Below are 72,089 nucleotides of genomic sequence, written 5' to 3'. Positions count from 1 at the left end.
GCAACAGCAGACATCCACGTAGGCAGGTGGAAGCAGCAACGGGATGACCGGGGATGGGGGGGGGTGGGGGGCGGGAACACAGGCCAGAACGCAGCTCCCGAGGCTCCAGCCTGCAAACATGCACAAAAGAGAGAGAAAAAAAGGGGGGGGCCGGCACAAGAAACTACAGGAACGATGGACAAAAATGATAGCTATGAGATATTTATAATAAATAAAAATGGTAATGGAGAAGAGAGGCAGGGAAAAGGAGGAGAAGAAGGGTGAGAGGCACCGCCCAGCGGATCATGTCGGTGCCCCCCTGCAGCATAAGCCTATAGCAGCATATCTACCGCGAAGCTATATTTGAGACTAACTATTATAGTTTTGTTCTATAGCTGCAACTATGACTACTGACTCTAACACACTACAGCAGTGTTTCTCAATCCTGGTCCTCGAGTACCACTGTCCTGCATGTTTTTGATGCTACCCTGCTTCAGCACACCCATGATACAAGTACCTGTGTCATCAACAGAACTGTGCAGACCTTGGTGACAAGCTAATGAGGACCTTTAATTAGAATCAGGTGTGTTGGTGCAGGGAAACATCTAAAACATGCACAGTGGTACTCGAGGACCAGGATTGAGAAGCACTGCACTAGAGTTTACACTACCTAGAGATTTACCAACACCAGCTAGAGGTTTACTAAACACTAACTATAGGCCTTACTAAACAGAAAGGTTTTAAGTTTAGTTAAGTTAGTTTAGTTGTTAAAAACATTTGTTATACTGGGTGAAATGGTCTTTCCATCCTGAGAGTACCCAGTGAATAATGTGTTCAGAAAAAGGAAAGAAAAAAATCCGACCTCTCTGACAACTTTAATCCTGTAAAAACTCTGACCATCTGTTTTTTGCGCACCGAATGGCACGGATTGGTCAGAGGACCAGAGGATCGACAGGGGGGAAAGAACCAATCAGATGTCTACATTTTAAGTCCCGCCCACGCCCCCCTCTGTCCCATGCGCGCACTCTGCTTCTACTTCCCACGGGTCCTCCTCTGCTCAGAGTGTCCCAGAGTGTAACGGCTAGCCCTGCTAAAAAGGCTAAAAAAAGAAAGCCAAAGTGCGATTCTGCGGCGCAGGTTGTCCACTATTGGGGGTCTGCCACGGACCGTGGGGTCCGTGGGGATGGAGGCGTCTCCATCACGGCGAGGGCGGAGAGCGCCGGTGCGGGTGGCGGTGCGCTGCGGTGCCGTACAGGCTCTGGAGCCACGGCTACGCCATAGGGTACGGAGTAGCCTACAGTGTAGGGTACGGAGTAGCCTACAGTGTAGGGTACGCGACGACGTGCACCATTCTGCGTTGGTGTAACGCGGAACCATAAATCAGCCTTCAGTGTGTGCTCTGTTGGCTGTTCTGAACTTCTCTGTTGTTTTCATTTTGTTGGGACGTCGGGTCCCAACAACGCTGACGGGAGGGGGGCGGAGCGCTGACGGGAGGGGGAGGAGGGGGTGGGGCTTAGAGGAGGTGCCACTTTCAAATCTTGCTAGCTCTCCAACATTACAGACTATACCTTTTAAGTTCAATGTTACCAGACAATAAGAGCAGAAGAACAATCAAACCTTTCTTCCTTACTGAATGAGTAGGTACTGGCTGAACAAAACCATGCCTAGAAGTTGTTCTAGGACTTAGAGGATAAGAGTAAAATGTAAACAACGAATCATATGCACTAAGTAATACTATATAATGGGGTAAAATAATGTCAGAACAATACATGGACCAGGTGGGACACATAAGAACATTAAACGTGAAACACGTGAACGTGAACATTATTACCTGGGATGAAATAAAAGGGCAGTTTCACCACAAAGTTTTCCTGCAGACTAACTGGTTCTACCAACATCAACAGAAAACCGTTTGAAGGTTTTGTCTGTAAAACTGCTGCACAAACTGGTAAAACAACAGCTCAACTATGACTCCTTTATCACCAATGGAACATGAAGATTTAGAGACTGAAAACCTTGACAGTGTTTCTAGTGTTTCCTCAGGGGGGTCGTCCACACTGGGAGGTGTGCCTGCTCCGCCTATGGGGGTGTCGTCATGGGGGTCCCTCAGGCCTGGGTAGCTGGGGGAGGGACTCCACCTTCTGTGTGGGGTCTGTCCTGGTCTGTCCAGGTTGGGGGGGTCTCTGTGGCGATGCTCCTTGTGGTCGTGGCCGGTGGAGCCTCTCGGTGTGGACGGCCACCCATAGGTAGTGTTTTCCTCACCTGGATCGTTAGTGCTAAGCCATGTCACCAGTCCACTTATTGTGTGTGTGTGTGTGTGGGCGTGTGAGTGTATGCACATGTGTATGAGTGTGAGTGAGGGTGTGTGTATGCGTGGGGGGTGGGGTCGTATGGGATGTTTTAAATTGTACTTTTGATTGTTATTTTATCTCTGTATGTAAAGCACCATGAGTTGCACTTACACTGCATGAGTTGGTGCTATATAAATAAATAAAGTTTAAGTTTAAGTGTCTGAGAGGATTCACAGTAGGACGTCTTCAGCAGAGCTGAGTGTGGTTGGGAACCAGTGGTGTGAAGTAACGAAGTACAAGTACTTCGTTATTGTACTTAAGTAAGATTTTTGAGAATTTGTACTTTTATTGATACTTTCATTTTTCTGTACTTTTACTTTTACTTCGTTACATTTTCAAGGGAAAAAATCGTACTTTTAATCCGCTATATTTAAAATTGGACACGTCGTTACTCGCTACAAATTAAAGAACAGCACAGCGGGGGCTGATTTATGGTTCCGCGTTACACCGGCGCAGAGCTACAGCGTAGGGTACGCGGCGACGCACACCCTACGCCGTAGCCTACGGCGTAAGGTGTGCGCGATTTAACGCGGAACCATAAGGCGGACGGGAAGCAAGGGGGGCCCGTGAATAAACCGAGAAGGAGCCGCAGCTCGCGGGAGAGTTGCGCCGCAGAGGCAGGGCGGAAGGCCGGAGGAACCGCCGTCGCGTCGAGTACCGATGAGGACTAAAGCCTGAATTATGGTTCCGCGTTAAATCGACGCAGAGCCTCGCCGTAGGGTACGGGCACTGCGTTGGTGTAACGCGGAACCATAAATCAGCCTTGAGCGGCAGCCGACGCGTGTCCATGCGCACCATTCTTTGATTCCACCCCTTCTAAGGTGGTTTTGGCATTTAAAAGTTCAAAAGTCTCATCCTTTATCAGCTGGGGTTGCTTAATGTTGTCACTGCATACTACAGGCTGGGGATAGACCTGTCAGCGGGGCCAATGGGGTACAGCAGCAGTGATGAGCAAAGGAGAAATTAAGATGGGGTAATGGAAACAAACGCTAAAGGGGTCAGAATAAAAATATCACCATTATTGTTGTAAGCAAATTCTTGGATTCTTCATTTCTTTGCAATCCTTTTGAAAATAATTTTGTACTTTGAATTTTGTACTTTGTACTTTGTACTTTTTACTTTTATACTTAAGTACATTTTACACCATGTACTTTTGGTACTTTATTATATTTAATTTGAGGTACTTTTATACTTTTACTTAAGTAATGTTCTTAATGGGTACTTTTTACTTTTACTTAAGTAATTTCAAGCAGAAAATGTGTACTTTTACTTAAGTACAATATTTGTATATATTTGTACTTTTTCCACCTCTGTTGGGAACAGAGACACTAATGAGCATGTGCAGGGAGATGGAAAACCAGGAAGCAGATCAGCAGGAGAGAAGAGATTTGTGGAAGATGTGCAGACTGAGCTGCTTTCACTGGAATAAATGAATGGATACCATGTTGGAGTATTTAACCCTCCGGGACACCTTTAATAATTGTTACACTCTGACCCCTTCGCGCAAAAAACGCGCTTTTCATAAGGTAGCTATAAAACATATTATACATTAATATTATGTATAATATCTGACCTAAGTATTGATATCAAATATTCATGATTTTTTAAAGATTTAACCCTTTAAATGCCAGGTTTTTGTCACGATGCCACCATGTTTTTAGATGAAAAAAAAATGAAAAATTGAATTATTTTCAATATATTACATGCAAAGTAGATTTTTTTGTTTTGGGTTATTACAGCCTGGGACATGTCAATGATGAGTAGCAACATTGATTTTCATGCATTATTATTTTTTGTGCAGTGTCAAATACTCACACTTTGACCCCTTCGCGCAAAAAACGCGCTTTTCATAAGGTAGCTATAAAACATATTATACATTAATATTATATTCCACTTTAATTGAGCTAATTTCTTTCACCAATATCTGACCTAAGTATTGATATCAAATATTCATGATTTTTTAAAGATTTAACCCTTTAAATGCCAGGTTTTTGTCACGATGCCACCATGTTTTTAGATGAAAAAAAATGAAAAATTTAATTATTTTCAATATACTACATGCAAAGTAGATTTTTTTGTTTTGGGTTATTACAGCCTGGGATATGTCAATGATGAGTAGCAACATTGATTTTCATGCATTATTATTTTTTGTGCTGTGTCAAATACTCACACTTTGACCCCTTTTGTGCAAAAAACGCGCTTTTCATAAGGTAGCTATAAAACATATTATACATTTATATTATATTCTACTTTAATTGAGCTAATTTCTTTCACCTACATCTGACCTAATAATTGATATCAAATATTCATGATTTTTTAGAGATTTAACCCTTTAAATGCCAGGTTTTTGCCATGATGCCATGTTTTTAGATGAACAACACAGGAAACACAGAGCAGCAACATTGATCTTCATGCACTATTATTTTTTATGCATTTCAAAAGGAAGCTATAACACATACTTTTTTACCCAGAAGTGAAACAATGAACAATGAACCAGGAACAGTGAGCAAGGAACATCAAAACTGACTAAATAACATTCAATAACAGCAACAAAATTGTGTCAGAGAGAAAGAAAGAGACTCTGTGTGTATGTGTGTGCGTGTGTGTGCGCGCGCGCGTGTGTGTGTATGTGTGTGCGTGTGTGTGTGTGTGTGTGTGCGTGTGTGTGTGTGTGTGTGTGTGTGTGTGTGCGTCTGTTTATGTGCGTCGGTGTGTGTGTGCGCGTGTGTGTGTGTGTGTGTGTGTGAGTCAGTTTAGGTGAGGCAGGAGCTGCAAACAATTTGGTAGTGCTCCATGCAGATGGGATGGCACACTTTCTGCAGGTGGAGCAGCAGCAGCTGGTGCTCAAAACATACTGCCTCCTCCTCTGGGTGGTGTGTGGGGATGGGCTTGCACCTGAGCTTGGACCTGGGTCTCCTTTTGAGTTCAGCACCAACACCAAGGCCGCAGCAGCTGGTGTGCGGGGAGGTGGCGTCTCCTTGCCATTTGTGGAGCCACAAGAGTCTTCCCCAGCTCCTCAATGAACAGCCTCCTCCGCTAACCTTTTCCCCGTTGCCATGAGGGATCCACGGTGGTCCAAAGGATGAAAGCAAATTTCACTGCCACTGAATTTCCCCACTTCTGGAAGTCTCATCTTCCTCACTGTCAGAGGACACATCCGAGCTCTCAGAAGACGATTCAGACACCGGTTCCTCGTCTGTAGTATCTGTGTTCTCTGTGTCAGATTCCTCTTGCTCGCGATCAGAATCAGACTCCATCACTATGTCCAAAGCGTTGTGCACTCAATAGGCTCTCTCCATCTTGCCAAATAAGAAATGACTAGTTCCACAGGTTGTATTTTTATAAACTTTGGCTGCAGTCGCAGCTGTGTAAACGACTCAACAAAAAGCATGATTCTCTCTATGGCTGCACCTTTCATGTGATTCAAAATGCCCCATGTTTGGATTTATTTGTGTTTATGGACCTCTTGTGTAGGTGTGTGTGGTGTGCATTTATACAAAATAATCTTAGAGGGGCTTTGAACTTCTGCACAAAAACCATGTGAATGAATGAAAACAGTGGCACTTGAAAGCCTTTGCTCATAATGTCATAAGGTCACACACACACTCACACACACACACACACACACACACACACACACACACACACACACCACACACACACAAACACACACACACACACACACACACACACACACACACACACACACACACACACACACACACACACACACACACACACACACACACACATATACTATATATAGACCAGATTGACACCTAGATATAATAAAATGCATTTATTATGCTTTAATGGAAGCGAGTTCAAAAACTGAAGTTTGAATGGGTTTCAATGGTGCGTTTTTTGCGCTAAGGGGTCAGAGTGTAACAATTGTATTTTACAGAGTGTATTTTAGACTTACTGTAGGAGCTGAGCTGAAAATATAAAGATCATATAAAAATACACAATCTCACCAAAATTCATGCCATATGGATGAACTCAGCCAAAATTATCCAAAAATGAAAAGTGAAAAGCGCGTAAAATGCGCCTAGGTGTCCCGGAGGGTTAATGAAGACCTCATCCAACATCTGGAATCAGACCAAAAGTTCCTTGTGATCTTTAAACAGTGAACATTTGTGTTAAAAAATTAAAGAAGGTGTCAGTTTGATCAGAAATTGAAAATAATCTTAATTTTCATCTCAGCTGAACATGTTGTTTTAATACTTCACAGGTTCTGGGCTGCAGGATCATCTCAACATCAGTATGACCTACTTGAATATGCTGCAGTGTGTTGCACTAATGAAGGGAAATGGAAATATTCATATCACACTTTCACTAATAACTGGATCTGTGAGAAGTAAAATTAAGCTTTCATTGTTGAATTCTGAATAACTTCAGATAACATTTGGTCACTTTCATTTATTGTGTTTCATGTGTCATTTATAAATGTGTTTATTCTGAACTTCATCATGTGTACAGGCTAGTGAAGCTGTCATCAGAACTACAGGAGAACTTGATAATGCTGAAGTAAAATATAATTATTTTAAATAAGTATAAATGCAGTTTTTCTTCACTTTGTTTATTAGTTCTTCTAAAAAGGGTTTTATTTTTAAAAACACTGGACTTAAAACATACTTAAAAACACAAGACGTTTCGGTGTTCATCCAAACACCTTCATCAGTTGTTTGGTCCACAGGAAGTAGCTCTGGCAGTTATAGACTCAAAGGAGTCACATGACTAAGGTCACATGACTGCTCAATGAGTGAGCCAGAGAAGATGGTGTCCCAGGAGCCTAAACAGATGCCCCTCCCCCCACCTGTGAGGTGGAGCAAGTTGGTTGGTCTGTTAAGCGCCGGGGTAATGTCTTCAAAACAGCATTGTAAGACGAGGACAAATGATGTCTCAGTCCCCCCCCTCTATTTAAAGAGGGCCGCTCCACTTTCACATAGATGGCCTCCCTTACGCCCCTCTCAAACCATCCATCCTCTCTGTCCAGGACGTGGACGTCCTGATCCCTAAAACTGTGTTTTTCTTTTTGTAGGTGGGTGTAGACTGCAGAGTCTTGTCCCGAAGAATTCCCCCTCCTGTGTTGCGACATGCGTTTGCTGAGCGGCTGTTTCGTCTCCCCAATGTAGAGCTCTTTGCACTCCTCTGTGCATTTCACTGCATACACCAGGTTGCTCTTTTGATGTTTGGGAATCTGATCCTTAGGGTGGACCAACCGCTGTCTCAAGGTGTTTTTAGGTTTAAAGTACACAGGGATGTTGTGCTTGGAGAAAACCCTTCGGAACTTCTCAGACAGTCCAGCCACATATGGAACGACAACATGACTTCTTCTGGGTTTTGGAGTTTTGGTGTTTCCTGGTTTTGGATCTTTCTGCTGGTTCTTTTGTGTTTTGGTGAAGGCCCTGTTTTAACGCTTGCTTTATATGTTTCTGTTCTTTGTCCCTTGCCTCTGGGTTGGTGGGCACGGTCTTTGCCCGATGTTGTAGGGTGCGGATCACTCCCAGTTTGTGCTCCAGAGGATGGTGAGAGTCAAACATCAGGTACTGGTCGGTGTGCGTGGGTTTTCGATAAACCTCCACTTGAAGCTCTCCTTCTCCTCCCAGGCTTATACCACAGTCTAAGAAGGGAAGTTGATTTTCCCTCATCTCCTCTTTTGTGAATTTGATGTAATTATCCACAGAGTTGATGTGGTCAGTGAAGGGGCCGATTTCATTGGTCTTCATCTTCACCCATGTGTCGTCCACGTACCTGAACCAGTGAGTGGGACGAGCTCCACTGTAAGTCTCCAGTGCCTTCCTCTCCACTTCCTCCATATATAGGTTGGCCACAATGGGAGACACAGGGGAGCCCATAGCACAGCCATGCTTCTGTCTATAGAAGACCTCTTTATATTTGAAATAGGTGGTACTCAAACATAGCTCCAACAGGGTGCTCACCTGGTCTGGGTTGAGTTGTGTTCTGTCCCTTAGTGTGTGGTCATGGCTCAGTCGTTCCCGCACTGTCTCGACTGCCAATGCTGTTGGTACGCAAGTGAACAGGGATGTCACATCGTATGACACCATGGTTTCATCTTTCTGCATAGAGAGTCCACTGATTTTGTCCACAAAATCCTTAGAATTCTGTATGTGGTGTGGCGTGTTACCAACTAATGGAGCTAATACAGTGGCCAGGTATTTTGCAATGTTGTATGTAACTGAGTTAATGCTGCTGACAATTGGTCTGAGGGGGTAGTTGTCCTTGTGTATTTTCGGTAAACCATAAAGACAAGGTGTGGTTTCTCCTGGGTACAAACGATAGTATAGCTTGCGGTCTACAACTCCTTGTTTTTCTAAAGACTGTAGGCAATTGATTACCTGTTTCTTGAATTTGCTGGTGGGGTCTCTCTTCAGAAGTTCATATGTGTTATGGTCTCTCATATGTTTTAAGTCCAGTGTTTTTAAAAATAAAACCCTTTTTAGAAGAACTTTCTACCTGGATAAATGAATCTCCACAGACATATTTGTTTATTAGTGTTGTTTTAATTTGATGTGTGAGGAATGAAGAGATATTGGTAAAAATAATTGTCTTTATTCTGCTACATTTACATAAACATTTGTCCTCTTGCTTCATTTTCCCAAAAAACATCAGAAATGATATAAACAAAATGCAAAGTGTATTTCAGGAACAGAGGGGAAAAAATCATTAAACAAGTGAACTTGACAACAGCTGTTGGATTAAATGTTTCGGACAGAAAGTCTAAAGTTACAATTTAGTTGTTTTTAACATGAAAGTGTTAGAACATGAGGATCTATCTTTCCCAGAAACAGACCTGGATCTTTTATTAACGTGTTTTTTTTGCCAGTTTGATATCAAGTTTATATTATTTCTACTCGTAATGTTCCTGGATTCGTAATAAAGATGCCGTCTTCAACTTAAGTGTGTTATCTGTTTTATTTTTTCCATTTCTTAGAAAGTTTCTGAGGTTGAAACTGGAACTGATCAGCCAGAACATCACAGCCACTCGTCCAGTTTCTCCGTTATGGATCAGGTCCTCGTGGTCCTAAAACACCTCCAACCAGTCAGGATCTGAACAGAGACCTGAGGGAGTCCTGCAGTGTCTGGTACCAGGATGTTGGAAACAGATCATTCACACTTTCCAGGTCCAGTTGGATCCAAACACCAACATTCCAACTTCTGGCTTGAAGCTAAAGAGGAAATAAGGAAGCTGCAGTTTCTGGAGTTCACTAAAATGTCCAACTTTGTAGCAAAACTAAACATATTTACAGCCTGGTTAAAAAAGAAACAAACAAACAAAAAAAGTTTTCAATTAACATTTTTATTTAACTTTCTTGTAATTTGCTGCCCCCATGTGGCCAGAACTGGTACGGTGGTTTAAATAGCAGTGGCCACCTGACATGAAGCAGCAGAATCTGAAATCTTACATAAATATACAAGGGCCTTTCTGGAAACAATGTCATCTTATAGGCAACATATGTTTCTCTCCAGTCCACATTATCACTGTGTGATGATAAACCCCAGATGCCTCCAAGCTTAGAGACACGTTCATCAGTGGAGACAGTGTTCATCGAGGAGTCTAAATGTCTTCATGGCACAGAAAACTTTAACTCATTTAAATTCCATTAAACTTTCTGTTAAGTTCATAATAATCTAAATCTTTCTAAGTTGAATTCATCTTTAATCTTCTACTAGAACCTACAACAGTGGTTTTCCATCAGCTGTAAAGACACTACAGTTCTCTAAACGTATTCTTGTCCAGGGATCTCCCAGGTCTCAACTCTTACTGTTATTTATACATTTAATCCTGAAGTGCCGTTTACAATCCTATCACCCTCATGTAGGCAGCGCAGGTTCGAGTCCCGTCCTGTCCCACCTTGCTGCGTGTCTTTCACCTTGTCTCTCCCCATTTCATGTCCACCTGCTTTCCCAACAAAGTCCACAAGTGCTATAAAAATGTTAAAATGAAACAAAAGAAACGCTTCCAAATAGAAAAAAACAGGAAAATATCTACAGTGTGTATATTGTAACATGTGGAGCGCAATTAATGTAAATTAATACGTTAAATTTGACAAATACTTTAGTAATCCCAGCTAGAATTCCTCAAGTTCAGACATGAACAATAGCCCACATGTGGTTTAATTGAGAGTAGAGTGGGTTTAATTCGTACAAATCTGGGTTCAGTGAGCGAAACAACCAAAGACACAACTGGTGAATTCAACGACCGAGTTAACGCCTATTTGTACCTGTGTACTTTACATGTTTTCTTCTTCTTCTCTTCTGTTTACACACAACTAGAATATGGTCAGTTACGGTGAAAAAGTAGGTCGAAGGTCTGATTGCGGTCAGTTGTGATCATTATGTTTCCTATGTATGTGCAACAACGTGCATCTCTTTTTTCTTCTTTTTTCTTCATGGAACGTTCTGGGAACATTCCATGTCAAACAAACACAAACCCTGAATAACCGTTTACCGTTAGGTAGCATCAGTGACCTTAAAACAGGAAGTAAACTTTATTGTAATAACACTTTTCACGGATAAAATCACAATGTACTTTACAAAGCGCAAAAACATAGATAAGTTAATAACTTAAATGGTGAACATATGATAACTACAAAAATATTAAATAAAATCAAATAAAAGTGGTTGGAATGTCCTAATGATATCTGTGGTGGACACCCGGTTGAAATGTGTGGATTAACACCCATTAACTCGTGTTTTACAGACAATGTCTTGTTATGGTGGTAATTGTACGGACAGTCCATGTAATACTTGTGTTTTTCTGTTTTTTATGTATGTGATTTTTCTCGTTTTATTATAGTAAATTAACTGCAAGGATGTTTTTTTTTCTACTGTAATTTAAGTTTATGTCCAGTAGGGGGTGCAGTGTCATTGAGATGGCTCAGTTGGGAGAGTGCAAGGTTGCAGGTTTAAAATCGATATGGATAGATTTCACTGTATTGAAGATAATTCATCTTAATGCTGAGAATGAATTTGGAAATATGAATTCAGGTTCAGAAATAAATGTCTGTTTATGCAGCATTTCACTTGAACAATGTCATCATGACTGACTATTCTCAGCAGAGTAACTGTGATTACAGTGGAGGTTGAATAAATATATTTGTGATGTTGTGATAATTGAAAAGTAAGTTGTACTTGAGCCCCAGTTTAAAATGACTACAATGTCTTCTAGTTGTGCCAAATGAAACATGAACACGTCACGGACACAAATTTAATGGATATAGACCATTATATGCCACATAAATGACTGTCAGGACGTGCGTAAAAGAGTCCTAAACTTGGAGCAGGTCTAGTTTGTGTAAAGTATCTAAAACAGTAGACTGAAGCTTGGACCTTCATGTCTTGTATTTGTGTTTTTATATAGAAACACGTTGAGCTGATGTTTGAGCATCTCTCTGTTAAAGCAGGTGTTGTAGCTGAATCTGCTTTCTCACAGACTTTTACTTGTTCCTGAGAAATTGATCTTAGAAAAGTACAATACAATCTTAAACTGGACCCTGACTAATATATTTGTCAGTTACCAAATACTTAACTCTAGAATTTAACTATAGTTCATATATTGTAAAAGTCACAAAAAATATAAACTTCATCAAACTTTTTTCCAGTCAGAAGTTTGCAGGTACCCTCCCACTGCTCACAAAAGGTGATGCAAGAAACATTTCAAAGGCAGTTTTTTATGCTGTTACTTCCTGACGGTTTTCTATTGAAAGTTAACTAACCAACAAAGACACAAAGTGTAGTCAATTCAGTTACAACTTGCCTCTCAAGATGTCAACAGAAATTCAAACTGCACCAGATTTGAGAGTAAAATTTAGCAGAGAAGTTCATAAATATGGAAGAGACCAAGATCAATGTGAAATAGAGACGTTGGACGAAGGAAACCAACTCTCTGATCCGGACATACAACAAACTGGTAAGCAGCAACTCATGAACTTTTACTTAGATAGAAGTTCGGACACTGTTTTTTTTCCCCCTGTTTGTATTACGTTTTTGTTGTTGTTGCTTTTTTTCCTGTATGTTTTGAATTTGTTTTAAAATTTTATATTTTTTTCATTATGTGTTCGAAATAAACAATTTAATCAATCAATCAATCAAACTTGTCTCAGTAACACTTGATGCTAAAAGGTAGTTTCTGGTGATTTGGTTTAAAACATAAACCATTATCAGTCATTACCAGTAACAGATGACATCATCATCCATTTCAGTTTCTGTAACTGCAACGTGAACAAGATTATTTAAAGACTTATTTAAAAAGTTTGTATTACTTTCAATTGTGATTTGAAATTTACAAATGTACAGATGTTCTGCATTAGTTTAATAACAAGACAAAGCTTCACAAGATTATTGGTGGATTCTCTGTTTTTTGCTTTTGTAGAAAAAAATAACCAGAAGAACCTCCCAGCTGTGGAAAGAAACAGTTTCAGAGTTTTCAAAGTGTTTCTGGGAGTGTTTTATCTTCTGGTTCTGGTTGGATTCATCATACGCTGTGAGTATTTGTATCTTAATATGTCTGATGTGTTTTATGCCAGAGTAGATACACTTAAAGTGGTTTGTTTGGTTCCTTATCCATTAAAAATTTCAGTTTGAATCTGAAGGAATTAGATGATGAAGTTTCCCATGCAGCCTTTAGGGCTGAGATTAAAAAGAAAATAGAGAAAGACTGTACAAGTAGCACTTGCCAGGCCATTGGGAGACACTCAAACCATCAGGTGGAAAAAACTGGAACAAAAGTGTTAAAAGGACAGATCAGTGGTCTCTGTTCTCTGTTCAGCTCTGCAGCTTTCAGAGTTTCTCTGACTGAATCAAAGTAATGATGGAAATAAGAGACTGAGGCGTACCGAGTTACAGTAGTTCATAGATTGATGATTTTCTATTGATTGAGACAGAAACAGTATCAAAACCTGGCAGTCCATCAGTGGGGCAAACTAAGTCCAGAGGGACAAGGCAGAAGGATTGTGGTGGACGGGCAGCAGGTCAAACTACATCCAGAGAGAGCAGACGACAGACTTGTTTTGGGCAGAGAGTCGGAGCAAGACAAGAAGACATGATCAGGAATGATCTGAAATCTAAACCAGGCCATCAATCTGAGTGCTGGAAAGTAGTGCATGCTGCAAAGACCTGACCACATGAGGCCTCAGTTCAGCTTAAATGCTGGCATGACATGAAGATATGAGGAGGTGTGACACGTTCGTACACCACAACAATTCAGAGCATGTGACACTTATAACTAAACCATGCATACTCCCTGGTTCCAGCAGCAGCCGTACCGCTTGTTGGGGGACGAACATCGATCAATTTGATCTTCAAATAACCATCAGAGTCAGAAAAACCACAATAAACTGATCCGTCCTCTAGAACCAGTTTGCCTTGAGAGACAGATCAAGTGGAAATTCCCCCAGACAACAATATATGTGTGTGTGTGTATATACATATATATATATATATATATATATATATATATATATATATATGTATATATATATATATATATATATATATATATATATATATATATATATATATATATATAAAGAAGCTCCAGGAATCATTAGGACATGTAAACCTCTTCATCACAATAAGGTGCAAGTTTGAGGAGAAGGTTAAACTGCTGCAGAAACTAAAATGATTTAAATATGAAATATATGGAAATATCTGAGGAGATGCTTGACTTTATATGTTATATATATATATATATATATATATATATATATATATATATATATATATACATATATAAACACACACCTTTACATCCAAGATGCAAATAATCAGTTAAAAATTTAAAAAAACAGCTCCTAATAATTTCCTCAGTATGTCAGATTCACTGACATTACGCCACACTGTTTGTTGAATAAAAACATATAACTACAGTTTGTAACGGTAGAGCATTATCCAATAACAACCTTAAATTAAATGATTTCTGTTGATTTAAAGCAAAGTGATTGTGTGTTACAGCTCTTTTAGTCACCTTGGAAGTCAACCAGCTGAAGACCAAACTCAACCAACTGAACAACAACTACAATCAGCTGCTCAACAATGTTTCTGGTAAGAAAACTGTTAAAATTAGCAAAAAAACTCAAGCTGCACAATCACCAACTGTCAGGGTTTGACATTCCCCCCAGTCTTTCAGTTTCTGTTTTGCCCCGCCTGTGTCCCATCTGCCCTGATTGTCTGCACCTGTGTCTCGTCATGTCTCGTTATCCCCTCAGTATATCTTGTCTTGTCATTCCTTGGTTCCCTGTCGGTCCGTACTGTTTCTTCCCTCTGTGTTCCTCTGCCCAGTTTTGATCCCTGTGATGTCTTTAGTTTCTTGTTCCGGCTCAGCAGCGCTTTTAGTTCTTTGTTTTCGGTAAATAAACCCTTTTGGTTGAGAACTCCTGCCTCCGGCCTCCTACTCTGCTCTCCTGCGCTTGGGTCCTCAACAACCACATCACAACACCAACTAACAACCTTTGATATTTTCTTTCATGACACAAAGCTCATGAGCAGTTTCTCAGACACACAGCAGAGAAAATAGCAGAAAAAATAAGAATCACAAAAATGGACTGAATGATACATTTTTTTTTCTCGAATTCTGTTTATTGATTTTCACTCTTATGATAAACATACAAAACATACATAACAAGCCCAAAAACACCCTCCCCTCCCCACCTCACTCCCAGGGTCCTCAGCAAAAGTACTCAACAGAAAATATGTGAATACATAAAACAACTAGTAATAATAATCAAAAGTAAAGAATAAAAAATAAATAAATAAAAAAATAAATAAATTAAAAAAAATCACCTAATCTTTGTCCATGAGAATCATTGGGCAGATTGTCCATAAAACGTAAAAAGGGTGACCGCATGTAATTCAATTCTCTTTACCTCTTTGAATGTATGTTAATTTTTCTAATACTAGGTGTGAAGACATCTCTTTTAACCACTGGGTGATCAGTCCCCAAAGAAGTATTTAGGTATATTCCAGAAAGTTAGTGGAGAGCTGTATTATCTGCGACTAGTCAGTGTCACGCCATAACCGGAACCTCGAATTATACATTTAAATGTATCTGTGATATTTTTAGTTTCCCACACAATGAAAATACTTCAGGAATATCCACGTAGACAATGTAAATCAGAGGATAATGTTTAAAACATGTAAATGTAGGTGACAGTAAAAAAGAAAGATTCAGATGTAGTCGAGCACATGTCCAGGAGGCTGAAACTGAGTGTATTCAGTTACAACGCTGCCATGTAGCGGTCAATATATGCAACAACATGACGCATATATTCCACTGCCAATCCAGGAAGCAGAAACACACGGGGGCACACGTCAAGCACTGGAAATCTGCAACAAAAACCACAAACGAAACACAAAACCGACACGGAGCCGACCACAACACAAGCAGCAATCGACCCAAACCTCGAGATCTGATCACAGTCTGAGCTAAGCTACCGCCACCGCTACCTAACCCCAAAACTACAGAGCAAGCATGCAGGTGAACAAGCCAGTGTGTATGTCTATGTGTGTGTGTGCGTGTCTGTATATGATCATGTGTGTGTGTGTGTGTGTGTGTGTGTGTGTGTGTGTGTGTGTGTGTGTGCGTGTATGTATATGATCATGTGTGTGTGTGTGTTTGTGTGTGTGTGTGTGCGTGTATGTATATGATCATGTGTGTGTGTATGTGTGTGTGTGTGTGCTTGTATGTATATGATCATGTGTGTGTGTGTGTGTGTGTGTGTGTGTGTGTGTGTGTGTGTGTGTGTGTATGTGTGTGTGTGTGTGTGTGTGTGTGTGTATGTATATGTTTTTGTGGCTGTGTATATGTATATGACTGAGTGGTTGTGTGTGTGTGTGTGTGTGTGTGTGTGTGTGTGTGTGTGTGTGTGTGTGTGTGTGTGTGTGTGTGTGTGTGTGTGTGTGTGTATATATGTATGTGTGGCTAAGTGTGTGTTTGTGTGTGTGCATGTATGAATATATATATGTGTATGTATGTGTGAGTGTGTGTGTGTATATGTCTATATGGCTATGTGAGTGTATGTGTGTGTATGTGTGGGTAATAAACCAAACAAAGTTCCACCTGAAGTGTATCTATAGTGGGGGAGGGGGGGAAGCAACCCCGAAACCCGCGAGACCAGAGGCCGACAAGGAGGAACCCGGAACCCAGGCCACCAGCAACCCCACAGAGGGGAGAAGTAGGAGGGAGGAAACCCACCGCCGGCGAGCAACTCCCCCCGGTGGCGGTCCAGGGGGCCAGCGGGCGGGGCCCCCACGACACGGGAAGAAGCAGCCAGGGATTCCGCGGCGAATCCCTGGCTGCCCAGACAATCCCCGGCCACCCGGTCTGGGCCGGACACGTGGCCAGGAGGCCCTCACCCCCCGGGCCAACGACCCCCACCCAGTGAGGGGCCAGCCTGCCCAGAGAGACAGAGCCGCCACGGCCGCCGACGCGGGCAGGAGCACCCGCTCCCAGAAAAGTGGCCCTCCAGGACGTGAAGGAGATTTCTGAATAATGAAAGAACACTCATGAATGTGATGCTCAGTAACATGAATTTTTTTCTAAAAACTTGTCTGTCTGATATCTGATATGAAGGAGAATGCCCTGATGGATGGAGAAGATTTGGATCCAGTTTTTACAAAAAATTAACTGGGAATAAAACCTGGTATGAGAGCAGGAGGGAGTGTGAGGAAAGAGTAGCTGATCTGGTGATCATTAACAGCAAAGAGGAGCAGGTGGGTGTTTGATATCAGTGTATCTGATGTTACTGCAGTTTTCTGTTACTTGTGTTCTCCACCTGCTGTCAGTCTGTGCTGCTTCTGTCTCCATCCTGATGGATTTCAGTTAGAAATGTCTTTTTAAATCATTTAGACAATCATCAGGATACTGAGACAGATATGCAGATTCATGACGGCAGAAACTACTTTTGTCTCGTCATTTAGGATTTTGTGAGACGACTGAACACGAATGGATACTCATGGATTGGTCTGAAATCTGAATGGTCAACAAGTAAACAAAAATTTGAATGGAAATGGGTGGACGGATCACTGCTGACAACAAGGTAAGACACTGCTTCTTTTACAATTTCATCAAAGTCATTGTTTCAAATTGTTAACAGGTAAAACAGCAGAACATGTTAAAAACTGTATTTATTTCTGTAACACATTTATTTGAATGAACAGCTGCGTGAACTCTTCATCTGCAGATCTGTGATGAATTTATTTCATAAAAACTCAACAATAAGTGTGATGAAAGAGACTTCAAACCTTCGTTTTCAACAGTTTTTAAATAGTGTATTTAGTTTGTGATCAGTAGGAGAGAAGAGATTTGTGGAAGATGTGCAGACTGAGCTGCTTTCACTGGAATAAATGAATGGATACCATGTTGGAATACTTAATGAAGACTCATCCCACATCTGGAATCAGACCAAAAGTTCCTTGTGACCTTAAAAAAGTGAACATTTGTGTAAAACAATTAAAGAAAGTGTCAGTTTGATCAGGAATTGAAAACAATCTTGATTTTCATCTCAGCTGAACATGTTTAAACATTTCACAGGTTCTGGGCTGCAGGATCGTCTCAACATCAGGATAACAAAGATGAATATGCTGCAGTGTGTTGCACTAATGAAGGGAAATGGACATATTTATATTACACTTACTATAAAAACTGGATCTGTGAGAAGAAAGATTTCATTGTTGAATCTTAATCAACTTCAGATAACATTTGGTCACTTTCATTTATTGTGTTTCGTGTGTCATTTATAAATGTCTTTATTCTTAACTTCATCAAGTGTACTGTGAAGCTGTTATAAGAACTACAGGAGAACTTGATAATAGTGAAGTAAAATATAATTATTGTGAATAAGTATAAATGCAGTTTTTCTTCACTTTGTTTATTTGTGTTGTTTTAATTTGATGTGTGAGGAATTAAGAGTTGTCAGTTAAAATAATTGTCTTTATTCTGCTACATTTACATAAACATTTGTCCTCTTGCTTCATTTTCCCAAAAACCATCAGAAATGATATAAACAAAATGCAAAGTGTATTTCAGGAACAGAGGAAGAAACATCAGTAAACAAGTGAACTTGACAACAGCTGTTGGATTAAATGTTAGTGTTCGAGGAAAATTGAAGTTACAATTTTGTTATTTTTGTTATATTTTTTCAGTTTGACATCAAGTTTATATTATTTTAACTCATAATGTTCCTGGATTTGTAATAAAGACGCCGTCTTCAACTTAAATGTGTTATCTGTTTTATTTTTTCAGTTTCTTAGAAAGTTTCTGAAACTGGAACTGATCAGCCAGAACATCACAGCCACTCGTCCAGTTTCTCCGTTATGGATCACGTCCTCGTGGTCCTAAATCACCTCCAACCAGTCAGGATCTGAACAGAGACCTGAGGGAGTCCTGCAGTGTCTGGTACCAGGATGTTGGAAACAGATCATTTAGACTTTCCAGGTTGGATCCAAACACCAACATTCCAACTTCTAGGTTTAGCTAAAGCTAAAGAGGAAATAAGAAAACTGGAATTCACTAAAATGTCCAACTTCAGACAGAGAGAATGAAGAACAGAGGGAGGAGACACAGACACAACGGTTGTACTACAGGGATGACTTTATGAACAGGTTTAGACAGCAGACACTGAGGTGGTCAGAGGGGGGACTGCAGGCTGGATGTCTGCAGATATCCAACAGACATTAATACAGAAAGGTGGAATCAAGCAGTGCCACATGTTATTAATCTGCACTGCTTATTCTAACTCAGTTGTAAAGGTTTAAAGGAGACCTATTATGGCATTTAATGTACATATGTATAAACAGGCCTTGAATGTCTTAAAAACAATCTAAAGCTTGTTTTTTCTACATAAATCAGAAATTCAGCCTCTGGGCCGTGTCTCTAGTTTTACCGCTTCTAACCTCCTTCTCTATGAGGGATTCTGAGGGGGCGGGGCTATGATAATGAGGATCTGCGCTGATTGGCTGCCTCAATTACGTGTAGCAGGTGAGGGAACAAAGCCTCGCTCTGGGCAGAAGAGCAGCGGCTCCGTAATCTATTAAAGCGTGTCCCATGCGATGCGAGCGTCAGTGACAAAATCAATTCCATTGCTTTATTTTCTATTGGACTGTCCTAACTGGCCGCGAGTTTAACGGTTTCAGTGTGGACAGAGAGTGTCCGATGTCACGCAGCTTGACGCGATAGTCGGACGCTCGCATGCAGTTATGACACGGTGTAAACGACTCCCTTCTTAAAGCCTGAATTACGGTTCTGCGTTAAATCGACGTGTACCCTACGCCGTAGGTTCTGCGTTGGTGTAACGCGGAACCATAAATCAGCCTTTAGTTTCGTGAAGAGGGAACGGGTCACCTCGTCTTCACACTAATTCACACAGGAAGCTTTATTGAATTCTAAACAGGTACACCACAGTTATTTACACCGATTCCTCATCATTTCATTTCTTATGTTACAAGACAAATGAATCATGTTAACTGTAAAGAAATCACAACACTGAAGGTTCACAAATGGCAACTTTATTGTTAAAAAAAAGAACATAAGTTCTATATAAATAACATACATGCACTATTGCTGGCTCAAGGAAGGACCGTGCGTCTTCTATAGGTGTCTGAACAGCTTCAGGTGCTTGGAAGATCTGAAACCATAAACAGATGAAAAATGCATTACGGTACTAATAGAGCTCCGTAACACGGAGTAACACTGGAGCTAAGCTAAATACTTAGCCCATGCAAAGATTATACTTGTAAACAAAAATAAATAACATAAAAATTAACGTCACTTACCGCTGACTCGTGTGCAGTTGCCGGGTCCGTGCTGTTGCTACTGATCCTTTTATGAGGGTAAGTGTCGATGCAAAACCTAATTTTTACTATCGCTCGATGATGAAACAGTCACCGCTTCTGAACAATAGCAGATGCTCTGACCGGCGGAGTTAGTTGTGGGCGTGGTTTCAGCAGCGGAGGCCGACCTATGGAAATCTGCTCCCGTCGTGACTCACGACGGTAGCAGATTCTGAACAGCTCGTAGAAGTCACATGACACTGGTTTGATGACTTTGGTTGCTTTCCTCCTTCTCTGTGTTGTCAGGGTGAGGGGAGACCACTTTATATATGTTAAAGCAAGAAAAAAAACGTGTTTTTCATAATAGGTCCCCTTTAAGGCAGTAATTTATTTGTCCACTAAAGGGCAAATAAGTAAAGTTTAATACAGTAATTTATACGTCAATGAGAGTGCAAGTAAATACATTTTTATACAGTAATTTATGTGTCCACTATAGGGGAAAATTAATAATATTCAGGGAGTAATTAATATGTCCACTAGAGGGCAAATGAGTAATTTTACTGCAGTAATTTATATGTCCACTAAAGGGCAAATAAGTCATTTTAATGCAGTAACTTATATGTCCCCTGGACGGCAAATAAATGCATTTAAATGCGGTAATTTATGTGTCCACAAGAGGGAAAATAAGTTATTTTAATGCGGTAAGTTGTATGTCCACTAGAGGGCAAATAATTAATTTTAATGCAGTAATTTATATGTCCACTAGAGGGCAAATAAGTAAAGTTCAATACAGTAATTTATACGTCAATGAGAGTGCAAGTAAATACATTTAAATGCGGTAATTTATGTGTCCACTAGAGGGAAAATAAGTAATTTTCAGGCAGTAATGTATCGGTCCACTACAGGGCAAATAAGTAATTTGAATGCAGCAATGAATATGTCCACTAGAGGGCAAATAAGTAATTTTAATGCAGTAATTTATATGTACACTAGAGGGCAAATACATAATTTTAATGCAGTAATTAATATGTCCACTAGAGGGCAAATAAGTCATTTTAATGCAGTAACTTATATGTCCACTAAAGGGCAAATAAATGCATTTAAATGCGGTAATTTATGTGTCCACTAGAGGGCAAACTAGTCATTTTAATGCAGTAACTTATACGTCCTCTAGAGGGCAAATAAATGCATTTAAATACAATAATTTATATGTCCACTAGAGGGCAAATAAGTAATTTTAAGGCAGTAATTAATATGTCTACGCGCCATTCAGGAAGCCAATCAGCACAGTGCCTCATTATCATAGCCCCGCCCACTCAGAATCCTGCATAGATAATGAGGTTAGAGAATGGGAAGATAAAGACATTCCTCAGAGGCTGAATTTCTAATTTATTTAGCAAAAACAAGCAAAAGCTTGTTTTTAAGACATTCAAGGCCTGTTTAAAATAGTTATTAGATGCCATAATAGGTCCTCTTTAAGTTTTTAATAATCTACATTTTTCTGTTATAAGTAAGTTAAATTCATCATTAATCTTCTTAAACATAGACAGTTCCTTTTCCTCTACTAGAACCTACAACAGTGGTTTCCCATCAGCTGTACAGACTACGGTTCTCTAAACGTATTCTTGTCCAGGGATCTTCCAGGTCTCAACTCCTCGTTGCAGGGACAGGTCAGGGGTTCTTGACCCCTCGTTACAATACAGTCCAAGTCCAGCACCCGATCTCCATGATCCCCGCAGGACCAGGACAACTGCTGCCTCCCTGCAACAGCACATGGTGAGTCTGGTGAACGCAGACACTCTTCAACAATTTCAGTCAGCATCTCCTCTCCCCCACCCTGGACCTGGAAGACCCTGCTGATTACAGACACATATCCAACCTAGAATGGCCTTGAAGACTAACCTCTTCAAGAAAGACTTTTAAAGAACTGCTGCATGTTTCATTTTTATGTTTTATTTGTATATTTGTGGAAATATCTGTATTTCTTATATGCATGTGTTGAATGAGGAGACTTTTCTTTCAGGCTACAACTGAATTTATTGGAGGTTGAACTGCAAATGATTACAAATAAAAGCCAAACATTGCAAAAGTCACAAAAATATAAACTTTATCAAACTTTTTTCCAGTCAAACGTTTGCAGGTACCCTCCCACTGCTCACAGAAGGTGATGCATGAAACAGTTTAGAGGTAGTTGTGGTTTTTATGCTGTTACTTCCTGAGGGTTTCTATTGAAAGTGAACTAAACAACAAAGAAACAAAGTGTAGTCAGGTCAGTTACAACTTGCCTTTCAAGATGTCAACAAAAATTCAAACTGCACCAGATTTGAGAGTAAAATTTAACAAAGGGGTTTATAAATATGGAAGAGACCAAGATCAATGTGAAATAGAGACGTTGGACGATGGAAACCAACATTCTGATCTGGACTTACAACAAACTGGTAAGCAGCAACTCATGAACTTGTCTCAGTAACACTGGATGCTAAAAGGTAGTTTCTGGTGATTTGGTTTAAAACATAAAACATTATCAGTCATTACCAGTAACAGATGACATTATCATCCATTTCAGTTTCTGTAACTACAACGTGAACACGATTATTTAAAGACTTATTTAAAAAAGTTTGTATTACTTTCAATTGTGAATTTTCAGATGTTCTACATTAGTTTTTAACAAGACAAAGCTTCACAAGAGCTTATTGGTGGATTCTCTGTTTTTGGCTTTTGTAGAAAAAAACAACCAGAAGAACCTCCGAGCTGTGAAAAGAAACAGTTTCAGAGTTTTCAAAGTGTTTCTGGGAGTGTTTTATCTTCTGGTTCTGGTTGGATTCATCATACACTGTGAGTATTTGTATCTTAATATGTCTGATTTGTTTTATGCCACATTAGATGCACTTAAAGTGAAATAATGTAATGCTTTTGTTTCCCATGGACCCTTTAGGGATGAGATTAAAAAGAAAATAGAGAAATACAAGTAGCACTTGCCAGGCCATTGGGAGACACTCAAACCATCAGGTGGAAGAAACTGGAGCAAAAGTCTTAAAAGGAGAGATCAGTGGTGTCTGTTCTCTATTAATGATGGAAACAAGTGACTGAGGTGTACCGAGGTGGTTCATAGATCATCATGTAGGAGCTAAACATTGAACCACATTGATCATCTTTTTTTTCATGCTGGTATTTTGAGCTCGTAAAAACGTGAGTGTTGTGCACGGTGGTTTTAGTCGTGGTTGTCGTCCTGTTCATCCTGCTCATATATGCTGCACCTCAAAAACTACATGATGCATTTTGGTCACAAAGTAGAGAAGCTGTTTATGTCTGAAGTGCTGATGACGTACTTTCATAAAACATTGCTGAGTTTTACCTAAAACCAAACAGAGAAGGTTGTTTGACAGTAATCCAACCCAAGAACTACTGGGGTTTTTCTACTTACAACACGTGGGACAGTTCTGTGGACAAAGGCTTTAAGAGTTACATGTTAGGGTCAGAGACCATTGTTTTCATTGCAGTACATGTTATCTGTCATTAGTCTTGGACCATTTGTAAGTATTGTTCCTGAACAGTAAAACAACAACAAACATCTGCAGAACAAGAACCAGTAGATTCTTATGAGCTGGATGAATTGTTTCTAAGTAGAGTCGTTGTACCGCTCTGAGACGGATCAGATGTCAACCATGTATTCTTGTTCAAACAGATCCCTCCTCACTTATGGGATTTTGCTGGCATGCTCTGTTTTTCTCTTTGATGTTGGAGGTTTTTTATGAAATGTTAACATGTTAGTTTAATTTGAAAGAATATTTGATTACTTTCACTAAATGTCATCTAGCTGCTGAAAGTTTTGATACAACTATTACTACTCCTGCTGGCTTTAATCCAACATGAGGGTAAACCCACACATTTGATTTGGGCTGAGCCTGACTGGACCACGTGGGTAAAGACCTGGCAACCAGGGGTCCGTTTCACAAAGCAGGTTTAGTGAAAACTCTGAGTCTGTTAACCCTGAAATGAGGGAAACTCTGAGTTTTCGGTTTCACAAAGGGAGGTAACTCAAACCAGAGAAAGAGAGGTAACTCTAGCCCATTTCACAAAGAGAGGTAACTTAAGCTCTCGGTCAGTTACCGTAGTAACAGACGCTCTGAACCTAACCTGGTCCGGGTTTATATCGTGAAACCTGGAGTTTCTCTGTGTCTCCGCCTCTTTCAGAGCCGCACGCACATTTGATTTCCTCATTCATTCAGTCAGCAGGCGAGTTTTGGCGAAGTTCTGCCGTCTGTCATTAAAAACAGAGTCAGAATATATATAATATATATATATATATACATGGCATGTCCTTTTGATGAAGACACAATTGATGAAGGTGCAGAATTAATGCGCAGAGAATTAATTAGGCTATTCGTCGGGAGATGGTTATCAGACCGCGTAATACATGTACATTACAGTACATAGTCTCATTACAGGCAAAGCAATATATGTTAATCCTTTATTAGGGCCCGAGCACCTTCAGTGCTAAGGCCCTATTGTATCTGTAGGAATTTTTAGGGCCCGAGCACCTTCAGTGCGAAGGCCCTATTGTATCTGTAGGAATTCTTCGCGTTATTATTTTTCTGACGAAAGGACGGCCTTTTTGCCCCCCTAAACGTGCCCAAAAAGTCACCAAATTTTGCATGCAAGTCAGGCCTGGCGAAAAATTTGATATTTAATGGTTTGCATTAATGGGCGTGGCAAAATGGCTCAACAGCGCCCCCTTGAAAACTTTGTGCCTCAAGCCCCACAATACGGTTTGACGTACATGCACGAAAATCGGTACACACCTGTATCATGGGACAACTTAAAGAAAAGTCTCTTGGGGTCATGCCCGAAACCGAACAGGATGTTGGACATTTTGAATTTGCCGTGTCATTTTGGCGAAATGTATGCCATTCCTTCGGCAGTTAATACGGCCCGAACCGTAACGTGCACCCAGGTGTGTTATACATCAAAATGTGCGTCTCCATCCTGCGACAACACGCATTACTTTTCTCTTTCAAAAGCGTTACCGTGGCGACACTAGACGCCAAAAAGCCAGCCCACCCTTCATCTGATTGGTTCCAACAGAAAAAACTTTGCGCCTCAAGCCCCATAATACGGTTTGACGTACATGAACGAAAATCGGTACACATCTTTATCATGTCGCTACTTAAAGAAAAGTCTCTTGGCGCCATGGCCGAAACCGAACAGGAAGTCGGCCATTTTGAACATTCTTAATTAATCACGTAATTTTGGAGCAATATATGCCATTCCTTCGAGAATTAATACGGCCCGAACCGTATCGTGAACCCAGATGTGTTATACATCAAAATGTGCGTCTCCATCCTGCGACTACGCGCATTACTTTTCTCTTTCAAAAATGTTACCCTGGCGACGCTAGACGCCAAAAAGCGCGGCACCCTTTATCTGATTGGTCCATATTTGATAGTTCCCCAAAAGGCACCAAATTTGGCATGCAAGCCAGGCCTCGCGATAAATTTGATATTTCATGGTTTACATTAATGGGCGTGGCAAAATGGCTCAACAGCGCCCCCCGGAAAACTTTGTGCCTCAAGCCCCACAATACGGTTTGACGTACATGCACGAAAATCGGTACACACCTGTATCATGGGACAACTTATAGAAAAGTCTCTTGGCGCCATGGCCGAAACCGAACAGGAAGTCGGCCATTTTGAATTAATTGTGTAAATTTGGCGAAATTTATGCCATTTCTTCGGCAGTTAATTCAGCCCGAACCGTAACGTGCCCCCAGATGTGTTATACATCAAAATGTGCGTCTCCATCCTGCGACTACGCGCATTACTTTTCTCTTTCAAAAGTGTTACCGTGGCGACGCTAGACGCCAAAAGGCGCGCCCCCCCTTCATCTGATTGGTCCATATTTGATAGTCACCAAATTTTGCATGCAAGCCAGACTTGGCGATACATTTGATATTTCATGGTTTGCATTAATGGGCGTGGCCTAACGGCTCAACAGCGCCCCCTAGAATACTTTTCTCTGCCATAACTTTTGAATGGTTTGACATAAAGAGTCGTGGGTGGTGTCATGGGACTCGGTATAGAGTCCTTGATCATAATTGGTGAAAATTAGCCCTGCCCCTTCTTCTGATTGGTTGTCCCTATTTCCTGCTATAACATTTGAATGTTTTGACATAGAGAGTCGTGGGTGGTGTCATGGGACTCTGTAATGAGACCTTGACCTTCATTGGCCTGAACTAGCCCCGCCCCTTCTTCTGATTGGTTGTCCCTTTTTTCTGCTATAACTTTTGAATGGTTTGACATAGGAAGTCGTGGGTGGTATCGTTTCTGATACGCTTATGGGGGGCGGTGGCCGTGAGTGCGAGGGCCCGTTCATCGCTGCTTGCAGCTTTAATTTGTTATAATTTTGATGATTGAATTGTTTAATGATTTCATAATATATTCTTTTTTTAGATGTTTTATTTGGGGTTTTCATAAACTGTGAGCCTTAGGCTAATCATGAAAATTATGAAAAATAAAGGCTTGAAATATCTCACTTTGCATGTAGTGGGAAATAATATTTGTTTCACCTTAAGTTGAATTTACTACGAATGAAGTTTTGCAATATATTCAAATTTTCCGACCTCCACCTGTATATTATTACATGAATAAATAAGAGCATAATACAGGGGTCTCCAACTCCGGTCCTGGATCCACCTATCCAGCATGTTTTAGGTGTCTCCCTGCATGAACACACCTGATTCTAATCAATGCTCGTCATTAACTTGTCATCAATGTCCGGACAGTTCTGTTGTGGACACAGCTCCTTGTATCATGGTGTGCTGAAGCAGGGAAAGATGTAAAACATGCTGGATAGGTGCTCTCCAGGACCAGGGTTGGAGACCCCTGGCATAATATGTGTCTGTATTGGTTCAATACGGAACGCAACTTTTAATTCCCAATTACGGAACAGTTCCGTATTTCAAGGGAGGGGTGGCAAGCCTACATAAACCTGTCCAAGCCATCAAGGAGTTCCACAGGATTGCAGGTGAATGATGTAGAGATCTGTTAAATTAATTTTATATTATATTCTGTGCTGCGGTGTTACTCTTTTTTCGAAAAACATGTTCAAATTCGCCGTATGCGCGCATTAAAATCTCTAATTCCATTCGGGTGAAAAAGGACACGGCGTGAAGTATGTGGATCTTCAGATGCAAACTAATGTTTCCTCAAAGGGATTTTGTAAATTGAAATGTTAAATAAAGTTTAAAATAAAAAAAGAAAAAGTATGTCGCTCTTTTGTTGTCGCCGGTTGCCATGGTGAATCCTTGTATCAGCGCTCTACTGATGATGGCTTTTTATTTCCCTCACGCACGAGCTTAACTCCAGGTGAAACTACTTAGAGTTGAGTAAATTACCTCAAATCCGCTGTTCTGGAACCGAAAACTCAGAGTTTCCGATCTCAGAGTAGATCAACTAAGAGTTCAGGATTAGACTCAGAGTTTGTTGAACCTGCTTTGTGAAACGGACCCCTGGTGCTCACTATGTCTATGAGATGATTTTTAGAACCCAAGTGCAGAACAACAACGACAGGTTAACAGGAGAAGTCTGACTGAATTATCCCCAGGAAGGATTTCCAGCTGGAAGTACCCAACCATCCTATGAAGACTTGAAGAACCAGCAGAAAAGAACACTGACTGGCAGGCTAGTGAGTGCCCTTGAACAGGCAAAACTATTCCTTTAGGTGTTCGATGATGGTGACAACACCAGGGAGGGACAAGCTGGAATCGTGATAGAGACCGAAGCAGAACCTGGCAGACCATCAGTGGGGCAAACAAGGTCCAGAGGTTCAAGGCCGAAGGATTGTGGTGGAAGGGCAGAAGGTTGATCAGCCGGTCAAACTACATCTAGAGAGAGAAGATGAAATACTTTTTGTAGGCGGACAGAAGGTCGGAGCAAAGACAAGAACACATGATCAAGGGCGATCCGTAATCCAAACCAAGTCATCGAACTGCAAATGAGTGCTGGAAAGTAGTGCATGCTGCAAAGACAAGCTGACCACATGAGACCTCAGTGCAGCTTAAATGCTTGCATGACATGAAGGTGGTGGTGTGACACGGGGGAGAGTGAACTCACTCACCACAACAAATAGAGTGTGACACACTATCTAAAACGCCCTTCCTGTCTGGTTCCAAGCAGCAGCCACAGTACCGCTTGCTGGGGGACGAACATCGAGCTGTTGATCTTCAAATAACCATCAGAGTCAGAAAAACCACGATAAACTGATCCGTCCTCTAGAACCAGTTTGCCTTGAGAGACAGATCAAGTGGAAATTCCCCCAGACAACGAAGCATCGTGTAAACCTCTTCATCACAATTAAACTTCTGCAGACACTAAAAGGATATGAACATGAATTAAAGCTGCAAGCAGCGATGAACGGGCCCTCGCACTCATTGCCACCGCCCCCATAAGCAAACCAGACATGACACCACCCACTACTTCCTATGTCAAACCATTCAAAAGTTTTAAAGGAGCTTGAGGCCGGATTATGGCAGGATTTATGAAAAAAATTTGTATACATTTTAAGTTTTCTAGTAATAATGTCAGATGAAGCGTTCCAAACCCAAAAGAATGTTCCCTCTAGCGTATCTCTCCGTTGCCTTGAACAGGCTGTGTGCTGCAAAATGTGCTGCAATTCGGTCCCGAATTTCCCGCGCTGTCCTGCGGATGTGACGTCACATGACGCTGCATGCACGTTCTCCCCGTTCTCCTGTGCCGGCTTCGCTGTTGGCTGCAGTACCCCCGACGGCCGTCGTGGTGAAGGGTGGCGCTAGAGAGTCTCATTTCTTAAAAGGAGCCTCAAGCTCCTTTAACAGAAAATAGGAACTATGAAATATCGACCAATCAGAATAAGGGGCGGGGCTAATTAGCACCAATGAAGGTCAAGGACTAAAAACCAAGTCTGATGACACCACCCACATGTCTTTATCACAACCCGTTCAAAGGTTATGACAGAGAAAAGTTTTCTAGGGGGCGCTGTTGAGCCATTAGGCCACGCCCATTAATGCAAACCATGAAATATCACATTTTTCACCAGGCCTGGCTTGGTGAAAAGTTTGGTGACTTTTGGGGCACGTTTAGGGGGAAAAAAGACCATCATTTCGTCAAAAGAAAAATAAGAAGAAGAAGAATTCCTACAGATACAATAGGGCCTTCATACTGTAAGTGCTCGGACCCTAATTAGAAGGTAACATCTGAGGAGATGTTTGACTTTCATATATACAACACACACCATTACATCCCAGTGATGAAAATAATCACTTATAAAATTTCCGTTCCTAATAATTTCCTCAGCATGTCAGGTTTACTGACATTACGCTGCACTGCTTGTTGATTAAAAACATATAACTACAGTTTTTAACAGTAGATCATTATCCAATAACAACCTTAAAGTAAATGATTTCTGTTGATTTAAAGCAAAGTGATTGTGTGTTACAGCTCTTTTAGTCACCTTGGAAGTCAACCAGCTGAAGACCAAACTCAATGGTAAGAAAACTTTTAAAATGAGCAACAAACTCAAGCTACACAATAACCACCTAAAATGTTTTCAACTTTCATTAATTTTTTAAACAAAGTGTCATGGCATGGTAATTATGAGCAGTTTCTCCAGCAGATGAGACACACAGCAGAAAAAAGAGTCAGAAAACGGACTGAATGATACATTTAAATGTGATATTTGTGTATCCCACACGATGAAAACACTTGAGAAATATAGACAATGTAAATCAGAGGATGATGTAAAAAAAAGATCTGAACGTGAGTGGTAGTAAGCAGAGCCGGCCCAAGGCATAAGTGAAATAAGCGGCTGCTTAGAGCCCCGTGACCACTAGGGGGCCCCCAAGAGTTAAAAAAATAAATAAATATTTTTTTATGTGTGAGTGATGATTCATACATTATCAAAGGTATGTTATTGTACGAAAACACAATAATTAATATTACATAAACAATATTATTTTAACAGACTAGAGTAGACTTCAAATTGTTGTTGCACATTTCTGTTGCAGTTTATTTAAAACCAAAAATAAAGTAGATAACGTTTACAGTAAATGGTTTATTAATGATCTATGTGATTATTTCGTTTCTTTTAGTAGGCCTACACTGTAGATGACACTCAGTATCAACTTAGTACTATATCACCTTAAATATTGAATCAATCCCAGGCTGCTCTTGTAGCTGAATTTGCTCCATTTCAGATAAAAACCATAGATGGTAAAAACCTGCCAGACTGACAATAGGATGATGGAAACAACTCTGCTGCAACTGTGCAGCTCTCTGACCTTTGACCTGTTGCTTCTCTGAGTGGCCAGTAGGGGCAGCTGCTGACTGATCAATATTAATTGAAAGATTTTTCTGCAAGTTTGTTAATCTGTTGTAGCTTCCATGATGTTAATCACTGTGGATTACAATCTAACTACAACAAAAAGTTCTTACCACTAGTTTACAAGTGTATTTGTAATGACAGGGAAGAACATGAAATAAGTTTATAGTGTTTGAGTGTTTGAATGATCAATAATCAGTATTATTGGCAGTAATAGAGGGCCCCAAAATCACATTTAGATTAGGGCCCCATGGAGGCTTGGACCGGCCCTTATGTGTGCGCGGTCACACCAGCCCCCCAGTCTCGCACTCAGCAGGCACGCCGATTTTTCCCAGTGTCCAGCCGCGGTACTGCAACAAAAAATGCCATGGGGCCCAGAAAGCTTTTTTCCCATAGACCGCAATAGTAAAAGAGAAGCCTCTAAAACTGTTCACAGGAACCTCCAGCTGTAATCACCGGCAATTACTAATCTTTGTATTCTATATTTTTAAGTCATGGACTTTATATCCGTCAAAAATGTTTTATAACGGCCAGAAAAGTCAAAGAAAAGTCTCTTTCTGGGCGTGACGTCACAGCTGACGTCACAGCCGTGTCCGTGCATTCCACAGATGTTTATATTAATATATATTATATAATTATATTATATTAATACATTAATAATATATGTAATACTATACATGTAATAATATACATTAATTAATATATTATATTAATACATATTATATTAATACTCGCGTCATTGCCCCGGGGTATGATGGGAGGCCCCAGAGCATCATGGGAGGTGACTCAACTGCGCATGCTCTATGGGCCAGTGTACGTGGAAGTAAACCCGGAAGTCAGACATTTTTTCGGCGTATGCGCTGGCTGAGCAGAATGCATTGAAATGAATGGGCGGCCATTTTTGACGTCCCATCCAGGTCTCTAATACATCCATGGGTCACACGCACATGTAGGCGAGCACATGTCCAGGAGGCTGAAACTGAGTGTATTCAGTTACAACGCTGCCATCTAGCGGTCAATATAAGCAACAACATGATGCATTTTCTTTTTATTTCATGTTTCTCCTTCATAGATCAGTTTTCTTGAATCCAGGTCCTCAGGACTTCACTTCCCTTCAGGTTTTAGATGTTTATCTGTCAAATCTCTGTACTTCAGTAATGAATAATAGTTTTTGTCCATTTTTGTTTTTATAATCTATTCATTTTTTTTCAACAGAATGTCTGTTTGACCAGTTCTTGTTAATTTATTTTATGTTTTACCAACCTTCCACCATCCAGTCTCTCTACCACCTGCTCCTCAACCACCACAAATGTTATCACATATTTAACCTACACAGGATGAAACACGTTTTGATATTTTGAGTTGTTTTTATGTTATTCTTCTAACCAGAAATGACTTTGGACAAAAACCAGCTGCAGAGGAAACACGACCAACTAAATACCACTTACAGTAAGCTAGAGGCCAACTATAACCAACTGAACAACACTTATAATCAGCTCAAAGATGATTACCTTGGTGGTAAGAAAGATTTATTACCAAATAAACTTGAACTTCAGCGTAAGCCCCCATAACTTATTTCTATTAGTGTCATTTAATTAAAAATAAATAAGATGGAAAGCTAGAGCTAAAATGTTTTTATAACCTGAAAGGTAAACAAGACACCTGAAGGAGATTTCTGAATATTGAAAGAACACTCATGAATGTGATGCTCAGAACATGAAATCTTTCTAAAAACTTGTCTGTCTGATATCTGATATTAAGGAGAATGTCCTGAAGGATGGAGAAGATTTGGATCCAGTTTTTACAAAAAATTCACCGTGAGTAAAACCTGGTCAGAGAGCAGGAGGGAGTGTGAGGAAAGAGGAGCTGATCTGGTGATCATTAACAGCAAAGAGGAGCAGGTAGGTGTTTGATATCAGTGTATCTGATGTTACTGCAGTTTTCTGTTACTTGTGTTCACCTGCTGTCAGTCTGTGCTGCTTCTGTCTCCATCCTGATGGATTTCAGTTAAAAATCTGTTTTTAAATCATATAGATTGTTTTCAAACACAATCATCAGGATACTGAGACAGATATCAGATTCATGATGGCAGAAACTACTTTTGTCTCGTCATTTAGGATTTTGTGGCACAACTGGACACAAATAAAAACTCCTGGATTGGTCTGAAATGGGAATGGTCATGGAAATGGGTGGACGGATCACAGATGACAACAACGTAAGACACTGTTTCTTTTACAATTTCATCAAAGTCATTGTTTCAAATTATTAACAGGTAAAACAGCAGAACATGTTAAAAACTGCGTCATCATTATTTCTCTAATACATTTATTTGAATGAACAGCTGTGTAAATAATTTATTATTTATTTCATAAAAACTCACGAGAAGTCTGAAAGAGACTTCAAACCTTTGTTCTCAACAGTTTTTAAATAGTGTATTTAGTTTGTGTTCTGTATTTTTGACCCGTCAGAACAACAGCAGAACGACAGAATTCAGGTCTTTTCCTCTTTGGTGACTTTAAGAACATTAATCATGAAACACGTGAACGTGAACATTATTATCTGGGATGAAATAAAAGAGCAGCTTCACCACAAAGTTTTCCTGCAGACTAACTGGTTCTACCAACATCAACATCAACCGTTTCAAGGTTCTGTCTGTAAAACTGCTGCACAAACTGGTAAAACAACAGCTCAACTATGACTCCTTTATCACCAATGAAACATGAAGATTTAGAGAGTGAAAACGTTGACAGTGTTTCTAGTGTCTGAGAGGATTCACAGTAGGACGTCTTCAGCAGAGCTGAGTGTGGTTGGAACAGAGACACTAATGAGCATGTGCAGGGAGATGGAAAACCAGGAAGCAGATCAGCAGGAGAGAAGAGATTTGTGGAAGATGTGCAGACTGAGCTGCTTTCACTGGAATAAATGAATGGATACCATGTTGGAGTATTTAATGAAGACCTCATCCAACATCTGGAATCAGACCAAAAGTTAATTGTGATCTTTAAACAGTGAACATTTGTGTAAAACAATTAAAGAAGGTGTCAGTTTTATCCGAAAATGAAAATAATCTTGATTTTCATCTCAGTTGAAGTTGTTTTAATACTTCACAGGTTCTCGGCTGCAGGATTGTCTCAACATCAGGATAACAAAGATCAATATGCTGCAGTGTGTTGTACTGATGAAGGGAAATGGACATATTTATATTACACTTACTATAAAAACTGGATCTGTGAGAAGAAAATATAAGATTTCATTGTTGAATCCTGATTAACTTCAGATAACATTTGGTCACTTTCATTTATTGTGTTTCATGTGTCATTTATTAATGTGGTTATTCTGAACTTCATCATGTGTACAGGGTAGTGAAGCTGTCATCAGAACTACAGGAGAACTTGATAATACTGAAGTAAAATATAATTATTGTAAAGAAGTATAAATGCAGTTTTTCTTCACTTTGTTTACTTGTGTTGTTTTAATTTAATGTTTGAGGAATTAAGAGTTGTCAGTTAAAATAATTGTCTGTTTTCTGCTACATTTACAATAACATTTGTCCTCTTGCCTCATTTTCCCAAAAACCATTAGAAATGATATAAACAAAATGCAAAGTGTATTTCAGGAACATAGGGAAAAAATACAAGTGAACTTGACAACATCTGTTGGATTAAATGTTTCTGCAGGACACAAAGTCTGAAGTTATAATTTAGTTGTTTTTAACATGAAAGTGTTTAGATTAAAGTTACTGAAGTACAAGAACACGAGGATGAGAAAACTCTCTTTTGCCAGTTTGATATCAAGTTTATATTATTTTAACTCGTAATGTTCCTGGATATGTAATAAAGACTCCGTCTTCAATTTATCTGTTTTTTTTTTTTTTTAAACTTAAACTGATCAGCCAGAACATCACAGCCACTTGTTCAGTTTCTTGGTTATAAAGACCATTTAGTGTTTAAAAGTAATCAATAAAAGCTTAAAATCAATCCTAAAAATATACCGATAGCCAGCGTAATGATGCTAAAATGGGTGTAACGTGATCAAATATTCTTGTGGTTAAAATCCTGGCAGCAGAGGTGTGAACTGTCTGTAGTCTGTCCAGGGAGTTTTGGTTAAGACAAGTAAAAAGGCTGTTCCAGTAATCCAGCATCCACTAAATAAAACATGTAAAATCACTTTGGTGTCTTTAAAAGTTCAGTCATCAATTAATTTCTATGACCCTGACTACCACCCGACATTCCCACCTTGTTTCGGATAGCGATTTAACGTTGAGAGATACATGGGCTTTAAATATTTCCCAACGTTTTACTGAAGCAGAACATATTGTATATGTTGTATAATCCCAAAGAATGCCATTGCTTTTGGGTAACATTTTGCCATGTCTCCCAGCATCAAATTCAGGCTGTGACAGCCGCATGGCATGAAATAGACAAGGGGATTGAATCGGAGTATGTTCGTCTGAACACCATTATTCTGACCTTTCAGCGGGAACGGTAATGTGATTTTTATTTGACTATATTTATATACAATGTTTATATCACTGTACAACGCTGTACATTACGAGACGTTTCTTTATTATATTTTACACCAGCCGATACAATGTACAGCGTTGCACAGCAAGTTCTCACCCCCACTTTGGTCTTGGCCATAGTGGAGTTTGGAGTGTGACTGTTTAAGGTTGTGGACAGGTGTCTTTTATACTGATAACCAGTTAAAACAGGTGCCATTAATACAGGTAACGAGTGGAGGACAGAAGAGTCTCTTAAAGAAGTTACAGGTCTGTGAAAGCCAGAAATCTTGCTTGTTTGTAGGTGACTAAATATTTGTTTTACCCAGGAATTTATCAATTCATTCAGTAAAAATTCTACAATGTGATTTTTTTGATTCTTTCTCCCCATTCTATGTCTCATAGTTGAAGGCCTCTCATTTTTAAGTGAGAGAACTTACACAATTGGTGGCTGACTAAATACTTTTTAGCCCCACGGTATGTCCCGCAACACGAGTCTGTCAAAGCAGGCAGTTGAAAACCTGCAGGATCCATCTTGCTGTCGGGAAAATGTGGCAACCAGAGATTATTTGCATGGAATTTAAAATTTTGCACACGGATTTCAAAGAATGTCAGTTTCCGTAGTTCAGAGAGAAGCAGGAGATAATCGGTTATCACGTTAGCCTAACAGGTGAAACGTCCCCTGTTTGAAACTTGGTGGAAACGTGAGACTTTACAGTGTTATTATTTGGACTTGGAAAAACAACTCCAGTCCTCTTCTTGGTGCTCAGGACAGGAAGGTCGACCATTTCTTTCTTGCATTGGGTCTCATGCAGAAATTAATTTTGTTTCAGTTCCACAACTGTCAAAAAATAAACTATATAAAAAAGGGAAAAATTGTTTTTTCTCCATGTTTTTTTTTCACACCCATGACATCTCTGTGGTGGATGATTTTTTATTCTACCACAACAGGACAACTTACAGTATTGTCTGTCTATGTATACTTACCGTATTGGCCTGAATATAAGACGGTGTTTTTTGCATTGAAATAAGACTGAAAAAGTGGGGGTCGTCTTACATTCGGGGTCTAGACGTTATACCCATTCACACCGCTAGATGGCGCCAGATATCTTTAAAGCGAATGCTGAACTTAACTCCCCAGGCCAAAGCCAACCCCTGTCACGAATAAGAAAAATAAAAAATAGCACTAAGAAAGAAAAGAGAAGAAAATAAGAGAAGAGATAACAGAAGATGGAGAAACGAGAAAAGTGGGTGGAAGATTGGCAGGTTAACCAGCAGCTGAGGAGAAGTTATGATGCAAACTTCAAGATGATGATTTGAATGAAGCAAAATAACAAGCTTTTTCTCTCGAATATATTGTTATAATCATTTGTTTCAGATGTACTGTAATTATTTTCTGTATGAAAATTGAATTTGGTATTCAAAAAGTATTTTTTCAAAACTTGAGTCTTGAAAAAGAGGGGGTCGTCTTATAATCAGGGTCGTCTTATATTCGGGCCAATACGGTATATCAAACCATATATTTATTTCTAATATCATTGATGTTGTGTTAGGTCTAAATCAACATTACATAAATTCATAACAAGGAAAGACACAGAGACTGACTTGGAATGGGTTCTTAACGCACTTCTGCAGAAGGGGGAGAGCACAGCGACAGGGGCAGAGCCCCTGACAGCAAAATGCTTCCCAAAGATCTTCCTCCTGCAGGATGGTTTAATTGAGAAACTTGACAGGAAATGACCATATAAGAACAATGAACAGTGAACAGTAGACAATGGGTAATGGGGGGAAGTGATACCGTGTGATTAAGTCAATCACACTACAGTAGACGGATGTCACCAGACAGTCCAAAACCCTGAGTAGATCAGGAAGTGGCTGCTGTGACTTCTGTTAGCCAAGCATGTGACAGTTTCGTAAGGACAAAACAAGTTCAAAGGTTGATTAACCTCACAATTGTGCCGCAGGGGAGGTGCTGGTTCAGTTATCAAAGAGTCATTAATGATTGTCAAAGGACAATCATAAATAAAGTCGATTTATCAAATTGAATTATCCAAATGACTGATTTAATCAGGAAAATGATAACTAAACAGCACAATCAGTCTCAAGGTAGACTATACTTCAGAATAATTGTGAAGGGAGGAGTTCGAACACAGGCATTTGCCACCAGCAGTTGTGACAAATATGCGTAAAATAAGCACAAACAACTTCTCTCATTCAAATTAATCAGAATTTATTTACACAAGTGTCAAGAAGATGGTAAAACAACACTTCGGATAAATCCTCATGGCTAATCTACCCAAAACAACAACTAACTAAACATGAACACAAAACTTCAGATTACCTGTGTGTGTGTGGGGGGGGGGGGCAGAATGCAGAAACAAACACACTCAACTAATGAGCACAGTCCGGCTCATAATGTGAAACTAGCTTTTAAAATGTGTTACTAAGTTTCTCTGCCCAGACACAGAACAGCCTCTTACGTGAATCTTTGTAAATGAAGAAAAAGTGGTTTGATCCGGCTGGTCAGTCTTTCTTGATGAAACAAGGGGATCCTGATAAAGAGCGGCTCTGTCTCTCTCTCCTGGTCCAGATGAGGACCAGTGTGGATGAGGGGAATACATGGGCACAGCAGCTGGGCCTCCTTCAGCTCCAGGTCGGTCCAAAGGCGTTCACGTCGAGGCATGCAGGGTCCCTGGTTCGGCTCCTCTTTGGGCTCAGAAAACTTGCGGGCCACTCACCGCAGCGCTGCAAAACGGACGCTTTTTCGCTCAACAACCCATGAAGGAAGAGACAGAGCAGAGGAGAAAAGAGAGCGAGGAGAAGAGAGCTTTACCTTTTATAGCTGGACCAGGAAGTCAAGCCCCCCCCCTGTGGCTTGGGGTCTGTGTCCAATCAGGGGCTGTTCCTTATCACTGCAGGGCCTTAGATGCAAATCCTGGTTGAGCTTTGCGTCCATGGGGTTTCCTTTGTTCCAAACCATGCGGTCCGGTATCATAAACTCGAGGCTGGTCTCAGCCTGAGGCCCCAGAACTGGGACTCAAAGCTGACCCAAGGCCTCAACTGTTCATATAATCACACAATCCATAGTTCATATCGGACTGTGGCCCAACAAATATTTCTCATATCTTTTCTCATCATTTGTATTGTGCTGGCCGATCGGGACGGCTGACTTCCTCAATCTGCGCTGGGTGAGGGGATGGTGGGGTGGACTGGACTTGTGGGTGTATATGTACGTGGAAATGCGTGCACATCAGTCTGATTTTTTTTATATATATATATATATATATACAGGGCTGCACATAATTATTTTGGTCTGGTGCTCAGAGGAGCCCCTGGATATGTGACTTGGGCCTCCAAAAACACGGTGACCCGTCTCGCCGGACCGATAAAAGAGGGATGCAGGAAAACGATATTTATTCACTTATAAAGATGAATGGCTCAATATGGTCCTTTACAAAGTTAATTTATTTCAATAATTCAACTAGAATATGGTGTAAAAGTTAAATTATTTCAATAATTCAACTAGAATTTGGTGTAAAAGTTAATTTATTTCAATAATTCAACTAGAATATGGTGTAAAAGTTAATTTATTTCAATAATTCAACTAGAATTTGGTGTAAAAGTTAACTTATTTCAATAATTCAACTAGAATATGGTGTAAAAGTTAATTTATTTCAATAATTCAACTAGAATATGGTGTAAAAGTTAATTTATTTCAATAATTCAACTAGAATATGGTGTAAAAGTTAATTTATTTCAATAATTCAACTAGAATATGGTGTAAAAGTTAATCTATTTCAATAGATATGTTGAACCTTTATTTGTTATAATTTGGATGATGGAATTGTTTATTGATTTCATAAAATATTCTCTAATTTATTTTTTATTTGGGGTTTTCATAAACTTTGAGCCATTAGAGAGCAGCGTCTTGCTGGCGCAGGTAACTGCTGCACGCAGTGACGGACACTGGCTGATTTATGGTTCCGCGTTGCACCAACGCAGAGCTTACGGGGTAGGATACGCGGGAGCGCGAACGCACGGTGCGCGTCGCCGCGTAACATCTTGCAGCCACTTCTCGGCGAACACACGTTTTCTGTTCGATTCGGGTAGTGGTTCAGTTTGGGGTCTCTTTGTAGTTGGTGGCGGTGGAACGCGAAAATAATTACTTAATGGCGCTTGCTTCTTGGACATTTTGACAAGACGTGTCAGGGTTTGTTCAGTAAAGCTGATCCTTACCTCTCTTCCTGCCCAACGAGCATGGAGGGGGAGTAAGGACGCGCTGTGATTGGCCAGTACCAACTTTAAGTGGCGGTTCTGGGGAAAAGCTCTCCCAATAGATTTTTTAATATTAGTATTCTGGTCTGGCCACAACCAATAAAATGAGCCCCAGCTGTTGGTATGCAAAAGCGCTTCGCAGCACAAGATTGACAGCGCACTGTGGATTTTGACGGCGCATGCGCTCTGGCGGCCCACTTATGTGCAGCCCTGTATATATATATATATATATATATATATATATATATATATATATATATATATATATATATATATATATATATATATATATGCTTTAATGCATCTAGAAATATTTGTGTTAGAATGCCCGTAATGAATAAGATTGTAAACGGTAAATAATGTATGCTTTTATGTATAGATGAATACAGGGACTGATGGTAAATAGTGTTTATATAGAGGGACATGTAACAGCAAATGGCAATAATCACCCAGATATCCGCAAATTTATACTCATGTATACCACAATATGTTTACACTGTGTAAAATTCTTAATATTAATTTGTGTAACTTCTCAATACATCAAGATTTTTGACATCTAATAACAAGGGTCTATGTGCAAAACATGGTATTGAGTTCCAGGGGTAGGAGATTTTTTTTTACTTCTTACTTGTTTTTTAACATGTCAAAACTGCTGCTGCTTAAAAAAAAACTAAATCTCTTGCATTCATTGTTAAAGTATGTTTGAGCATGTCTGTTACTTACACTACCATCATGTTCAAAATAAAGACTTTTGAATTGAATTCTTGTACTTAATTTTCTAAATCTGATTATTACTGAACAGCTCTTACAGCTGTAAGAATCTGCTGCTTTTTAAAAAAATATTCAAAATGTGTCCCACAATCTAACGACCAGAATTATTTCTTTCAAACTAAATTAACTAAACTAAATTGTTGCATTTTAACTGAACTGTCAAAATAAATGATATCAGCACTGATCACAAATGTACAATTTTTATCCAGTGTGAATACGTTGATGTCTCGTCAATTGATCTTGCCGGGCAAAAGCCGCTCCACACTGATCGCATCTGTAAGGCTTGAATCCAGTGTGAATACGTTGGTGACTCGTCAAATGACCTTGCCGGGCAAAAGCCACTCCGCACTGATCACATCTGTAAGGCTTGTCTCCAGTGTGAATACGTTGATGTCTTGTCAAATGACCTTGTTGGGCAAAAGCCGCTCCACACTGATCACATCTGTAAGGTTTGTCTCCAGTGTGAATACGTTGGTGACTCATCAAATGACATTGCCGGGCAAAAGCCACTCCGCACTGATCACATCTGTAAGGCTTTTCCCCAGTGTGAATACGTTGGTGACGAATTAGACCACTTTGCTGGGCAAAAGCTGCTCCACACTGATCGCATCTGTAAGGCTTGTCTCCAGAGTGAATACGTTGGTGTCGCTTTAGATCACCTGGTTGGGCAAAAGCCACTCCACACTGATCGCATCTGTAAGGCTCGTCTCCAGTGTGAAAACGTCGGTGAGTCGTCAAATAATCTTGCCCGCCAAAAGCCAGTCCACACTGATCACATCTGTAAGGCTTTTCCCCAGTGTGTATACGTTGGTGACGAATTAGGGCACTTTGCTGGGCAAAAGCTGCTCCACACTGATCGCATCTATAAGGCTTTTCTCCAGTGTGAATACGTTGGTGGGTTATTAAATGAAATTGTCGGGTAAAAGCCACCCCGCAGTGATCACATCTGTAAGGCTTGTCTCCAGTGTGAATACGTTGGTGAGTCGTCAAATCACCTTGCCGGGCAAAAGCCGCTCCACACTGATCACATCTGAAAGGCTTGTCTCCAGTGTGAATACGTTGATGTCTCGTAAGATTATTTTTCAGGGCAAAAGCCGCTCCACACTGATCACATCTGTAAGGCTTGTCTCCAGTGTGAATACGTTGATGTCTCGTAAGTTTATTTTTCACAGCAAAAGCCGCACCACACTGATCACATCTGTAAGGCTTATCTCCAGTGTGAGTTCTCTTATGGATCTTCAGGTTTGATGAAGTGGTGAAGACTTGCTCGCAATCATCACAGCAGTGTCTTTTGGGTCTTCCTTTATGATTCTGTAACAGAGAAGATGACTTACATTATCTTGGCTGCATTATCAAAAGCCTTTTCAGTTTCAAGTATGGAGCTAGAACAGTCTCATAATTAACATATGCACACGCCCATCCACAAATGCAAAGGACAAAATTCACAAACGCACAGACCAATTTCCAAATGCACACGCTGATCCACAAATGCACAGAACAATTCACATGTGCGTGGGACAAGATACACAAATGTAGTTTTGATAGACACACAAATATAAACTGATTTGTTTGTCTGTGGGCTGCTCTGGATTTCCGTGTGACTTTTGAGACTCACAAATGTGTTTTTTCTAACACGGAAGGATCTGCAACCAATCATATCTTCCTTTGTTTCAGCCAATCATAAGAGCGCACCCCACGTGGGGGACGATTTACTCGTAAACCAATCAGATTAAAGGGCGGATACACCTGCTGTTTGAGCTGCGTCGTGTCGTTCGCTTAGAAAAGTGATTCAATATTTCGAGTTGGTAGAGTAAAGATAAATAAACAAGACAGCAACACGGGATGGAGAGGAGATCACTGCTCTGCTTTTCTTGTGATCTCGGTAAAGAAAACAGCGCGATCGAAGATGGTTTGTCGGGCCGTTCAACCAGAGCCATCGAGAGACTGGAGAGCTCTTAGTCCTGCCGATGCAGGAAATAAGGCAGTGAGAACCAAGTGAGCCAGGTTAGATTCCATGTGGATGTCTCCCAGGTGACCTAGTATGCATAATGTGGGGCACACTGTAATTGAGCCATGTGGATAAATCCTCACATATCTCCATCCAGAACTTCTGTACCGGTGCACAAAACCATGAAGCATGTATATAATTATAAGGGGTGTTCTGTGTACACTGATCAGATATTACAGGTAGCAAAATCCATCTGGAACGTCCTTTGTCCTGTATAATGTATTCTGTAAAGAACTTTGTGCTGTATAAGTTGCAAGTTTGGATTCTTGGGCATAGTGAAATTATTTAAAAATAATTGTGACCAAGAGATTTGGTTATTGTTGAGAGGTCAGCCGCCCATTTGGAAATCGGAAGAGAGACTATCTATTTTGGACATTAACCTGTAAAGTTTCGATAGTAATTTTGGTGTGTTTAGATTAAGTAACTATTTTCTTAGCGGGAAGTTGCAGATCCAGTTGGTTGAGTTTTTTTTTTTTAATTATTATTATGGTTTTAATTTGTTGGTATTCTAAAAATGTATTACTGCTAATTCCATATTGAACCATATTGAACAGTGAGTGTGTGAAAAGGTACAAAATGTCCACTTATGATTATATGTTGTAGATACTTTATTCCTTGGTCTCTCCATTGAGTAAAGTTTACCATTTTTTTTAATAATTTTTCAGAATGTCTTGGTTGTTCCAGATGGGTGTGCAATCACATGGAAAAAATGAGACTTCGGCTATTTTAAGGAAGTCCCACAAGGCTGTCAGAGTTGAGCTAATATAAATGCTTTTAAAGCATTTATGACGTGTAATATGTTGACTGATAAATGGTAGATCTGAGATTTTTCCAAATCATTGCAATCACTTGTTCTGTTGATCCAGATGATAAAAGATTTGCCAAATCCAAATTTGTGTAAAGTTGCCAATAGAAATTTTCAGTTTACCCGATTGAATGCTCTTTCTGCGTCTAGAGATATAATTGTAGATTCCTGTTTATTGATATTTGAATGATCTATGATTTTAAGTAGTTTACGAGTATTAGTAGAAGAGTGTCTACATTTATAAAGAGATATTGGGCGGTAGCTCGATGGGAGCATAGGATCTTTATCTGGTTTCATCCATCCATCCATCCATCCATCCATCCATCCATCCATTTCCGTTGCTTATCCGGAACCGGGTCGCGGGGGCAACAGTCTCAACAGGGATGCCCAGACTTCCCTCACCCCAGACACTTCCTCCAGCTCTTCCGAGGGGAGTCCCAGGCGTTCCGAGGCCAGCCGTGAGACAGTCTCTCCAGTGTGTCCTGGGTCTTCCCCGGGGTCTCCTCCCGGTGGGACATGCCTGGAACACCTCCCTAGGGAGGCGTCCAGGAGGAATCCGATACAGATGCCCAAGCCACCTCAGCTGATCCTCTCAATGTGAAGGAGCAGCGGCTCGACTCCGAGCTCCTCCCAGGTGACCGAACTCCTCACCCTATCTCTAAGGGAGCGTCCAGCCGCCCTGCGGAGGAAACTCATCTCGGCCGATGTATCCACGATCTTGTCCTTTCAGTCACTATCCAAAGTTCATGACCATTAGGTGAAGGTAGGTGCGTAGATTGACCGGTAAATCGAGAGCTTCGCCTTTCAACTCAGCTCCTTCTTCACCACGACAGTCCGGTACACCGACCGCATAACTGCGGACGCTGCACCGATCCGTCTGTCAATCTCATGCTCCATCGTTTCCTCGCTCGTAAACAAGTCCCCGAGATACTTGAACTCCTCCACCTGAGGCAGGACTTCTCCAGGCCACCCTTTCCTGGTGGAGAACCATGGCCTCATTCTTGGAGGTGATGATTCTCATCCCTGCCTCAAACTTGGCCTCAAACCGCCCCAGCACATGCTGAAGGTCCCGGTCCGATGAAGCCAACAGGACAACATCATCCGCAAAAGGCAGAGATGAAATCCTGAGGTTTCCAAACCGGATTCCCTCCGGCGGCCTGGCTACGCCTAGAAATCCTGTCCATAAAAATTATGAACAGGACCGGTGAAAAAGGGCAGCCCTGCCGGAGTCCAACATGCACCGGGAACAAGTCTGACCTACTGCCGGCAATGCGAACCAGACTCCTGCTCTGATCATATAGAGACCGGACAGCCCTTAATAGAGGGCCCCGGACCCCATACTCACTGAGCGCCCCCCACAGAATGGCACGAGGGACACGGTCAAATGGCTTCTCCAGAGCCACAAGCACATGTAGACTGGTTGGGCAAATTCCCATGAACCCTCGAGCACCCTGAGGAGGGTGTAGAGCTGGCCCAGTGTTCCACGGCCGGGACGAAAACCGCATTGTTCCTCCTGAATCCGAGGTTCAACTAATCGGACGTATTCTCCTCTCCAGTACCCTGGCGTAGACTTTCCCGGGGAGGCTGAGAAGTGTGATCCCCCTATAGTTGGAGCACATTCTCCGGTCTCTCTTTTTAAAAAGAGGGACCACGACCCCGGCTTGCCACTCCAGTGGTACTGTTCCCTTCCTCCATGCAATGTTGCAGAGGTGTGTCCACCTGCAGAGGCCTGTCAAAAATCTGGTTTCTGATATCTGGTTTCAATAGAAGGTTAATATTAGCAGAGTTCCTATTGAAGGGTAAACTTTTACTCTCCTTAACATATAAGATCATTTTATCAAATGTTGCTGCAAATATGCTCCAGAATTCCTTATAGAATTCGACTGGATGAACTCATTATATAAAACATAATATGTGTGTGTGTGTATATATATATATATATATATATATATATATATATTCAATTCAATTTTATTTATATAGCGTCTAATACAACAGATGTTGTCTCTAGACGCTTTCCAGAGATCCAGAACATGAACATAAACATAAACCCCGAGCAATTATTATATAAACAATGGCAGGTAAAAACTCCCATAGTGGGAGAAAAGCCTTAAGCCAAACAGTGGCAAGGAGTCAGGAACGTCAGCAGCACACAGCAGGCAGGTGGAAGCAGCAGCGGGATGACCAAAGGTGGGGGGGGGGGGGGGGGGGGGGGGGGGGGGGGCGTCAACAGCACACAACAGTCATGTGTGTATTTATATATATATATATATATATATATATATATATATATATATATATATATATATATATATATATATATGTGCCAAACATTCATACACATTCGTACGATGTTATAATCTCCTACATCATCCAATATTGTCATGTAAACTTGTTCGCTGTTCTAATCTGCTACTGCTGCTACCGCTGCTACTACCTCTACTACTAAATATATATCACTTTTCCAACTGTTGCTCTGCTTACTGCCCCCTATCGGTCACCACCGGTATGACGGGCTCTCTTCGCGTACTACGCGAGGAACGTTGCCGTTGTTAAGGGACCCGAACGGACGCGACCGGACGCGAACACAGGCACCAACTGCAAGTATAAAAGGGCTCTTATTGACCGCAGAAGTGTGAATCTACGAATATCTGTCCAACTTTATGGGACCAAAAAGCTCCAGACTGCTGCGTCTGTGCGCGCCGCCACATTTACAAACATTAAAGCGCAGAAATGTTTATATGCACAGTAAAAAAAGGTCATGTGTTTGCAGGCCCGGAGTGGCTAATCGGGAGGACCCGGACAATTCCCGGTTGGCCGGTCTGATGTTTGGGCCGCGAGTGCCGGTGTTCAGTTTTTTTTGGGGGGGGCCGGTGTTCAGTCATTGCAGTGGGTTGATCACGTATGCTACCGCATGGATGTATAAGTGCTACCGCTGTCCCTGGGCCGCTTCCGCCTCCACTGGCAGCTTTTTTCTTTTTTTTTTGCAGACCCACCGTGACGTTACACGTCCGGACACTCGGACAGTGGTAATGGCGAGATGGAAAGTAGAAAGAGCAAGGGTGGCGCGGAGAAGCAAAGATTAAAAAAGATAAAAGCTCTGGAATCAGATGCAGCAAAGTGTGCCAAAATTGGCAACTTTTTCACAAAACCGAGCTCGCGGACAACTGAGGGCAATGAAAAAGGTAAGCCAAGATGTTAAACTTTGCCTCCAAACCACCATTGAAGTTAATCATCAAGTCAATAATGTGTGGCGTTGTGACAAATAACATATTATATAATTTAAATAGTATGATGCGACGCCACATAACTAGGAAACTTTGTCTTGTAGCCCCTCAGAGTCAGTTGCAAGATCCAGCACCAAGCAGCAGCCACGAGCCCACACCTCCAGAGTAGGGATGCAAATTATCGATTATTTCATTAATTGATAGTTGATAACCTTATCGATCGATCATCGATTAGTTGATAAGCGGCGTTTTTCCCCCATCTGAGATACAAACATCATTTTTTTTGCTTATATAAAATACAAAGGACATTTTAATGTATTCCTTAATCAAATATTTATTTGATACAAAAGTAACAAAAAGACATTTTTGTACCACAAGGAATATAATATAAAGTGCACTTCAAGGCTATTAGTAGTAGCAGCAGCCATAATAGTGTCATTTGTGTCAAGCAAATTTTAAGTTCTAGTTACGTTTTAAATTAGAGTTTTGGCAGTGTTCAAAATAAAATTATGAGACCTGCTGTATTGGAGCACATTTTCTTTTAGTTAAAACTGTAGCGGGGACAGATGTTTAGAGAAACCTATGTATGTACCGGGTGAAGGCTGATTTATGGTTCCGCGTTATAACAACGCAGAGCCTACGCCGTAGGCTACGGCGGCGGCTCTGCGTCGATTTAAGGCGGAACCTTCAGGCGGGACATATCAGAGAACAACCAGAAGAATATAGAGTGGATTAAAAATAAAAGTTAAGCACTGAGCTACATGTGTCTCCCGTCTGGGCCATTGCAGACTCATTGCCTGAGCATGATATTACTAAAACCAAATATATCCGCCGTCTCTTTGTTACTTTATGTGCGCGGCGCAGCGAGTTGTGTCGCATTAAATGTGGTCCGGGCGTAATACCAGCTGGTGAAATTAAACGAAAAAAATAAATAAATAAATAGATTAATTGTAATCGTTAATTTTAATCGGGTATTTTCATAACGGCAATTAATCGAAAATCGATTAATTTTTAACATCCCTACTCCAGAGTGGGCAGGTAGGATTGCTCACTGAGTGAATATTATTAGAATTCATATAATGAAGAGTATGGTGTAGACCTGCTCTATATGCAAAGTGCCTTGAGATGCTAGATTATTCAGCACTACATTAATGAAATTGACCTGAATTGATCAGAAGGCTTTGTAAAAAGGGGAGATTTTATGCTGAGAATTAAGACAATTTTTAAAATGTGATTTAGTGTCAGAAGCATAGTAGAGCTGGGTATCATCACTGACCTCCCGATACAATACGATTCCGATACACTAGGTCCCAAGACGATACGATTTCCGATACGATTCGATATCGATATTCTGGTTACAATAAGGGAATAACATGATCCTTCCACGCACGGCCAGAGAAACCCCACCCTGCCTGGTGAAAAGAAGCAGCCTGCTCACTCCTCAAGTAAGGAGGAGACTTGAGCTCAATGCAGGGCCTCCCGGGGTTGGTAGATGGAGCAATGCCCAGGACTGACTTAGGTAGGAGCACTGGGTGATAAAATGGGGGAAAAAAAATCGGGATAAAAAAAATATATATATATTTTTTTTTTAAATCGATACTTGGATTTATGTATCGATAATCGTTCCCACACATGCATATCTATAAAATATCGATATATCGATATTTTTAACCCACCCCTAAAGCATAGCCAGGAGCCAGGAGCAATGAGGGGATTGCTCCTGTCAGTATGGAAGGAACAGGTGAGCTGTTGTAACAGAGTGTATGAAGAAGCAAGCATTAGTTCCAATATAACCACTTTCTATGCCCAAACAATAGTAGTGACCCGTTGTATTTTTTATCATTAAAAGTAAGATAGTAAATACACAAAGCCCACAATTGAAAGGGAATAGGATGAAAGTAATATGAAATAAGGCTGCATATTTTGCTGTTGAAAATATCTTAATTGGTTAAGTCAAGCACTTTGACCCAGAAGGAACTTAAGGCATTCATGCTCATGTGCACTTTTTTTTTTATGTGACACAAAGGCAAGCTCGGAAACAAAATGTCAAAACGTCCTAAACTCTCTGGCGCCCAGGGGAGGAAAAGAGGAAAAGAAGAGGAGGAAAAAAGAGACAAAGACATAGGTAACCTTACAATAAGGATGATGTCATGAGTCATGACATTATTTGTCTGTTGCAGAACGACGATAACGTCGTTAACTATTAGCATAACATGGTTTGCTAATCAATAAATAGCTAGCGTTAATTGTTAGTTTTGACCTCAGTTAATGTTATGGAAGGGCCTAAGCTGTTATGGAAAACAGTAATGTAACTATTCTTACTTTCCTCAGGGAAATGTGTAAATAGTAGATCTATTCAGCAGGTGTTATAATCTAAAATGTGTTTATTTTTTACATTTTTATTGACATCTGGTTAGCTCACGTTTTCTTAGCTTGTAATAGTCAATCAAAATGTTATTCCTTTTCCATCCTTTTATTATAGTTGTGAGCCTAGTTGTATGTTGTGTTACAGTTCATATTGTCTAAAGTGTGTTTATAGTGTTAAACTTTAAATCAGTGTTAAAGTCCACATCATTGATGTTATAGCATAACTTAGCATTCCCACATTCTGTATTATACTGCAGTTTACTACTTCTTTGCATGCTGCTAATCAGCATTTCGTTGAAATGACAATAAAATTAAATCTTATATAATTTGCATATCAGAAAAAGTACATTGTATATTATACATGTACAGTATAGTGAACATCATGCATGTATCTCTTAGATTTTTCATTTATATTATTTCATTTCATTTTAATCTTGAAATCATATTATGTATCATACATTTATTATTAGACTGGTGTCATATATTCCTCTTCTCTCTTCAGATGCACTGTTGAGGTTTCTCAGTCCAACCCCTGCAAATCTTGGGCCAACTACATCAAGCTCTCCTCCTGTCGCGCCCACCTCAGCAGCACAACCCACCAGTTATTTATAAATGTATTTATTTATCATTTATTTGTTTATTGTATTTATAATTTATTTTATGTCACTTGTTTACACTTTATTTTGTGGGCATTTAAATCTTATACTTTATGTAAGCTATTTATATTGTATTTTTCATATATTCATTTCATATTTTTTTGTATTTCCTTCTAATTCCAAAAGTATTTTGATTGAGCAATTGCTTTCTTTAAATAAAAGAATGTCCAAGATAAAGCTATTCAGTTTCTTGTGAGTATATACACCAGCAGTGGAATTTACTGCGATGCAAGAGGGGTGCCGCCTAAAATCTTGCCTAGGGCGCCAAATTGGTTAGGGCCGGTGTTCTGCCAATTTCTGCTACCTGCCAGAAAATGCTACTTTGTGGTTCTGCGCATGCGCACAGTCGATTTTCAAAGTTTGCATCATTTCTTCACGATGTAAAATTGATAATATGGGATGTTGAGTATTTGATCCTTCAAAATACACGACCTATGACATGAATTGCATTACACTTTGTGAACATTATACGATAAGGAGAAAAAAACAACTATTCTATGTCTTTATTTGATATTCATTCAGTCATTGGCCTTTATTTAACCAGCAGGTCATTAAGAACTTTCTTATTTACAATCACGGCCTGGCAAGAGACAAGGAAGTGGTTTAGGGAGTAAAACACAGTAAAATTGTAGCTCTGCAAAGATAGAAAACCATTAGGGAGCATTTTTTGGCAAAGCAGCAGAAATTGACAGAACACCGGGTCTGAACAATGATACTGTAATAAACAAAGTGGCAGAGACCAGGGGCCTGTACTACGAAGCGGGATTTGGGTTTAGCGAGGTAACTTCAGGTTTAACCCTGGGTTTTCAGGACTACGACGGTGGTTCACTTCTTACCGGGGTACATCGCCATGGTAACTTATGCTGAACAGCTAACCTGCTCCGGAGCAGGTTATGTTCGAGATACAGATCGCCGGGTGTAAAAGCACCGCCCACTGACCAATCAGCTCTCTTGGAAAATGGCATGCCCTTTCGAAGAGAATCCAGTGGAGCTCGGTGCGCGGATCGTGAGAGGATCCCTCCGAAGAGAACGCGTATTCAGGGACCACCAAAACCCCTTTGCTTTCCCTGATGAGTACTGAACGATCCAAAAAAAAAGGGAAAAAAGAAAAAAGAGGTGGAGGAGAAAATAAAAAATAAATCAATCAATGAATAAATAAAACAAATCATCACCCAAAATCCGATGTACAGTCAATCCAAAACTCTCATCTCATCTCATCTTCTCCCGCTTATCCGTTACCGGGTCGCGGGGGCAGCAGCCTCAGCAGGGATGCCCAGACTTCCCTCACCCCAGACACCTCCTCCAGCTCTTCCGGGGGGAGTCCGAGGCCTTCCCAGGCCAGCCGAGAGACATAGTCTCTCCAGCGTGTCCTGGGTCTTCCCCGGGGTCTCCTCCCGGTGGGACATGCCTGGAACACCTCCCTAGGGAGGCGTCCAGGAGGCATCCGGTACAGATGCCCAAGCCACCTCAGCTGACTCCTCTCAATGTGGAGGAGTAGCGGCTCGACTCCGAGCTCCTCCCGGGTGACCGAACTCCTCACCCTATCTCTAAGGGAGCGTCCAGCCACCCTGCGGAGGAAACTCATCTCGGCCGCTTGTATCCGCGATCTTGTCCTTTCGGTCACTACCCAAAGTTCATGACCATAGGTGAGGGTAGGTGCGTAGATTGACCGGTAAATCGAGAGCTTCGCCTTTCGACTCAGCTCCCTCTTTACCACGACGGTCCAGTACATCGACCGCATTACTGCGGACGCTGCACCGATCCGCCTGTCAATCTCACGCTCCATTGTTCCCTCACTCGTGAACAAGATCCCGAGATACTTGAACTCCTCCACCTGAGGCAGGACTTCTCCACCCACCAGGAGAAGGCATGCCCCCCTTTCCCGGTGGAGAACCATGGCCTCGGTTTTGGAGGTGCTGATTCTCATCCCTGCCGCGTCGCACTCGGCCGCAAACCGCCCCAGCACATGCTGGAGGTCCCGGTCTGATGAAGCCAACAGGACAACATCATCTGCAAAAAGCAGAGATGAAATCCTGAGGTTCCCAAACCGGATCCCCTCCGGCCCCTGGCTGCGCCTAGAAATCCTGTCCATAAAAATTATGAACAGGACCGGTGACAAAGGGCAGCCCTGCCGGAGTCCAACATGCACCGGGAACAAGTCTGACTTACTGCCGGCAATGCGAACCAGACTCCTGCTTCGATCATACAGAGACCGGACAGCCCTTAGTAGAGGGCCCCGGACTCCATACTCACTCAGCACCCCCCACAGAATGGCACGAGGGACACGGTCAAATGCCTTCTCCAGATCCACAAAACACATGTAGACTGGTTGGGCAAATTCCCATGAACCCTCGAGCACCCTGCGGAGGGTATAGAGCTGGTCCAGTGTTCCACGACCGGGACGAAAACCGCATTGTTCCTCCTGAATCCGAGGTTCGACTATCTGCCGTAATCTCCTCTCCAGTACCCTGGCGTAGACTTTCCCCGGGAGGCTGAGAAGTGTGATCCCCCTGTAGTTGGAACACACTCTCCGGTCCCCCTTTTTAAACAGAGGGACCACCACCCCGGTTTGCCACCCCAGCGGTACTGTCCCCTTCCTCCATGCAATGTCGCACAGGCGTGTCAGCCAAGACAGCCCTACGACATCCAGAGACTTGAGGTACTCAGGGCGAATCTCATCCACCCCCGGTGCCCGGCCACCGAGGAGCTTACGAACCACCTCGGTGACCTCGGCTTGGGTGATGGGTGACAATCCAAAACTAATACCAATTAAATAAATAAATCAAGAAGAAATCAAAAAGAAGATGCATTTGTAAGGGGATAGGAAAAAAGGGATTTTCAATTTCGTCCCTCGAACATTCAAGTCACTTTAAAATACTAAACACCCCCCTCCTGAAAAAATAAAAAATTAAATAAAATAAATAAATAAACCCAATTCTTTGGTACAGCATCAGCACAAGTTATCGGCCAACAACAATAGTTATAGAACCAATATATACAGGACTGTCTCAGAAAATTAGAATATTGTGATTTTCTGTAATGCAAACACAAAAACAAAAAATGTCATACATTCTGGATTCATTACAAATCAACTGAAATATTGCAAGCCTTTTATTATTTTAATATTGCTGATCATGGTTTACAGTTTAAGATTAAGATTCCCTGAATATTCAAATATATGTTTATATCCCTATGAATTTACGCATTTATACAGTCAGCGATCTTTTGCCAGCTGTCTTTCCTGCATTTTGCAGCTGCAACTGTGTTGCTTTTTGCCTGTATTCTATGCCTATACTCATCATATTTCCGTAAAATTATTGTTTGCTCTTCGCTACTGAAATAAGCGGCTCTGACAGCGGACTTCTCCATGCTTGCGATTGGTCATGCGCTGAAAACACCGCCCCTTTTATGTGCACGCGCTCATATCCAGATTGGAGAAAGCTGGGTTGATATACCGAGTTGATAACCGCCGTCGTGTGACCGCTTAGCGTGATAGCAATTGTCCCGCTTAGTGAATCTGGATAAGGAAAAGATATCCTGGATATGTTGAACTTGCTTCGTAGTACAGGCCTCTGTGCACTGCTCAGGCGTTTATTGATGTTTTCAGGGATTAAAGCAAAAAAAATATTTTTGACTGAAAAAAAAATTTCATGCCAGTTCATATTCCCGCTGCACCAACTTTAAGAATGGCCCTTTTTCTGCCGTGCAGTCGCTTCCCCAAGGTTTCAAGTAAAAAAGTTAAATGCTGTATTAGCCCTTCTGTTTTCTAATACAGCATTTAAGGTGTAATAAGACTTTAACCAACACTATTTAAATACTCGAGACCAATAGCATTTTATAGGAGGAAGGTGTTTTTGAGCAGTTTTATTATTGTTAGTTTGCTTTTAATTTATCGTCCACATCAATTGGTGCAGTACTCTCATTAAAGCCTTAGGCCTGTTCTCCTAGATCTGAGTCAACCTGGTAAGCTGCACTTCTTCATCCAGTTGACCGGCTGCTCTGATGTCACTGCACACATCCTGGACTGTTTCATCAATGATGGTGTTAGTGCAGACAAAGAGATGATGATGTTATTGTTGGGAGGAAGGTTTTTCTAAATCACATCGCGCCAACACCCCCCGTGGGCCTTTGAGATGCTTTGTTTTAATTAAAACAGTGGGATTCCCCTGGTCCGCACCAGTTCTAAAGGTGCGGGTATACTTCTGCGTCACACACACGCAGAGCACACGGCGCACCCGTGACCCCGTCACGAATCGTTCAGAGTTCTCCGTCTCTCCGTTTGGTCGCGGTGCAGTACCCCCCGCGGCCACTAGTTAGCGATCTTTTTCTGAATGGTTTATCCGACTTTTTCCGGTCACAGTAAATCAAAGAAATAAGGACAACTATTGTGCAAAAAACAAAAACAAAAAAAATCACATATAAACGAAGAAAAAAGCCCTGGAAGTTCACTACTGATTCAAACCGGAAACCGGAAATGCTTCGCTTTCAAACGAACCAATCACAGCCCTCTCGGTCTGCGTGTGGACGGCGTCTCCTCGACGCGTAGTTACAATTTTCGGGAGGTGCACGTCACTGACGGCGCATGTGACGGCGTGTCCTCTGCGTGTCCAAAAACCACACGCCGTAGACACGGCGTCGTTTTGACGCAGAAGTATAATTCAGCCTTAAGCTTAGCTGCTAGGCGCCAGCCGAGGCGACTAGGGTCGCCACCCATCCCTTGAAATACGGAATTGTTACGTAGTTGGGAATTAAAAGCTGCGTTCCGTATTGAACCAATACGGACATTTATTATGCTCTAATTTATTGATGTCATAATCAACAGGTGAAGGTCGGAAAAGTTGAATATATTGCAAAACTTCATTCGTAGTAAATTCAACTAAAGATGAAACAAATATATTATTTCCCACTACATTTAAAGTAAGATACTTCAAGCCTTTATTTGTTATAATTTTGGTGATTATGGCTCACAGTTTATGAAAACCTCAAATAAAAAATCTCAAAAAATTTGAATATTTTATGAAATCAATAAACAATTCAACCATCAAAATTATAACAAAGGTTTAACATGTGTTGCTTTGTATGTATTGAGACTATGTTAGATATTAGTTTCACCTTTTAAATTTAAATTTAAAATTTAAACAATATTCAAATTTTCCGACCTTCACCTGTATCTATATTCTTCATCTGGGCTGATGTGGACATAAGTAGCATAGGAGGTTTAGTTACTATATGGTTGTCTGTCTGTACAGTCGTGCAAGTCCAATGCTATTAAGGCACTTTAAACTTTAAATCAAAGCATTTAGTTTTTTCATATAAAATAAATACATTTCTATGCAGTTTAGAAGTTTGTGGATGTTCCTTTTTTTGGCGTCTGCGCTGCTGAAATCAGGCGTTCCTTATTTTTATTTCTGAAAGGTGGCAGCCCTAAAGGGGACCCGCCCGGGGCCCGCGCGAACGGGTCCCCGACGGGCGCCGCAGCTGGGGAGATCCGCGAGAAGGGCCCGGCGCGCGTCCAGAGTTGCCGCCGCCATCCGCCGTAAAAAAGTTATGTTATACTGTGAATAACAAACTTGCAGAGAACAGTGCAATAATTATTTTATTCATAGGGATTAGATATCTGTGAACACTAATTTGCTTGCTATTTGATATTGCAGAAAAGGACTTTCTGTTGTAAAGAATAGTGTTGGAGATTTGCCCTTTAACTCATGTTCTCATATTTGTGAAATCTAAGTTGTGATGGGTCTGTTTCCTTGCAGAGGAAAAAGAGATGACAGTGTTATGTTGAAATAAATCTACATTGTGAAGCAACTCTTACTTGCACTGAATTATTTTAGAAAAATACACAGAATTACAAGGCTACAATATATGATTTTAATAATAATAGGTCGTGATCTAAAGTGTGAGGTCTGAGGCATGAAACTCCAGGGCTGAAAATGATCCCACTCCGGCCCTGTGTTTGATGTATCTGTGGTTTAGTTCAAACACGCTGATGCAGATTAAAATACAGCGTTTGGATCATCATTAGCAGACAGAAAAACCCAGAACACTGACCTGCAGACCAGCAGAGGAAAAGCTGGACTCTGGACAGTCCTGGACCTGGTCCTGGTCCTGGTCCGTCTGCATTCTTCCAAAATGTTTCAACTCTTCAGTGTAACCGGGAGTTTCTCTGGTCTGAACCAGAGCAGTGGATAAAACAGAGGCGACGCTTCCATAGGACTCTGTTGGAAATCATGGCGGTAGCACTTCCGGGTTATGGAGCCTTTATTTAAAAAACTTTATTAACAAATCTGTCTATACAAACACCAACAAGAGTATCAGGGCCATACGACGGAGTATTAGGGCCAAATTAAGACAAAAAAAATTGGAAATTACGAGAATAAAGTCATAATATAATGAGAATAAAGTCGTAAAAATTACGAGAATAAAGTCGTAGCCTAATGTTGCGAGAATAATAATAATAATAATAATGACTTGGATTTATATAGCGCCCTTCTAGGCACCCAGAGCGCTTTACAGAAATCATTATTCATTCATACACATTCTCACCAGTGGTGGTAAGCTACATTTGTAGCCACAGCTGCCCTGGGGCAGACTGACGGAAGCGTGGCTGCCATATCGTGCCTAACGGCCCCTCCGACCACCACCAACATTCATACACATTCACACGGGGCAAGGTGGGTAAGGTGTCTTGCCCAAGGACACTACGACAGCAAACTGGGACAGAGCGGGATTCGAACCGCCGACCTTCCGATCATTGGACGACCCGCTCTACCACCTGAGCTACTGCCGCCCCGAATAAAGTCGTAATAGAATAAAGTTGTAATATTATGAGAATAAAGTCATGATATTACGAGAATAAAGGCGTAAAATTACGAAAATAAAGTCGTAACATTACGAAAATAAAGTCGTAATATTACAAGAATAAAGTGGTAGAATTACGAGAATAAAGTGGTAAAATTACGAGAATAAAGTCGTAATGTTGCGAGAATAAAGTCGTAATAGAATAAAGTCGTAATATTATGAGAATAAAGTCGTAATATTATGAGAATAAAGTCGTAAAATTCCGAGAATAAAGTTGTAACATTACGAGAATAAAGTCGTAATATTACGAGAATAAAGTGGTAATTTATGAGAATAAAGTCGTAATATTATGAAAATAAAGTGGTAATTTATGAGAACTCTAACAGGAAGAGCAGTCTTCTCCCTGTGTTAAAATGAGGAATATTGAGCATCTTGTGAAGTTATATTTATATATTTATAATATATTACAACTTTATTCTCGTAATATTACTTTATTCTCAAAATATTACGACTTTATTCTCGTAATATTATGACTTTATTCTCGTAATTTCCTTTTTTTTTTGTCTTAGTTTGGCCCTAATACTCCGTCGTAGGGCCAGGCAGGAGAAAAATTAAAATAATTTAGAGGAAGATTTTTTTTTTCATTATGCACAATAAAAAAAAATCTTCCCCTCTCAAAAAAAAATGTTTTTCCTGCATGGCCCTGATACTCTTAGGGGCCAGGCAGGAGAAAAATAAAAATAATAATAATTTAGAGGAGGAAGATTTTTTTTCATTATGCACTTCGGGAAAAAAGTCAAAATGTCGAGAAAAAAGTCGAAATGTTGAGAAAAAAGTCGAAATGTCGATTAAAAAGTCAAAATGTCGAGAGAAAAAAGTCGAAATGTCAAGATTAATGTTGAAGTACAATTTAAAGAAAAAAGTCAAAATGTCGAGAAAAAAATTCGAAATGTTGAAATAAAGTCGAAATGTCGAGAAAAAAGTCGAAATGTTGAGAAAAAAGTCAAAATGTCGAGATTAAACTTTTCATAGTTGATTAAAAATATATTGCTTTTTTTGTTGTTTATCAAATAAAGACATTTAATGAGAGAATTTAATTCTAGTAGAAAAGGGGCAAATTTAGGAGTAGCACCAGCAAATCTTTGTTTGTGAATAAAGAATTTAGCGTAAATAAGGATAAAATTCAATAGGTGTTCAAGAGCACGATCTTTAGGATAATCAAAGTAACAAATATCTTTAATCTATTTCTTATTTCCTATTTCTTATTTCATTAATTTGTTCCCTCAGTACAGGCCTTTTCTAATGTGCAGCTTCAATGTCCTTGTTTGTAAATTCCAAATTTTCAATTAAAAAAAAAAAAAAAAAAAAAAAAAAAGATTTTTGGAGGAAAGCAGCTTTTTTATTGCCGAAAACAGTTCAAGTTTTATGGACTCATGTATTTGTAACAGATAATCCACTTTTTAATTTCATAGACAAAGTTTCATATCCATAAATGGACGTATGCAAGAAGACAACTATCTTTTGAATTTATTGAAAATAAGTTAAATCAATTAAAGATTCTCGGAAACAAAAATCTGTTACAGCTTGTGATATAATAAAAACTAATTTAAATAGAATAACACTCAATCCAAATGTATTCATTTCCTTCAGGGGTTTGATTACACTGCAAAAACTCAAAATCTTAACAAGAATATTTGTCTTATTTCTAGTTAAAATTTCTAATTTTTAGTCAAAAAAAATCTCATTACACTTAAAACAAGACTCATCACTGGAAAAAACAACAATTTTCACCTGTTTCAAGTAGTTTTTCACTTAAAATAAGTAGAAAAATCTACCAGTGGAACAAGATTTTTTTGCTTGTAATGAGAAGATAAATTTTGTCCCACTGGCAGATTTTTCTACTTATTTCAAGTGAAAATGTACTTGAAACAGGTGAAAATTATCAAATAACAAGTTATTTTTCCGGTAATGACTCTTGTTTTAAGTGTAATGAGATTTTCTGACTAAAAATGAGTCATTTTAACTAGAAATAAGACAAATATTCCTGGTAAGATTTGGAGTTTTTGCAGTGTATTCTATTTATCTCTCTGTCATTCGGTTGCATTTATATTGTATTTGTATGTCATTACTTATTATGTCACATGTACTTACACAAATACTGTATTGCAATGTTCACACATTTAATTTATTTATATTTTTAAAGGCGTAATGATGGTGGTTGAAAAGAAAACATTATTGATGGGCAGGGGGAGCCATGAGGTTTTCCTTTTGTAAACCATTAAAAGCCGCGTTGCTTCATTGGTAGAACAGTGACATCTGGTGGCAAACTGAAGCCAAAGCAACCTTCCGGTTTTAATCAGTCATCAAACGTTCACATAAGACTGTGTGCTCTTTCAAAATACTACTGTTTTTGTTCTTTTAAATCATAATCAAGTGGAACGGAAATGGAAAGATGGAAAAAAAGGAAGAAAGAAACCTTCACAAAGCTAGAACAGCTTATTATTTGTTGTTGATAGAATATAATAAAACCAATCCATGTTTTCTGTTCAGTACTGTAGCCACGTTGACAAAGACCCGTGCTTTCCTGCAGCTCTCAGTCGTGAAGACTTTATGAGCTTCTTTAGCAGTAAAATCATCCAAATTAGAGAAGAAATCAACCAAGCAGCAGCCGGGGGCATTTCTTCAGCTTCAGCAACTTCCTTCAGACAAATGCAGTTTGAAAAAGTTAATCAACATTGAAAAAGAAGAAAATCATTTCTTTAACATAAACAACAGAAAAAGAGGTTAATATCTTTTGTTTCAATGTTTTTCCACCACAGTAAAAGATGAGTGAGTTAAATCATCGTTGTGCTGCTGGTGCATCCGTGGATGTGAAAGGTGTGGACAGTCACTGATCAACACTGACCTCTTTTTTTATTTTTTTTTTTTAGAAGAAACAGTTTTTTATTTATTTTTTCCTGGAAATGTTTGTAGTTCTTTTTTTTTAAATATCTTTTTATTTCACAATAATTTTTACAATTCACATTTTCACATTCACAATTTCTATTTTACCTACATTCCTACCCTCCCCATAATTTCCCAGGGGAAAAAAACAAATCATACATTAAGGAAGAACGAAATTAAATAAATATTAAAAAAAATAAAAATACTAAAAGAAAAAAAAGAAACAGCGATATCAATATATCAATTCTGATGCGTTGACACCATAATGTTTATGTTTGCGTCTGTGTTTCTGGTGCGCATAATAATGTCACCATGTGTAGTGCGCCGTGCGCACTTTATCCAATTTGTCACTGCAAAGTTTTGTTTGAGGAAAAAAGATCTTTGAAATACTTATTGAACACTGAATAGCCAACCAACCTATCCTCTCCCTAATGGATAGTGTAGGCTAATATTCAGGCCGAGTGAGAGCCTGAAATTAGCCGTATAGAGCAGTGGACGGACTGTTTCTGTGCCTATTATTGAATCCTGGCGGCGCCACCTGTCCTAATGATTTATAAAGCATAGGACAGCGGTGGATGCTAATAATCTCCAGAATTATTGATATTGGAATACGTTTTATCACACAATAGCTTAAAGTGAACAGCTGCTGACAAAAACACAAGCTCTTGACAGCAAACGCTCTCACTCCTCTGTTTGCATTGAGACGCAGTTGCTGGGATTTTGTCCCACTCTCGCCTCATCCCGTCTTTTTTGGTCTTCATTTGGCTCGTTTTGAGATATGTTTTCAGTGTTGTCCTCCTCCTTGACCTTGTGCTCGGGTTCAAATTGAAACGGCTGAACAGATGACATGTTTATCCTCTGGATTATCTGGTTGAACAGTCACAACAGTGTACGGGGGCCAGCAGGTGCAACCGTGTGACGTCACTACCCAGAATGCATTGCGGTGTAAACAACAATGGCGACCTACGAGTTAAATTATATTTTCAAATTTTATAAAAACAAAGACATCAAAAGGGTTTTTTATATCACATTGTTATAATTGATACCAACATTTATCTTTTAAGACCTACATGTCTTAATACGCAGGGTTCCCTTTAAAAGAAAAAAAAAAGTGCTTGTGGTCAAACTGTTAGATGGAACAAACGTTTCAAGTCTGTGGTTTTGGCTGTCTAAAAAGGAAATGGCAGGTTGCCTCTGTGATAAAAATAAAGTGCCATAGTTAAGTAGCAAGTCCCACATGTCCTTCAGCGTGCAAACACATTTGAATAATAAAAATCTTCAACATTTTTTGTTAAGATTTGTTTTCCTGACTGTGGTTGACCATGTTACTTACGAGTATTTGATCATGTCTGCAGCTTCCAAAATCTGCATGTTCCTTTCCTGTTGTAGGTGGGCTGAGATGTGACCTTGTCCAGGGTGTGTCCCTTCCTTTCTACTTGTGAACAGAAGTGGAACAAGCTCCAGCACTCCCCAGTGAGCCGTAACAGGAAGAAAAGTGAAGTGATGAGGGATGGATGGACTCTAAACATGAAAACTCCACTTCTGGTCATCCTGGATCAGAACTAAACCTACTACACACTGAACTGCGGCAGATTACGGTAACTGCGCAGTTCTTCTCAGAAGATCATGACATTTAACGCTGACACAACTTTTTTATTTAAATCAATAATGTACAGGACTGTCTCAGAAAATTAGAATATCGTGATAAAGTCCTTTATTTTCTGTAATGCAAAAATGTAATTAAGAAAACTCAAATATTCTATCTCAAAAAATTAGAATATTCTGTGAATCTTAATCTTAAACTGTAAGCCATAATCATCAATATTAAAATAATAAAAGGCTTGCAATATTTCAGTTGATTTGTAATGAATCCAGAATGTATGACATTTTTGCATTACAGAAAATAAAGAACTTTATCACAATATTCTAATTTTCTGAGACAGTCCTGTAAATGTTCATTAGTTCATTATTGCATATTGAACTGTGGAGACTCTGTGGAAAACCGTTTGGAGCAGGAAATGAAACAAAGTACTAACATGAATCTGTTTAAAAAGAGAGTGTGAGAAACAAATAAAATAGGGAAAAATGGTATATTATACTTGCTTAAGATATGTTTAGATATTTATGTGGATATTTATGTAATATATATTATATGTTGAGAGGGATAGTTATAATTATGTAATATATGATATATATATTGGGTATGTAGCACATATATATATATATTTATAGGGATATTTATGTAGTTTATAGAGTGTATATTTATATAGATAGTTGTATTTTCTATATATTGATATAATTATGTAATATTTATATTTTCTATATACTTATATGGATAATTATGTAGTAATAGGCATGTTTACGTAGTATTTATATTTATATATTTATATGTATATTGTGTAGATATAATAATAGCAATAATGTAAATCCATAGAGTTATAAAGAGGTAGGAACTAGGAAAAAGTGTAAACTTCTTCCTACTCCTTTTTAGAACCTATGAAGATGTTACTGTTTATTTTTATTTTTTCTATACATGTTCGAAATAAATAAATAAATTCATTCATTCATTCATTCATTGGATCAGATCCTGGATCAGAACTAAACCTACTACACACTGAACTGCAGCAGATTACGGTAACTGCGCAGTTCTTCTCAGAAGATCATGACATTTAACGCTGACACAACTTTTTTATTTAAATCAATAATGTATATGTTCATTAGTGAGTTTTTATAATGATGATACTGTATGTTTTTTTTATATTCAACTTTGCATAGCCAGACCACCAACTGGTCATAATGTGTATTCAAAGAAATCCGAACCACATCCTCATTCATGTAGGTTAAACCGTTAGTCATCACCATGACAACCGTACCCACTGTTGCTGCTGGGGAACAGAACATGTAGACGCCTGCAGTGCAGTGGGAAATGTGTGGAAGGGGATCAGCTTTTTTCTTACACTCAAGGATACGCGTTAACCCTAAGTATTAGTCAAGGGGCAACTTTATAAAAGAGCCTCCGTTAAGACTTTTGCTCACATGTCTGGGTAAAGTTTGACAACCTATTTTTTTTGTTAGAACAAATCTATAGAAGGAATTTTAGGGCTGTTGTCATCTTGAATTGTTTTGCTGGTGACCACTAGAGACGCTAGAATATTCAAGTTCTTAATTCAGGCATATGGTCAGTTTTGGTCAACCTGTACAATTTGTATGCATAATTGTCAAGATTAAAACATTGTATATCTAAGGAAATAGATAAAACAATACTAAAAAAGCCTTTATGAATCATGTTTTAATATTTTAGCCAATATTGGATACAAAATATCACTTTTTTATAGATGTTTTTGACACAGCTTGCCTTGCTAGCTTGCCCAGCTACCTAGCTGCTTAAATTAGCATAACATCCCGTTACTAGTTAGAATGCAAAAAAAAAAGATGCTTATTATGTGTGTGTTTAAAAACGCCTATAAAAAAGTCATATTTTTTAACCAATATTGGACAAAATATAGCAATACAATGTTTTATCCATTTCCCTAAATATAAAATCTTGAACATTGAAGATTTTGCATATAAACTGTACATTTTGACCATTATTGTGACCATATGCATGAATTGAGTATTTGAATGTTACAGCGCCTCCAGTGGTCACCAGCAAAAAAATCCAAGATGACAACACCCCTATTATTCCTCCTAGGGGTTCCTTCTAACAAAAAAATAAGGTTGTCAAACTTTACCCAGAAGCGTGAGCATAGTTATCAATCTTAGGGTTTGCCCGCTGACTATATTGTTTAGGAATGAAAGATGACAGGGTTTTCTTTTTTTATTTCACTTCTGAACATGATACTTGTTTTTCTTTTCTTATTTATTATTTTCAATTTGCTGTTTAACTGTATTGAAAAATGTATTAAGCATATTAATAAGAATATTTAGATTCCTATTTTTCTCTACTTCTGTGAGTGCTTCTACATCATACTGGGTGAGTGTAACTACTAGGTTTACAGCAGAGTTTAGGCTAAAGGTCAAAGGTCACAGTCATCTTTGGGAGGCTGTTCTTGTTAAACAGCGTTCACCAAACCCCAAGAGGGACATTTGTTTGGAACTCCCATTTTTCGGACATTCAATGGAAAACAGCGTGGCTCCTTCCCTATGAGTTTGCAATCTCAAACAAATTAAAAGAATGTGTATTTTATAAACATGACGAAGAGACCGTCATACATTTGTTTTATGAATGTGAACATACTTTAAGTTTCTGGAACAAATTTGAAGACTTTTTTGGCATACAAACTAATAATGTTTGTAGCGAACACACACATAAACATTATTTTCTGTGTGAATTGATTTATTTTACTTTAATATCCATTTATATTTTGATTATTGTGTGCATACTTTGGGGATAATTGGTTAATTAATAACTCCATCTGACCACGCCATCACGTGGTCACGTGATGCCTTTTGGTAGAGACGTGAGTTTTTCATGGTCTGTTGGTGCGTGCAAGCAGTAATTGGAAGACAAAGAAGTGAAATACAGAAGAAATGGACTTCTAGCAACTCCTAACATTCTGGTTGGAGGGGCAAACGGTATGGACAATTGAGTGAAATATTCTTCTTTATATGTGTATAATTTGTATTTTGAGAGCATTAATATTTTGTGTAATATGTTTCAGTTAAGCAATTCATATATGCGAATATGACAGTTTCACTGATGAATATTTGCCACTGTGTATTTTATTTCAGTGTTCACGTTGGTCTTGGGCGTTTACAAGACAGAAAATACTGTAATAAAACGTTTACAACCATCAGTCGGAGCGTTGCACTTTCATTAACCAGTTGGAAAAAGTTGGGAGCAGCTACAGTGAACACGTGCACCGTGTGCAGCGCAGCCCGAGGCCCGAGAACATGGATGGATGCCGCGGTGAATGCAAGCTGTTAACTTCTTCCAAGCCATGATGAGATGGACGGAAGAGAGCAAGAAAGGACTGTCGCAGCTTGAAGATTACAAGTCGTCGGCGGCTCGAAGTGACGGCTCGTCTAATCAGCTCGCAATCTGCTCGGACCGCTGCGTTTGCGTCGGCTGGATTGAGACTGCAGTTCCACAACTCACCACAAGAGGGCAACAGCGCGCCGTGGTCGTGAGTGGAAACACCAAGCCCTTGGCTTTAAGGTTTTTTCAGTTGATAAGAAACGGACATTATAACTTGTAAATATTAGAATTGAAGTGTGAAAGGCCATTGTGTGCATATTTGTGTGAATATTCCTGGCCTGTGTTACTAAGTAATTTGACATTCCTACCTTGGATTTCTTGTTTGGTTTAAAATGTGTATGCTTGGTATTTGAAATTAATACTGAGGATTACGCGATTTATAGCACAAGTTTTGCTTAAGGTTTAAGATTTTGATTACTACAGTACTATTAGTGTTGTTTCAAAATAATTCAGAAAATGGATCAAAATGAAGAAAGTGTTCTTGTACTTGAGGGTGTAATTCAGGCTCTTGAAGAAGAAAAAATAGAATTACAAAACGGGTTAGAAACTGAAACAGATGCAGCTTTAAGAGACCAAATGACAGAACGCATTGCTGAAATTAATAACACTCTGCAAGAACATAACGTAGAGAGCCAAGAACCAACTTCTGAACATGAACAACCTAGGCGATCAGAAAGAGAGCGAAAACCTACTGAAAAGTGGCTTGACTATGCAAAAGAAGAGAGTGCAAAAAAGGAAAGAAAGTTTATGCTAACGTATGTAACCTTCAAAAGTGAAGTTCAGTACATTAGGTGCAAACTCAAAGAAGAATGTGACAAAGAGACTCTTGAAGGTATGACAGCTACTTTGGAAGAATATGAGTCAAACTTAAAGCAGGAGTATGAAAGCATACGTGCATTGACCACACCAAGTCAAGACATAAGACGGCGAATGGATAGCTGCACTTCAGTAACTATGGAAGTAGTTGCTCTGTTGAAAATGCGTTGCTCGGAAGTAGGCAAAGAGTTTGATGCTTGCCGCAGTTAAGAAATCACTCCTTAAATTACTTCAGAGAGACGATGCAAAATCAATATATGGGTCCACCGTATCAAGAGCTGGCGCGAGTAGCGTAGCAGTAAGTCAGGTGTCTGCAAAGAAAGCAGAAGCAGCAGCACGCTTAGCGTCAAAACGTGCCGAAATAAACAGACAGAGTGAAATAGCTGCACAAAGAAAGGAAGTATTTGCTCAGCAAGAGAAACTGAAAATGCTGGAAAACCAAAGGGATCTGGAAGCTATGCAAGCTGAATATGATGTGTATGAGGAGGAGGAAATGAAAATGAATGCTGAAATAGGAGAAAAGCAAAAAATAACTCTGCCTCCAAGTCAGCCCCAAGGACAAAAGGAAAACATAACTTTGCCTCTGAGTCAGTTCCAAACTCAGCATCACACAGCTCCATATGCTCAGATTCTCCATGACACACCAGTCCCTTCTCATTCTGAGAATCAGTCAGAGCAAAAACTGAATGACGCGACACTAGTGCAAGCCTTCAAAGAATCTCTGATAATGACAAGACTTCCGGCACCTGAGCCATCTGTGTTTACTGGTGATCCTCTCAAGTTCACTGAATGGCGAACTAGCTTTAAGGCCTTGATAGAGACTACTTGTACAAGCCCAGCACATAGACTGTTTTATCTCAAAAAATACATAAGCGGAGATGCGCTGTCTGTGCTGGAAGGAACCTTTTACCGAAGTGATGATGAAGCATATACGCAAGCCTGGGATGCACTGAACAAGCGCTATGGCCACCCATTCATAGTGCAAAGAGCCTTTAGGGGTAAACTTAGTAGCTGGCCCAAGATAGGACCAAAAGAGCCACTAAAATTAAGAGAGTTCAGTGATTTTCTTGTGTCATGCAAAAATGCAATGCCTCACATATCAGGTCTTAAAATTCTAGATGATTGTGAGGAGAATCAAAAGCTACTCCAGAAACTTCCTGACTGGGCCACAGCTCGATGGAATCGCCTTGTCACCAAGGAATTGGATGATGGCAAGCCATACCCAAGTTTTGAAGCATTCTCAAACTTCTTAGCCATGGAGGCACGCGTTGCCTGCAACCCGGTTTCCTCCCTTCATGCTTTGAAAAACACAGACGAGAAATCAGCCACAGAAGTAAAACGCATCAAAGCCAGAAGCCTAGTGACAACAACAAAGGTTGCACAAGGAAAAGGCCACCCAGCTAAGGATTCAGATGAATCAACAGACTCGACAGTTAATCCATATGCCGCTCAAACAAATAAGCAAATAAAATGCATATGCTGTCAACAGAACCACTTCATTTACAAATGTGAAAAATTTACTGCTCTGACTCTTGATGAGAAGAAAGCGTTTGTGAAAACCAACAATATGTGCTTCGCTTGCTTGAGAGTTGGCCATGTTGCAAAAGATTGTCGGAAAAGGGCTACATGCAATGTTTGTAGAAAGAACCATCCAACTCCGCTTCATGACGAACCGGCTCAAGAGAAAAAACCTCAAGCAAACCAACAGAGAGACAGAACCTCTACTGCTTTGTGTAGTATGAACATGACCAATGCTGACCGCACTTCAATGATAGTCCCGGTGTGGCTGTCTAGTACTGTCAAGAATAACACAGAGATCTTAGTGTATGCTCTGTTAGATACACAAAGTAGCAATACATTTGTCACTGAAGATGTGTGCGAAAAACTGGAAGTGCACACTGAGCCTGTTAAACTCAAGTTGTCAACAATGACTGACAGGTCAATAGTGAATTGTCACAGAGTCAGTGGGTTAAAGGTCAGAGGATACAGTTCCGAAGAATGCATTGAACTACCACCAGCTTACACTCGAGAAGATATTCCGTTGGAGAAGACCAGCATTCCAACTCGGGAAACAGCCAAAGGATGGACACACTTGCTTAGCATAGCTGACGAGATGCCAGACTTGCTAGGCTGTCCTGCTGGACTGCTAATAGGCTACGACTGCGTCAGAGCTCTAAAACCGAAAGAAGTCGTATCCAGAGCTGAGCATGAGCCATATGCAGTGAAAACAGACCTCGGGTGGAGCGTGGTTGGTGCCAAAACGCCTACTACTGGTGGAGGAACAAATACCGGATTCTGCTATCGCATTTCTGTAAAGGAAATTCCACCTATTACACCTGCATGTGCAATTAAGGCTCTTGAGAAAGATTTTCAGGATACAAATCCTACGGATGGAACGATCTCTCAAGAAGACATTCAGTTCCTACAAATTCTGAATGAGAGAATTCATCATAATGACAATGGTCATCTGGAGATGCCTCTGCCTTTTAGAGAGCGCCCCCAGCTGCCTAACAACAACCATCTTGCCACAGTTAGGCTGAAACATCTGAAAGGAAAGATGGATAAAAATCCCAAATACAAGAAGGACTATGTTCAGTTCATGGTCAATGTTTTCAAAGATGGTGATGCAGAGGAAGTGCATGCAACACCAAAAGACGGGAACACTTGGTACATCCCACACCATGGTGTGTACCACCCGCGAAAGCCAGAGAAGATTAGAGTTGTCTTCGACTGCTCTGCCAAATACCAAGGCACCTCGTTGAATGACCACCTCCTCACGGGACCTGATTTAACCAACACCTTAACTGGAGTGCTGTGTCGGTTCCGACAGTATCCAATTGCGATCAACTGCGACGTGGAGAAAATGTTCCACCGCTTTCCTGTCTTTGTTGCGAATCGGATCCAGAAGATCAGAGACACCACCGACCCCAATCGATGGTTTTACATTGAAACAACTCAAAACCCGGCAGATCATGCATCTAGAGGACTCAAGGTGGCAGATCTAATGGCATCAGATTGGCTAAGAGGACCCAAGTTCTTATGGGAACAGGAAATTGTGACTAACCCAATGGCCCCAGAGCTTCTCATAGGTGACCCGGAGGTCGAATTCTTGAAATCTGATGTTACCTCAACGTTATTGCTCGGAGGGTGAACGCTTAACGCAACCGTCATTCCTTGAGCGTCCAGTGCAGAAATTAGTGGTGTTAGTTGAACATTAGTCAAATTAACTCTGCATGAACATGAAAATGAAAGAATCAGTCACTTAATATAACAGGTGTTGATGGAAATTATGTGTAATGGTTAAGTTTGAAGTTATTGGAAAATTACAAGTTTATTTCTTTGAATATGATGAAAGTTAATCTTTTGTAATTTTGGTGGCAGTGTAGCGAACACACACATAAACATTATTTTCTGTGTGAATTGATTTATTTTACTTTAATATCCATTTATATTTTGATTATTGTGTGCATACTTTGGGGATAATTGGTTAATTAATAACTCCATCTGACCACGCCATCACGTGGTCACGTGATGCCTTTTGGTAGAGACGTGAGTTTTTCATGGTCTGTTGGTGCGTGCAAGCAGTAATTGGAAGACAAAGAAGTGAAATACAGAAGAAATGGACTTCTAGCAACTCCTAACATTCTGGTTGGAGGGGCAAACGGTATGGACAATTGAGTGAAATATTCTTCTTTATATGTGTATAATTTGTATTTTGAGAGCATTAATATTTTGTGTAATATGTTTCAGTTAAGCAATTCATATATGCGAATATGACAGTTTCACTGATGAATATTTGCCACTGTGTATTTTATTTCAGTGTTCACGTTGGTCTTGGGCGTTTACAAGACAGAAAATACTGTAATAAAACGTTTACAACCATCAGTCGGAGCGTTGCACTTTCATTAACCAGTTGGAAAAAGTTGGGAGCAGCTACAATGTTTGTAATTAAATTAGAAGCTAAAGATATCTTACTATATTACGAAAACCAAAATTACAAAATTCAACAATTGGTCAACTTAATGATTTTTATTGCTAAGTTTCACATTCATAAGGCAAAATTCTCCAAATCCTGTCCATCCTTAGTTCCCTTTAAAGTTGATTTCAAAATGTATTTTGAGACAATACAATTGATTAATAACAAGAAATGAAAGAAATGTTTACTGATATCTGAATGTATTGCCTTCCTATTATTATTTAGTATAATTGTCACGAACTACTTGCACTTTATTGTAATTTTTTTGTGAAGAGAACAATTTTATATTTTTTTTGAGTATGATGATGCCTATGTATGTTTGTGTTTTATATTATTGAATGATGTCTGCCATTTATGTTAATGTTATTGTATTTTCTGGAATTGAAATAAAGTTTCATACAAAAATAAATAAATAAAAATAAACAGCTTTCACCGCCAACATTACAGGTACAGTAGGTGGCAGCATTTCATTATAAAACACTTTTTTTCCTTGAGACTTTTCAGTTAGTTCTCCTAGCCTTATGCCGCGTTCCATTTGTCCTCGGAAGTCGGAATTTTCTAGTTCCTAGTCGGAATTTTCAACTGGAACGCCCCTCGAAGTGGGATTTCCTACTGGGAAAGTGGGAGAAGCTTCACCACCCCCGAGTTACCATTCCAAGATGGCTGCCATTCCCAGTTCCCACTCCCGATTTCCGAGGTAAATGGAACGCGGCATATATGCACCTTATCCAGGTTTGTGCTGGATTTTTTTTTTCTTTCTGATTGATCAGGCACAAATAATAATGACTATCAAACAGACGTAAACTAGGAGAAAGAAACCGTCACAAATGAGTGCAAAATGATCATGATGTGGGCAGAAGTGACCTCCTTTTGACCACAAAGATACAGAAAACAAACTGACACACACTATGCGGTAAAGATTTAAAGGAAGTGCAAAAAATTTTAAAAATAACAACAGTTAGAAAGAAACCAGTCACTGGAAATGATCACACTCTGTGTCCTAACAAAGAGACAAAATGCACAACTCATAAATGCAGAAAATGAAAATACAAAAAGATGTGAAATCAAGCAGGAGGAGGTTTATTTGTCACCTAAATGATGAATTGAGTTTACCATGTCTGATCACTTTATGAATAAATACATTTAAAGGGGGAAAAAAAAGTAATCGCCTTATTTGTTTGGTCGTTACCACAAAGACTAGAAACTGGGAAATTCCGACTTCCGAGGACAAATGGAACGCGGCATAAATCGCTGAATTTGTTAAGATGAAAACCTACTCTCGCACATTCTGCTGTTTTTATTTTTATTAATTTGTCTTTTTAATTTACGTTCAAATGTCTTGTCCTATATATATATATATATATATATATATATATATATATATATATATATATATATATATATATATATATATATATATTTTTTTTTTTTTTTTTTTTTTTTTTCTTTTCAATTTGATGTTGGAATCTATCTGTATTTGTATTTTGCCTTTGCCTTTGCCTCTTAATCTGTCATTGTATTTCAATATTTAAATAAATAAATAAAAAAGAGCAGCGCAAAAAAACAGAAGTTTCCTGGGTGTGTCTGTAAAAGCAGCAGGTACTGCAGCATTCATTCTCTCATTCTCTCCTCAGTCTCTGCTGGGAACACTTGAACCGTCTGCCATGGATCTTTTCAACTTGAAGTCGCTCCTTTTTCTGCTCTCTTTTACCGGTGAGACGAGAGGGTTTCATATATTTCATTATTTCATTCTCATAGACTTTTTTTTTCTTCCTTTTTTGCCGCTTTTTCAAAGTTTTTTTCTGGGAGCAAGTAATGTGATATTCGTGAAGGATGAAGGAAACATGGAGACTGCACCTTTTTTTTTTCTTCCTTATTTCTCGAGGTTCAAGGAATCTTTGTTATCCCCATGGGAGGCATTTGTTTTACTGGCATTCTTTATCACTTACATCTTGCTTTCATTTCATTACTTTAAATAATCATTTTGAGGGTACAGGCAATGAATAAGCTTTGCATCAGCATACACCTTTTTCGGTCTGGATGTTATTTGTATATTGGAAACTTTTCTTTTTTTTTTTTTGTAATGTTTTCTTTGAACAGTGTATTCGTTTCCTTGTTTTCAATTTTATTTTATTTTAATTTTTTGAATCAATTTAAAAAGAAAACTCCCGCACACCTTCTTCTCACCAGACTAGTGTTTTATTATGTATATGAATAAAACACTAGTCTGGTGAGAAGAAGCTGTGCGGGACTTTCCTCCTCCGACGCACCTTTCTGCATATCCGGTGTGCAAAAAGTTTTCTACTTCGGATTCTTAATTTTGTAACAGCTATTTTGACGTTTGTCTTATTTTTATTCTTTTTTTGTGATGTCATGGCCGAAAATAAGCTGAAACTGAATGCCAAACTATGCCTATTCACTTTTCTTATCCTCATATTCAGTCTTACTAAGGTATGACAAGGTTACGAGTCGCAGAACTTAACTAGAGTATCAATCAACACGTCCAGCAAATACTCATCACACAAGTCTGCTATGTAGCTTATCTGTGTGGTCAAGAAAATTGGAACTTTTTTAAATGCAGTCTGACTCACTGCAAAAAAAAAAAAAGGAATATTTGTCTTATTTCTAGTTAAAATGTATAATTTTTAGTCAAAAAATCTCATTACACTTAAAACAAGAGTCATCACCAGAAAAATAACTTGTTATTTGACCATGTTCACCTGTTTCAAGTAAATTTTCACTTGAAATAAGTAGAAAAATCTGCCAGTGGAACAAGATTTATCTTCTCATTACAAGCAAAAAAATCTTGTTCCGCTGGCAGATTTTTCCACTTATTTTAAGTGAAAATCTACTTGAAACAGGTGAAAATGGTTGTTTTTGAGTCTTATCTTAAATGTAATGAGATTTTTTTGACTAAAAATTAGACATTTTAACCAGAAATAAGATAAATATAGTTTTTGCAGTGTATAATAACTAGTGAAATCGATCATGTTGTTCTGATTTGCATTTGTAGTTATTCTATATGTATTAAGTAATAGAATAATCAATACAAATAGACACAGAGTAATTCCATAAATGTATTTAAAAAACAAACATTTACATTTTCCCTTGAAGCCAAGGTGTGGCGGCTGCCGTACCTTCATACCCAATTGATGCTCATATTGTACTATATCATATCTGTGAGAATTGTACAGTTTTATTCAGGCCACCACCTGTCAATCAAATGTCCATGTGTTTGTGCAGGCTCCTGCGTCGGGAACATCCTGCCGGAGGGGCCGGTGGACGTGGTTTTGGGGAGAAATCTGACTCTGAAAGTGCTGGTTGAGAAGACGAAGGACGACATCATCATTTGGAATTACAGTGACGGGACAGACCAAACCAACATCGGCACTCTGCGTCCGTCAGGAGTGACTATCGGGGAGAAATACAAGGGCAGAGCTTCCATCAACTCCAGCAGCGGAGACCTGAGCCTGCTGGCCCTGACGCCGGAGGACA

General features: G+C 39.8%; 1 protein-coding gene and 1 long non-coding RNA gene across 3 annotated transcripts in view; one reads left to right on the top strand and one right to left on the bottom strand.

The window, feature by feature from the left end:
* Positions 1-9,344, top strand: part of LOC133460792 (uncharacterized) — an 18,096-nt gene extending 8,752 nt beyond the window's left edge. Inside the window, exon 3 of one of the 2 annotated variants that reach the window (XR_009784158.1) lies at positions 9,286-9,344. This is a non-coding gene — a long non-coding RNA (uncharacterized LOC133460792). Of the gene's footprint in view, positions 1-6,561; positions 6,636-9,285 lie in introns of those variants that run through there. The other variant, XR_009784159.1, reaches the window with a different exon arrangement.
* Positions 9,345-39,584: 30,240 nt separating this feature from the next.
* On the bottom strand, positions 39,585-55,249 carry LOC133460772 (zinc finger protein 501-like). The gene is made up of 2 exons (XM_061741542.1): positions 55,132-55,249; positions 39,585-41,328 (listed from the first exon to the last, which is right to left on the bottom strand). Exons 1-2 carry the CDS (start codon positions 55,201-55,203, stop codon positions 40,219-40,221), a joined length of 1,182 nt encoding a protein of 393 aa, XP_061597526.1. The 5' UTR covers positions 55,204-55,249; the 3' UTR covers positions 39,585-40,218.
* Between the last annotated feature and the right edge of the window lie 16,840 nt (positions 55,250-72,089).

Source organism: Cololabis saira, chromosome 15 (assembly GCF_033807715.1).
Source record: "Cololabis saira isolate AMF1-May2022 chromosome 15, fColSai1.1, whole genome shotgun sequence".
In the NCBI taxonomy this organism is placed as follows: Eukaryota; Metazoa; Chordata; class Actinopteri; order Beloniformes; family Belonidae; genus Cololabis; species Cololabis saira.
Note: the sequence above shows the minus strand (reverse complement) of the source record. Positions and strands in the feature narration are given on the sequence as shown.

Coding starts and splice junctions, on each gene's coding strand:
- LOC133460772 (XM_061741542.1), bottom strand. CDS start 55,203: ATGCAGACGGACCAGGACCAGGACCAGGTCCAGGACTGTCCAGAGTCC. Junction 41,329..55,131: donor TTTCCTCTGCTGGTCTGCAG/GTCAGTGTTCTG, acceptor TCTCTGTTACAG/AATCATAAAGGAAGACCCAA.